Source organism: Microcebus murinus, chromosome 17, assembly GCF_040939455.1.
Source record: "Microcebus murinus isolate Inina chromosome 17, M.murinus_Inina_mat1.0, whole genome shotgun sequence".
NCBI lineage: Eukaryota > Metazoa > Chordata > Mammalia > Primates > Cheirogaleidae > Microcebus > Microcebus murinus.
In genome coordinates, this window is record NC_134120.1 from 26,413,408 (window position 1) to 26,485,496 (window position 72,089).

Sequence of the window (72,089 nt, forward strand, 5' to 3'; positions counted from 1 at the left end):
CATTTACCAAGACACACTTCGAAATTCCCCCCAGCACCTGAGAGAGGAGAGAGAGAATGATGACAACCATTCTCAACATATTTCAACTGACAAAGTCACATAATTAAATTTTGATTGGAAAGGGCCTGAAGAAACAAACAAAAAAATGTCTAAGCTTATTGCCTAGTTCATTCTTTCCTCCAATAATTCAAATGGGCTTTGAAAGCAGGCGTGATCTCAGACATTGTGCTGTTCCTGTAACATGCAGACCGCTGATGACCCTGCCCGAGGCTGGTGGCAGTGGCGGTGTGGCCGAGATGTCGCTGCTGTGTCTGTGCATGTGTGTGAGTGTGCATATATGTGACCCTCGCAGCATACAAATAAGATGGTTGAGTTGGAGATGTAGTGAGTAAACTCCAAGAATAGCAGGGACACTGTTAACCCCAGAAAAAAAAAATGATTTGGAATTTAAATAGCAAGTGTTCAGAAGCGATAGGCAAAATAAACCTGGAAGACCGTTTGCGATACAGATGGGATCTGATGCTCTCTGAGCAGGGAGAAGTGCTGTCAGTATTTTGACAGACACGGAATGACTGTTTAGACTGATGTTCCGGGGACAGAGCCAAGGAGGGGCTGCTTGGCGGGGCTTGGCGGCGGGGAGGGGAGCGGAGGGGGCTGGAGACCTCCGTGACAGATTGACAAGCCTGCTCAGGAATTCTTTCCGGAGTGGAGGGAGGGAGAGAGGTGAAGTGAAGATAAAGGCACAGCAAGACAGGGACAGGGACACAGGGACGCTGGTGCCGGGGGAGGTGAGAAGTGCAGGGTTGCATTTACTGGGTCTACCTCTTCAGGGATTGTTCCAAGAGGAAAAGGCAGGGGCCAAAAGCCAGACCACGGGGGGCTAAGCACCACTTCGCAGCACTTTCTCTTCAAAGTTGGTGGCGCCTCAGGCTTGCTTACTGCTCCATGAAGGGAAACTGCAATGGCAGTGCCTCCCCGGTGGGCTGAGGGTCAGAGAGCAGAGCTCAGCCAGAGGCAACCACACAGAAAGAGAGTGTCCTTCTTTCAGGACCTGCAGAAATGTCACCCAGAAGGGGAACTAGAGCCTGGAGGAGTATCTAAGCACTGCAAATTGCGCGCCGCCGCGAGGCCAGACACCCCAGTGAGGTGGCGAAATATCACTCCGCAGTTCCGTGTCCTCAACCTACCTACCGACACCAACTGTCCGCTGCCCCTCCCAGCTGCTCATGGCACCTCAAAACCCTGTATGCCCCGGAAACTGGGCTGCCTGTCCCCCTCTCTGATCCCACCTGTCTGCACGGCAGCCTCCTGGGGTGGCCGTGGGGTCCTTGTTCTGACTCCTGCAGTGCACGTGGCCAGGCAGCAGCAGGTGGCGCAGGGCTGTGGCTGCTATGCCACCGAGATCAGGAAGGCTCCTTTCCCATCTCACCTCTGCCTCTCCTTAGCCATGTGCTCCTGAACAGAGTATTCACTCTCTTGGGGCCTCAGTTTCCTGTTTTGAGGAGTAAAAGTTATGAATAGCATGAAGCATGAATAACAGGCTTGTCCATTCTAGACCAGTGGTTCCTAACCAGCAGACATTTGGCAATGTCCAGAGACATTTTTTGCCATGATAACTGCAGAGCTAGGGGGTGTATTCTGGCATCTAGTGAGCAGAGATGCCACTAAATATCCTAAAAGCACACAACAGCGCCCCCACCCCAACAAGAAAGAATTATCTAGCCCCAAATGTGCATAGTGCTGAAGTTACTTATGAAATGTCTTCTGCAGAAGACATGCAAAATCAGCTTCTATTGTCACGGGCTGCTTTATATTTTTTATGTATGTGATTTTTGGATGCTCCTTGAGGGGAGGCAGAGGTTGTGCCTAAAATGTCTTTTTTTTTTTTTTTTTCATTCAGAGTTTTGCACAGTGAAAAGATTCAAGAGTCACCACCTCGTAGTAAAAGGAATCACAGAAGAGACTTTGACTGCCTTGGCAAAGGGTTAATCTGTTTTTGTACCCTGTTCAAGGACTGAGATGGAAGTAAACCACACATTGTGCTTTCCCATTCCACCCTTCAAAACACCAGTAGTAGAAGACCCCACTAAAACTACATCCAGATCACTTGAAAACAGTTCAAAAGAGAAACATGCAACCAAGTCACTGCTTTCCAACAGGTTGACAACAAAAGAACGGCTGTTTGACTAAATTCGTCCCTTTTTACTGTAAGCCATCACAGTGATACATGAGGAAGGCCTGGCCAGTGGGAAGAAACTTCATGTTTGCACATAAATCCATCAGAAATATTTCGAGAGACCTATTTTTGCTGAAAAATATTGTAGGTAAGTTTCAAGGTCTTCCTATAGTCCTTCGTAATCATCCTAAAATATCTCAGACAACCTGTTACTGCAGTTGTTGCATTCTATTTTGTCAGTTAATGCCCAGCATGGACCCTGGCCCACTGGATGGTCAGTAGGTTTTTGCCAAGGAAGAGACAAACCCTCCCCCTGGCCTGCAGAACTGACCAGAACCGGGCTCTGGGCCAGTGTGTCCAGGCGGATCTCAGCTCCACTATCCACCTTAATATGGCCTCACTCAGGTGACCCATGATCTCTATATGTTCCTGTTTCCTATCTATGAAGTGGGTGTGCACGTTGCCTGTCTTTGGGGACTGACTGTTGTGAGATAATACGCACACAGTGTTTCACATCACACCTCGCACACGGTGACTATGTGGTGTGGAGCCTCAGTCAGCAACCATGCTGTTTGAAGAGCAAGCTGCAGAATGATCTCCCTTTGAGTTTCAGTAGGAAAATAATAATTGATGATACAGTTGACCCTTGAACAACATAGGTTTGATCTGCATGGGTCCACTTATACACAAATTTTTTAGCAACCAAATGCCAATTGAAAATACAACAATTTTATGAGATGCATAACCCACGCATAAGGAGGGCTGAGTTTTCAAATATGCAGGTTCTGAGGGATGGACTACAGGACTAGAGTATGTGTGGATTTTGGTATACGTGGAGGAGTCCTGAAACCAATTTCTGACTATGCCCAGGGAAGGCAGTATTGGTACAGCACTTCATAAACTGTGTCCTCTGACCCATCACAGTGACCCTGTGAGCAGGTGAATCAATGTTACTATTTCCTGCCCGAGTCAGGTGCTCAGCACGGGTCAGAGTCCGAATTTCTGCTTGTGATGCTCTAACACAGTAGTTCTTAACCTGGGCAATGCTGTCTCCTGCAGGGGATATTTGATCACGTTTGGAGACAACTGGTGAGTGCTGTTGGCATCTAGTCACCAGAGCCAAGGATTGTGCTGATCATCATACAATGCACAGGACTGGATCCCACAACAAAAAATTATCCATCTCCAAGTGGCACGAGTGCCGAGATTGAAAAACCCTGTCATAACAGGAAATCTCATATTTTTCCCACCAAAACACATGAATGAGATACTGAATAAATATCAGAAAACCCCCCACTCTACAAGGAAGTCATTGATTCATCTCAAGGATTGTGTGTTCCAATGGGAAGCTCCTGGAAAAAGCCCTTTGTCAATTACCATATGTTCACTAAAGCACAGAGTCACAATAGTTATTCCATAATTTAGGGGTGTTTGGGGAACGCCCTAACCATATAAGTTTGACCTCATAGATAAAGTCCTTCTGATGTGAAAAATTGTACTGAGCCAGTTTGGCATGAAGGAGGAGGTGGAATGAGACTAGGTCATATTTATTGGGAGAAATCCACAATGCAAGACTGTTCATATAAATATTAAATATGTTCAGAAGGTGGGAAAAAGGACACTCCTTTAGAATACAGGCACACATTTTTGTGTGCCTCTTATATATCATATCTTGTGTTATATATATTTTCCTACTTATATTCCCAATAACCACATTAGGTAGGAACTGAACCTGAGAAAAACTAAGTATGTATTTTTCAGATTTTTAAACAAATATAATTTTCACATTTTAACATTCTGAAACAGATATGCATCTTAAAGTTGATAACATCTTGTAATGTGCTGGTCTTTTTTCTTTTCTATGTTAATATTTCTATATTAAGGATGCATCTAAGGATGTTTGGATTCTTAAATTCATAAAATACAGTCACTTGTGCAAGGGCATACAGCTAATACAGGGCAGAGCTGGACATCATAACATGTGATGTGTTATTTATTTCTAATCCAGCAAGGAAATTCAAGTGGTAGGTGTCAATCTTCTGAGAAAGCCGCTAGGGAGTATTTCTTCCTGAGATGACTGGATGGCTTCAGTGAGAGGCTAAGGAAAAATGGTTCATTTAGGTTATTCTATGTTTTTAGGGAAGTTTTAAACTAATGGGAAAGAAGAAAGAAGATAAGGCCCAAAGGTCCACGATTGCAATTGTTAACATCAACCATGAGAGATTGGACTTAAGTCTACCAGAGAAGCCAAACTACTGAAACAAAGTTATATCACTGGGTGAAGCAGCCAGGGAGAGAGTGGAAAGTCAGGTGTGGACATTGACCTTCATGCTGTTGCTCGTCCTGGGCACTGGTACAGTGATTCAGCCTTGCGTGGGAGCCTGCAGATCAGTAAAATAAAAGTTAACTGAGGAGTGCTTGATGACAGCTGAGTTATTCCAGTAGCACCAATTTGTGCTTAGGAAAAATATTTTAAACTTGTTGCCAATAGTATTCTAATGCAATGTTAACTTAGGTAGGTAATGACTAATGCATACTTAAAAAAAAGAAATCACATGCTGGATTGCACTTTCTCTATCAGACACCATTTGTGTTCCTGCGCATGCCATGCTCTCTCATGTCTGAGTGCTGTTACCTGGCATGTTTATCCTGCCTCACTTGCTCCCCACCTCTTTGTCTACCTGGGAAACTGTTCAACCTTTACTTCTCAAAGCTGATGTCCTAAAAGCCTTTCTTGATTTTCTCAGATTTCAGAGACTCTTCTATGCTCCCTTTTGCACTTTGTGCATACTTCTGTTACATAATAACTGGGTAACTACATTGAAAATTTTGTATTTCTGTTGGGTCCTTATCAGCACAGCACCTGATCCATATGTGATAGTGAAATTCATGAAGGGATGAATAAATGAAATACACTCACTATGAAATATCTCCTTACCACGACCTACAAGGCTTTGGATGATCTGCCCCAGCTGACTCACAGACCACATTTACCAATACTCTGTGCCTCACACACTTCCTTCAAACCCACTGTCTACAAACAACAGGCCTCAGAACCTTTGCACTTGCTGTTACAACTGTCTGGAGTGCTCTTCCCTCAGATATCTGCCAACACTCATTCCCTCTCTTGACTTAGATCACTGCTCAAATGTCATCTTCACAAAAAGGTATTTCCCGACCATATCATCAGAAACAGCACCTTTCTTCTTTATTCTGTTTTTAACTTACTTTATTTTTCTTTTTAGCACTTACCAAGAACCCATATATTTTGCATTTATTTATTTTTAAAAGTTTTATCTATTTCTCCCACTGAAATGCGAGCTTAATGAAGACAGGGATTCTTATCTCCAAATAAATAAGTAATCACTCCATTAGTAAAAAATAAATGTATGCATTTATTACTGTCTTTAATGAGACTAATTCACTTGTTGGTAGAGAACAAAATGGGCAGAACTTCAGACATAGTATCTCTAGTGGAAGTCACTTTTTTGGAGCACCTTAAATAGCCATGCATCATTTTCAGTTCTTTACATATATTATCTCATGTATTGCTCACAATAGCACTAGCATATAGGTACCATCACTCCCAATTTAAAAAGAAGAAACCATTGTAGTTCTTCCAAATCACGTGCACTTTTCTTTTATACCCTGCTATCTTTACACCATCTCATTGTTGCAGGACAAAAAGGAGCAGTGTGTAAAGTAAATGAAGGTCAGAGGACTGGCTTGCAAATCTATTCTATCACCTTTATTCAACAATTCATCCAGCACTTGTTGAGTTTATTAAACATATATGTGTTTCCATTATGAGAATTGCATACAAGCGTTTGTCTTATAGTAAAAATTGAGCAAATCTGACTCTTCTTGACTATTTTCAAAGTAGTGGACATATATTTTTAAAAAACTAGGAGAAAATATAGAAGCATTTGTTTCTTCTTCCTATTCTTTACATATACTTTTTCATCATCACTCCATTTTATCCAACAATAAAGTGACTACTAATGTGAAACTACCACATATTCTTTGAAACATGAAAAATAGTGCTTTCCACGTCTCTACTGCAAAACACTCCCTTCCAAGCCCTAGGTTCTATAATGTTTTGGTTTAGATAGTATTGATGATCATAAAATGAAAAAAAAAAATAGATCTTAACTAAGGAGAGATCTTAAGAAAGAATCCAGTTAATGTACCTCTACAGCTTTTCCCTGGAAGAGGCCTTCAAATACATTTATCAAACAGAGTTAATTCTGGAAAAAACCGTTCTTGGAATTGCTTTGCTTGAGAAATGCGCATCAAGAATGACATTCTCAAGGGAGCCTGGGATATGTTCAATAAGGAGCAAATGATGTTCAAGAGGACAAATGAATTGAGTTATCAAGGAAGTCATAGAGAATTAAGTGAACCAGACTCCCTTGGGCAAGGCCTAAAATATCACTCAGAAGTAATCATAAATTTGGATCTGAGGACATTGCTCTAACTCACTCTTGGATTCTGGTAGCCCCAACACAGACATCTGTTGACTGGCAGCGTTCTGTCCTGAAAAAAATGTTAATTTGCTAGGTCATAGATTTCCTACTTTATGAGTGCCTTAAGGAACAAAGACAGCTCAACAAAATGTTGCATCCACATTTGTGGAGAAATCAGACATTTGGAAAACCTGGACCCTGTGAAAGCTCATAGTACAACTATAGGGAAAGATAAAAGCAGACCTATAGCTGGGTTTCACCCTTGGCAAACAATAGTCAAGATGTTATTTAACCCCACAGACTTCCAGAAATAAAAGAGAAGAGAAAAAAGAACTTCAGCTTAGTGCATTGTTTAGATTCTGCTATTTAAGCAAGTAGCAGACTAAAGTTTTCTTTTTCAGCCGGATGTTTAGCCTCGTTAACAAGAACAACACACATCTTGCCTAAATGGACCCAGGAAAGGTCAACATTAGTGAAAGAAAGACTAGCCAAGTCACAGATGATCAGTTGACTCTGGCCTCCCCACCCAATGCACTACACAGAAGAGTTGTGGGTGTCACTTTTGGTGAAGTTTGGTTGTGCATCACCAACACAAGAGATTCCTTGCAAGCCCATTATCACATAAATGGAATTCAAAGATATGAGGGAGTAGTGGTGTATTGAATTACATTTTTTATGCACCTAATTCTCATTAGTCCTGTCTTGGAATAACAAATACAATTTATTAAACATTAAATGTAACATAAAGTGTACAGCATAATGGAATCTTACTCTGTAATTGATTTAAATCCTCTTCACTCTTTGATGCCATTTTACAGGTGCTCACATTGAGTGCAGTGAAGAAAAGTGTCTTGTAAATGTCACAGTTAAGCTTTAATTTCCAAAAGAGAAGAGAATTTTGTTTCACACAAAGCACAATCTCTCCTAACAAACTGAACCCGGTTTGTTTTCTGACTTGGCCTACATCTCACCTTCTAGTTCCTGGTATGCTTTCTTTATAGACTATTGGATTTTCTTTGCAGACCTAGTTACTCTGTTCACCTGTTTGTGTTTCCCCCTTCTCCTCTTGGCCAACCCTTATCACAAATACACATACATTATCAGGGGAAAAGTTGAGTCTAGAGTATAGTAGTATTTGATGATTTTTTGCACACCACTTGTTTCCTCTTCATCTGGTAGGGAAAATTCATTTCTCCTGGGAAATATTTCCCCTGCCCATTTAAGTCTCTGTGGTTTGAGTGTCATCTTGATTTTAGCTCCAATTCCAAGGACAGGAAGACAACTCAATCTTGATCAATCATGGAGTTTCATTGCCCTGGCTACAGTGATTGGCTCAGGGATGAGAATTTGACCCAATCGAAGCCAATGAGGCAGTTACGAGACTTTTGGGACTTCTTGAGAGAATTGTTCTCTCTTTACTGCTGAACTTACAGTTACTAGGATGTACTCCTGGAAGAGCTGGATGATCGTTTCACTTCTGCAATGAATGGAGTCACTGAAAATGAAATCAATACACAGCAAAGTAGAGTGGAGGGATGGAGAAAAACCCATTTGAATGATAATGTTACAACTCTTTGGTCCATCTGAGCTTGAAACCCTTAGACATTTCAGTTACATGAATGAAAAAAAAAACACACTTTCGTTTATGCAACTGTGTAACTCTTGATGGATACTGCAGTGTAGAGTTTACCTAATGACTAGGCTCCCTAGAAGGGATTTTGTTTCTGGCTCAGGTAGCTTTTTACCATTGCAAGTTTTGCTGATCCTTTTAAAGTCACTTTTCCGGCTGTTGCATGTTTTTGCATAATGTCATGAATTACAGTTAACCACCAGCCTATATTTCCATTAATGCAGAGAATTTCCTGATTTTTCTAGGATCTAGGCTAGAATGGTCTTTCTAGCTCCAATCTCCTCCCAGGGGAAGAGGGAAAAACAACCATTGCTAGAAAGAATGGAAACTAGACTACCCCAGTCACTAAGACATCTACAAAACAGAGGGCATTTCTCTTGGGGAAGTGCTGACAAGAACTACTTGCTCCGACAAGAATTACTTTTCCCTTTGCTCTTGTAACTTGGTTAGGCCCTGCAAATGCAGCTTGGTTTTCAAAGCGGAGGCATCACCAACGTTCTTTACCTGGAAGTAGGAGCCATCATTTGAGCTGCAGGGTAAGCAAGTGCGTGAGAAGCAGAGAGGGGAAATTGCTACAAAATCGTTTTATCTTTCCCACACACAAAGGAAGGCATTTTTCTGCTATAAATTAATTACTGCTATCTCTGCTGAAAGCTAAATTTCCATCAATAAGGCTTAAAATCAATAAGGCTTTCTCACCTTTTAAGAGTATTTTTGCATTTACTGGTTTTGTTGAGTGAAGCCCGATGTGTAGTTATGAACTTAGCCTGGGCTAGAGTCCAGTAACTCCATCTTTTCATCTATTGCATTACATCACTAGCTAATTATTACCTGAATCTGATTTCTCTTCATAAGCTGTGGACTTGTCCACCCATTAGGACCTCACAGAAAGATCTAAGGATGGATAAGACATGGACCAAACATATATCAATTTCAGTTCTTAGTGATAGTGGCTGGTGACATAGTTGTTATGATAAAGATCCAATGAGCATGTCTTTTCTGCCTACACTCACAGCTTATTGGAGGAAATAAGCACATCTGGATTCTGGTCCAAGTTTTGCTACTAGCTGTCCAACTAACCTAGAATGAATCAGTTAGCCTCTCAGACTCAGTGCTTAGTCTATGAAATAAAGTTATTGAACCAAATGACTTATAGTTTTGTGGATCTTAACTGAGTAGCATCCATGCAGCATGAGGAGGGGGTCAGGAAAGACCTCAACAAAATTGTGAAGACAGAAAAAAGTGTCTTCTCCACATTCTACCTCTTTCCTTCTTTCCTGTCTTGGTTGAGTTTTCCCAAAAGGAGACTTTAAGTCAAGGAGTATAATTTATTTGGGCAGTGGAGCAGCGGCAGGACCAGTAGGAAAGTGGGGAAGGTGATGAGAAGGGAAGGAAGTATGCAACCAGAGTGCATCCGTGAGTAGGTTCCTGCGAAGGGCAAGTGAGGTCCAACACAGTGGGGGACCAGTGGAAGATCATGTGGATCATGCCTCAGGCTGTTGCACCAAGAGACAAGGATGCTCCATCCTTCAACCCCCTGCATCACCAGTCGCAGTTACTGTGGGCACTAACCCCCAGCATTCAGGCAGAGTCTCAGGGACTTGCAAAGGAGGTTGTCAGCCTATATGGGGGACGGTCAGGCTGGGGGATGTGGCACTGATGCCATCAACCACACTTCCCATCTGTCAATGCCTGCCCTCTGCTTCTCATCCTGAATAGCAGGATTTGTAGAATGTCCTCACTAATGTAAGATAGCAGCTAAAACCTCACTGTGTTTTTCTACATGCCATATCCCTTTTTAAAACTAAATCTAATGCTAGAAAAATGGCCTTTAGGCGTCAGCCACAAACTAATGAGAAGAGCCTTTCCAGCACATCTGAACTCCTACCGAGGCACTCTGCTTTTGGGTGAGAAGGATGCTAGTAATGGAAATGAAAGAGTGGACCTTGGGGAATGAGGTCTGGGTCATTCTCAACGTTCTGTCTTGATGTGGCAGTATATAAAGCCTGGCTCATTCAGGTCTCTTTGGGAAGCAGGAATCATCTTCAGGGTTTTCCTCCTGTCAGTGATCATTACTAGTGACCCAAGCCTTCTCCCATCCCATTTTGTACACACACCCCTCAACAGCATAAACAGAGACAAAGTGATGCTGCAAATCCCCCACCCCCAGACCAGACCTCCCCTTGATGCCTCCTTTGGTCCTTCTACATTTGCTTCTCTAACATGATGGGAGACAGGCCTTTCCAGTTGCTCTCGTGGTCCATACTTGACTGTCCAGCCTGACCCATAGTGGTTCCCAGCTCTCTACCCATGTCCATCCAATCAGGGGAAATGCCAGGGGTCTGGACCTGTTACCCCTTCTCACTGCCCTTGGGGCTGGGCCATACCTGCTCACAACTGCATGTATGTATTATGTGCTTCCAGATATGTTATGTGCCACACATTTAGACTTCTGCTAATCACATTGCTATCGCAAAGAGACAGAGGACAAAGGAGAAAAAAAAAACAATTGGGAGCATTAATTTTCACTCCACATAAGACAAAATCTTCTGTCATTTTCAGTCCAGCTGTTTATGAAGCAATGAACTCAAGGCAATTGCACAGATCATAGTGTACCATTTATTTATCATGTATTAGAGATTGCTTTTGATCTCTTTTATACTATATTTCATTATTATTATTAGTGCTTAGCATTTCTATTTAACTTTTACATGGACGTTTAACTACTTGTGGCTTCTTTTCTACTCCTCCTACACTTTGAGGAAAAGACATATTTGTATTCCCCAGATCCTGGCATAGAGCTTAGACAGATATTTGTATTAAATAAACACATAGTTTATCAATACATATTTATTGAGCAGTTGGTGTTTGCTTCCAGTTTATTCTAGTTACTGTGGGATTTGTAGAATAAAATTTTATGATATTTTGCCTTCCCTGGAGATTACATTTTGGGGGGAAGGGAGATGAGATAAGATTAATGAGCGTAAAACAAATAGAGATGAATGCAAGACATTTCACAGTCAAGTGCTACGTTGTGGGCAATGGGCTATGTTTGCTATAGAGACATAAAAACAAACAAAAGTCTGAGAAAATAAAATTCTTACAGTCACGGGCTTGAGATGGAAGAACACAAAACAGTCATCTTTCAGTCCATGCCAAACTGTTCCCTACAATTGATCTCTTTAGAATTCTGTTTAGTCTCGTCTTGGAATGCTGCTCAGGATCCGGTTTCCATTTGGGAAACACCTTTGCAACCTAAGTGTTCTCAGTCTCAGGAAGTTTGGTTTCTTTCCTTTACATTTCCCCTAACAATGCTGATCATATTCTTGTACAGGAATGTCCTTCACATTAAATAAATGGTAAGCAAGCATGTGATTCACAAGGCCCCAGGGTACTTTAGAAACAGCAGGTATGCTATTCTTGGACACCAGAACATTTTTATTTCATGGTTGTATCTTAATGCCTAGCACTGGCATGTAGCAGGTGTTTAATAAGGATTGCATTATTGATCATGATCAGCATTCAATAATATTTGCCTATGGATGTCCAGACTAGCTCACACTCTTGAAAGTGCCTGGTTCTTCCAACAGTGGCTGCCGTGAGTCTGAAAGGGATAGGAGCACAGTGAAATGGAGCACGATATCTTCATGATGCTGGGCCAGGAAGACTAGAGTGAGGATAACCAGAAGAGCCATACCTCCAAAAACGTTGCGGGGTTATCAAATGAGGCAGTAGAGGATGGAGGCTAAAGTTCTGGACTGGAAAGCAAAGTCGGGTTCTCAGCTCTGTCTCCTGCCTGAGGAGGATCAATTCTCAGTAGATCCTGTATAACATATCCACCTTCCTCATGTTTGAAAAAATGATCCTACAAGACAGGCCAATGTCTGTATGTGTTGTCAGAATTTTTTGAATTGGATAGCTGGAATATTTGGCAGAACGCTAAATACTAAATGTTCCCAAACAAGTTGTCCATGAAGAGGACACAATTACTAGTACAACTGGAGAATCTCCTAGTGCCCATAAAAGCATCCACATTAATGTACACACTGCCTGTTACCCTTCAAATCTGTGTCGTGTTTGAGGAGACCTGGTCGCTGCCCTGACTCCATTCTCTTATTAACTCACAAGGCAATGTCCTCACATGTTATAAAAAACACAGGATGTTGGACTGGTATTTGTTTGATCATACACTGCACTCCTTACCCCTGACCCGTAGCAAGAAATACTCAAATCACTCAGCTCAGCATTTAGCCTGACAGCCACAGCTACAAAATTATGGATCCTCAGTTGTCACAAAGGTAGTGTACACATAGCTTGTATGTACATTTGGCAATGCGTCTGTGAAGGGTGTTTGGTACTCAGGGAATGACCATGTACCAACTAACAATCTCTAGCTGATAGTGACCTTTTCACACTATTATGACTCTAAAAGGATATAAGGGAAGTATAAATAACTTGGTTTTCCTAAAGGGAGTTTAGGTTGAATTCACCATGAAAATAAAGCCTTGATTAATAGCTATGAAGAAGCCCCACGCTCAGTAAATTTTAGCTAACTGAATCTGGATGTAAGTTTAAAGAATGCAAATGAAAGGAGTCAGGTTATACAAATGAAGCCAACAACTTGAAACTGTAATTATCATAGCATGGCCAAGACCTGCTTCCCTTCTCAAGTTCTAGTGTGACATGATTGGGACATGAACCTGTCAGAATAGACATCCAAAGTCCTTAAATTCAATGCCATTACATGCACAAATCCATCTGGGATGTGGGCAGGCACTTCCTCTCTTAGCTCATTGGCCAGGACTGGTCACATGGCCTCATTGAAGCAGAGAGGATGAGAAAGTACAGTGCTAGCCTCCTCCTCAGGGTGGGGAACCAGCAGTGAGGACTTCTATCCTTCCTGTAAGTCTGTGGTCAAAGTATACCACCCTGACCTCTTCATTTTACCTCACAACCCTGACCCTGGAGAACCTGATTCTCCTCACTCTGTTTTTTTAAATCAATTACACAAATCACCTTTAATCTACTATATACTTAATGAATTACTGTGTTGTCTTTCTCTGGAGGCAGGATGTATACTCCACCACAGCAAGGATTTTGTCTCTTTTTATAGCTGCTCTGTCCATAGGACCTAAAATAGTACCCAGCACATATTAGGTGCTTGATAAATATTTGTTCACCTGAAATCAATTTTAGGAACAGGAACAACAGTGAAGCTCACTATCTGCTTATAATTTACCTTTATATCCACTTCTTTCCCAAATGATGAGCTTGCCCTCTCCTCAGACTAATTCCTGAAGCACCTTTTATTCAGCCAGCAAATATTAAATTACAGCTAAATAATTCATTTTTAAAGATTGTTCGTTATAATTTTCTCTCCCTCTTAATATGACACAATTTGTCATTCATGTGAAGGTTTTGCAGTCTCTGATGGTGCTCTATCAAGCCAAGTGCCTTTGACAAGGGGCAAAATAAAATGAAAGAGAAGTCAGACACAAAGCCATGAATATCTGACTATTAAAAGATGTGTTAGGCCGGGCGCTGTGGCTCACGCCTGTAATCCTAGCTCTTGGGAGGCCGAGGCGGGCGGATTGCTCAAGGTCAGGAGTTCAAAACCAGCCTGAGCAAGAGCGAGACCCCGTCTCTACTATAAATAGAAAGAAATTAATTGGCCAACTGATATATATATAAAAAATTAGCCGGGCATGGTGGCGCATGCCTGTAGTCCCAGCTACCCGGGAGGCTGAGGCAGAAGGATCACTCGAGCCCAGGAGTTTGAGGTTGCTGTGAGCTAGGACGCCACGGCACTCACTCTAGCCTGGGCAACAAAGCGAGACTCTGTCTCAAAAAAAAAAAAAAAAAAAAAAAGATGTGTTAAACAACCACAGAAAATCATATTTCAAAAGAACCTGAGATCTTTCTAGCCTCTTTCCAGCAATGAGGATTCACAACTCTACAAGATGGTCCCATTTGATTGTTGGACTATCCTAAGAATTATAAAGTTCTTCTTTACAGAACTTTGCTTCGCTCTAAATTCTACCCATTATGTTGGTTTGGCTCTGTGGAGCCAGTCAGGAAAAAGTCTAATTTCTGTTCCGCATGAAAGTCCCTCCCAAGCTTGAAGAGAATTGTCACAGCTTCACTTCAACTTCTGATCCAGTCTCAGTAATCCCAATACTTTGTTGCTAATAGAGATGATGTGTTACATGCAATGGTTGAATATGTCGATGCAGCAAAAAGACAACTCATTCATTGGATTGATGAATGCTCTGCTTCTCTAGACTCCTTACTGTCTTGGCCACCCTCTTCTGGATTCTTTCTCCTTTGCTGGTATCACTCATACAATGAAGTCTCTAAGAACATAACCCTCCAGGACAGAGGTGGCCAGCAGAGAGAACTGTATGGCTGGGAGCTAGGGATCAGTTTCTATTTTTCACAGCTCAAAAACCATTCAGTGAGGAATAACATAAAAAGAATTGTATACAAATACTGTGATATAGTTAGTAAATTTGTTTCTTAAAAGGATGTGGGTTAGTAATTCTGAAACTATTTTATGTCTATCATAGTTTTGAACAAGTAATATGTTGTAGATAATAAGAAAAACCTGTTGAAAAAAATCTGTTCTTTTTTTACTGTTGAAAAATGAGTAAGTAAATAATTAATAATCAAAATAATTAAGGAAAATGGGGAGGCCAGTGTGAACTCTGTGGTGTTGGATTAGAATCAAAAGTGTCAGTATGAACTCGTGGCTGATTGATAGATATTTTGTGTATGCATGAATTAATACCCATTCATATATTTTTAAGCTCTGTCTGCTGAGAGGATTTAGGAGGAATGTCACAATGGTAGCAATGAGTACACCTAGTGCCCAGATCTTGGTTTCTAAATGCCATTCTCCAATAACAGGAGTCAGGGATCTTTGGAGAAATGGGTGATTCCAAAGCTGGGGTAACAAAAACATGAGATGAGCCTAGAGTGCCTCAAAGTAAGAAATTGCTTTAAAGAGGATGTGGACAAGTGGACCAACCTGAAAGAGCTCTCAATGACCCAATCTGTAGCAACAGGACAAAATAAATATCCATGAGTTCATACATATGCATAAACATTTACATGATAAAATATAAGAGAAAAAATAGCTTTTCCTTCCAGAAGAGTTTTACTTAATAAATGTAGAAAAATTAGGGAGATAGAAAAACAGAAAACCCATCAATATAACACCAGTATTAGAATTGGTACAGCCAAGATCCAACAGTTTATGCTAAAATTAGTGGGTGAAAGTTTGAGGAGAAATAGGATAGTCATATAATCCCAAGATATCTCCTCTAAGATATTTTTAAATTTCAAAAGGAAAAATAGGAACTTCACAGTGCAGCAACTCAAGAAACACCAACTTAAGTTGGTGATAAAGGTTAATATCATCACTAAATAGGTATATCAGTATCATGCAACTTTTGATCTTACACACTAAGAAGAACACATCACTTCCTTGGTAAATTTCTTGCCAAAAAATGCATAACCACAATTGAATCATGAGGAAACATCAGACAACCTCAGACTGAGGGACATCCTACAAAATTAATGACCAATTATACTCTTCAAAAGTGTCAAGGTCATGAAAAGAGAGGAAAGACTGAAGACTTGTCACAGATAGGTTATTAGGAACCATGAGAACTAAATATACTGTGGGATTCTGGATTAGATTCTGAAACAGAAAAAAGACACTAGTGGAAAAAACTGTGAACTCTAAATAAAATCTAGAGCTAGTGAATAATATTGTACCAATGTTAATCTTTTAGTTTTGATATTTGTGCTATGGTGATGAAAGACGTTCACGTTAGGGGAAGCTGGTGGAAGTGTGTATGGGAATTGTCTGTACTGGTTTTGCAGCTTTTCAGTAAGTATAAAATGATTTCAAAATAAAAATTTTGAAGCCATCATAAAGGATTGAGGGGTCAGTCACTCTTTCTGGCTCATGCTGGAGTTGCTTTTGTTCCGTCTTCCCCTTGATGTTCAGCCTGTAGCCAAGGTCTCCATTAATGTTGAGTGAAGGAATGATGGTGAGGTAGAAGGAACTCAGGACAGGGCATTGTGCCCGACTACAAAGCGAGATGGCTTCCCCCAGAGTTGGAAGCTGTGACTAGCAGTCGGGGGAGGTCTTGATTCTATCGAATTCTGGCTTCACCAAATTGCTGTTTTGTGGTTTTCACGAAGGGGTAGCCGGTACAGTGGCCAAGGGGCCAGGCTCTAGGTTTATATTGCTTGGTTTCCATTCTAATTGCATGGCTGGTTAGCTCTGTCGTAATTTCCTAATCTATAAAAATGAGAGCAATGAGAGAACCTACCTCATGAGGCTGTTTAAAGGATTGAAGGAGGTAAAACTTTTCAAAGTTGCCTCGCAGCCTGGTAAATGCTACAGAGTGTTTGTACTTAGCATTTAAAGGTCTCAACAAGATCTTTCTTCCTGTTGCTTCGTGGTGATATTATTCAGAATACTACATAACTCTTCCGGGGACAGCAACTTGTGCCCTCCTGACTACACGGTAGGCGGTCGGAGGGCGGGACGTGTGTGCCTTGGGCTCTGCCTTCCCGGGCAGGTCCCCGTGTGCAAAGGACGCGCTCCCTAAACGTGCGACCACGGATCTATTCTTAAGGCCCTGAGCCAATGTTCTCCTACTTCACAATTTTGCTTCAAGCCAACTTGTCATCTGTGTGTGTTTAAACAGGCTTCGAAAATAGGAAATTCTGTAGTGTTAGAGCTGGTCTGTCCTGAACTCTGTCAGAGTTTGCTAAGGGACTTGTTAGCTTTCTGACATCCCTTCCTCCTGTAACCCCCCTCACCCCCCCCACCACCAAGAAGTCATTCTGCCAGCACCCCATCTGCAAAGACACGCTCAGAAATAGCGAGCCCAGTGTCCGATCGTCGTCATCTGCCCCTCTTGTCTGGGGGGACAAAAATAAATAAATAAATAAATCCTGCCATCCACTATCCAGATTATCTCTTTATGTTCTTTTGTTCCTGCTTCCAAGAATACATCTTCAGAGTCGACTCGAGCTTCAGTGCTTGGCAATTACTAAGGAAATAAAATATCACCCTCCTCGTTAAGCATCTTGGCCGCATTCTTCTCGGCGCTTCCATTTTCAATATCTAGAGTGCAGCGCTCTTTCAGTGCCCTTGAAGACTTGTTTCCTCACTGAATGCATTATTCCGTAGAATAAAAAAAAAATACCGTCTTTCAATTTATGAATCACCCTTATCTTTACTCTTCACCTTTCCTTCTCTTTTGTGTTTCTTCCACTTACATACTTCTAAATTATTTCTGGCCCAATATAAGGCAGCCAAGTTGGAATCCCAAGTCTGTAGCTATCTTTATGATCGTTCCTTTGGTACCATTTGTATGAAATGAAGTCCCATAGATTTGGGTCCCACTGCAAACTCCTTTCATTTTTGCAGATAACAGTGATTGTGCTGTGGAGAACTATCCAAATGCCGTACCTCTACCCTGCCCCAGGCTGTCATTTCTCTTCAACGTAGTATTTCCTCCTGTTTTGCCTCTATGACTCAATAGTGGAAATAATCTATGATTTCAAGGGACTTTTTTACTCTCCTGACCCTAAAAATTGTCCCAGAATGATCGGCATCCTTCCCTATTCTCTGACCAGGAGAGAAGACAGGGTAGAACTGCAGCTCAGAGTCCTCCAAACCTCCCTCTTTCCCTTTCCTGCTTGATGTCAGCTTGGCCGAGACCACGGGCTTCTGTGTGGGGGAGGTTAGCAGGGAAGGTAGCCTGAGAGCACAGGTAAACCCCCCCGGGAGCATGTCATCATGAGCATGTACCAGCACTCCAAGAAGAGTGGCAACTCCTGAATGACACACTCTTCTTCTCTGTGGTGATGTGGAGACCCAGGCAGCTGAGAGAAGCACAACATCTGGATTTGAAGAACCTGTGTGGAGTTCCAGTTCCTCCACCTTCTAACTCTCCTCTATGAGCTTGAGCAAGTCACATCCCTGGTCATCTTTGGAAAGGAGAGAGATGGCTCACACCTTCCTCCCTGAGCTGTTATGGGGATCAAGAAACTCAGCAGTGGTTAACACATTCAGAAACTGCACAGGCCCCTGTGCAGGGTGGTATTCAGAAATAGATTCTACAGCAAAGACTATAAGGGTGGTTATTCATGTGGCCATTCAAACCAATTGATCAATATAATTTGCAAACTCATTATGTCAGGAAGAAGCACTAGAGAAGGTCCTTGCCCACAAGAAGCTTAAAGTTTAGTTGAGGAGACAAAAGTACCCAACTTGTCCAGACACACAGTCGAATCCTTAAGAAGGCCAACAAAATCGGGTGCTGAATTGTGTGCAGCACATTCTGCAATGGTGCTAGCATTTCAGAGGTTTAAATACTTCACTTAGGAAGCAATAATATTGACCATATGTTCCTACTCCTGATTCCTGATAAATGCTTTGATGAGACTGCAATGGGGTGATCTATGAATGCAGGCCCCTCTAGACATTTGTGCTCCTAGCTCAGTGGCAGGCACCTGGCCACTGTGTCCTATCATTGTCAACCTACTGCCACAGTGACAAGGAGAGGTGGGAGGACAATGTAGGAGAGAAGAGGTCAGGCCGTAGGGGTGGCTGGTCTCATTCAAATCACACCTGGCAAAAGTAACAGCTGGTGACCTTGGATAAGTGACTTACTGCTCTTCATATCTTGGGTGTTATAGAATGGTAGGGAGGATGGAATGGGTGTCTAATACATGCCAGGTACTAAGAACAGTGTTTGCCTTTTAGTAAGTGTTCATTAAATGCTCATGATAGTTGAGACTACTGTCATCGTTGTATTATTACTAGTATTATCACACAAGTGTTTTCCAAAGATCCTTCATTTTGGAGCACTAGGCATGCAAAATATTCCTCACAGAGAAGGTTCTTTGGTTCAAATATGCGATACTTGCTACATCTTACATCTAAAAAATACACATGAGTGTTGAAACTTGAGAGAAATTCTTAAAGAAAGATAATAAACTTTAACCAACCTAGGTTATCTAAATATACTTGAACATGAAGCCCTTGGTTCCTACATAACACCAGTGATCTTATACTTCCTCCACAGAATGCATTTTGGGGATTCTACTCCATAGGGTTGAAAAATGAAGGAAATCTCCAATTTATAAATATTTTAAGCTCAGTAAAGGGCTCCATGGCAATAAGGGAATCAATTGGAAATAATATTAACTGTATTGTGAGTGATTTTGTTAAAACTTGTCAAATAAATGGTTTGCATATTTTAATTTAATTATTAGCTCTTTATTTGATAGATTAAAATTGACTGAAATATTGACTTTTGTTTCTGGCCAATAGCTGACCTGCAATTTTATTAAAAAGAGAGAGAGAAAGAGCTAGCTTAAGGATTGGCATATAAAGTCTCAGTAATGGCAGGAGGGAATGCGTTGGGAAATACATGTGTTTTACCTACTGGTAAACACAAAAGTTAGGTATAACTCCCTAGACAACTTAACATAGACTATAATGTGGGGATTTATCCAAAACTCTTCGGCCTCCATCATCCCTGGAACAATTAATTACATAGTCAAATTGCCACTTTCTAAATTAGGGTCAGTGGATCCAAATGCAGTGATCCGCTTAATGTTCACTTTTATCTCTTTGAAAACGTGTCACCTTTGCCAGCCTCTACAGAGGCCCGTCTTGACTATATTGTCACTTTTTCAGAAGACAGGCCCTTCAAAAGAACACCAGTAGAAGTGTCAGGAAAGAAGGCAAAGGTAGCAGGATCTGATAAAATTTAATTCCTGATATTATCTCTAGAGTTGCAAACAAACGCAATTTTTCCACATCAGCAAATGTGATCTACAGAAAAGACCAACACTAGTTCATGTAAAGTAGGCATCCTCAAACTACGGCCCATGGGCCACATGCGGGTGTTTTTGCCCGTTTGTTTTTTTACTTCAAAATAAGATATGTGCAGTGTGCATAGGAATTTGTTCATAGTTTTTTCAAAACTACAGTCCGGCCCTCCAATGGTCTGAGGGACAGTGAACTGGCCCCCTATTTAAAAAGTTTAAGGATCCCTGATGTAAAGGGATAACATTATATATAGCCATTCTACAGCTTTGACCCCAAGCCCCAGGCTTTGATGGATCTCACAATGTATATATGATGTTTGGTTGACCTTTCAAGGCCTTCCCAGAGCTGACATTGCAAAGTCCTAATTTATGTTACACCTACCATTTAACCCATTGCCTTTTCTTCCCAAGACAGTTGAGGAAAGAAGTTCTGAGAAGTAAAAGCTGCTATTAGGTTCTTATTGTAGTCACCAACTGGTGATAGGAAGTTTCCTGTTGGACTTGAACTTCCCAGAACCTGTCTCAATGATAGTCTATATTTGGTAACATGGCCTTTGTTAAAATGAAATTATTACATCAGAAGAGCAACACAAACGTATGCTCAGTCAAGATCCCTTCACTTAAATTGAGTTGATTTGTCCCTTAGCAGAAGTTGGGTTAAAAGGGAATGAGGCATTGGACTTGTAAGAGTCACAGAGAAGGAGAGGAAGTACCCAAGGCCAGTCTTGTCCCCACAGGACACCCCTGTAGGGAGTTCTCTAGGCAGCTGGGAGATCAGAAAAAGGCACCAAGTTCCAGTCGAATTCAAAGAGATGGAAGTGGGTGATTGAAATGGAGATGGTGTGATCTTATTTCTTCCTCCATGATTTGGCTTTGGACTGGCCCTGTCACTGATATCTCATTCTTACTGAGCAGCCATTGTTTATCTAACTATTCCTGTCCCTTTATTTTAACTCCCAGTGGGGCATCAACCATCCAAACCCTTCAATAAGAATGTATTCCTCTATCCTCTACCGTCTGAAATCTAACTGGGGATTTTAGATAAAAGGTACCACGCGTCTCTTCACTTAGGAAAAAAATCAAGGGCCGTGGGGGGTAGGGATGGACATTTGTTCAGGCCCCTCTGGCACAGCGAGTCCTGCTACCCAGGAGAGAACTATCCTCAGCTCTTCAGTGGGTGAGACCAAACCAGGTGTCAGGAATCAAAAGTGAAATGAATGCCCCAAGTATGAAAGGCTGAAGTCAATTCAAAGGGCTTAGTCTTTTAAGATCTCTGGAAAGCATATGTCTGGGCCTTTCTGAGCTCCCTGGGATCCCTGTGCCGGCAGGTATCTGAGAGGTAGAGGGCAGAGGATCTGCCCACAAAACTCTGCCAGGGACACCATTGAAGGAGGTGCTGGGGCTGGCGGCGTATGTGTTTTCTTTTTAAATAGATATATTTTTTTCCTCCTAGCTAAAACCACAAGTATTTGAAATACTCCCAAAGGAATGAAATCTCAGACCTGTGGAATGTCAGTCGTGGAAATTAAATGGCCACCACGTGACCCAGCAAATGCCACTGTGGAAAATAAACATGTGAGGCTTTGCAGACCCGCTGTTTACTCTTAACATTTTGAGATGACAGGCAATTGCTTTCCGAAACCATGACCAGAGGTAGAGCTCTCAGAAGGCTTCAATCAAGAGTCTTTTAAAGCAAATTGACTATTCGACTGTGATTCTCCAGCAAATTAAGGATCTGCTCTTGAAATGCTGGACAATGAAGCCCCGGACAAAGCTGCTAAACACACACAAACGTGCTCTTCCTTTCTGGCCACAAAAGACCGCGCTGTTAAGTGCCGTCTTGCTCAATCCTGCTTGCAGCTGTGCAAAATCAAGATCTCTCTATTTAACGGGGACAAGGATGTGAGCTTAACTCTGGTGTGAGGCTAGAGGTGATGTGAGCCAGGGGTGGGCAGAGAAAAACCATCAGAGTGCTGGAGGGGACCACGGGGCAGAGGGAGAGAGGCTGGGTGGTTGTAGAGGGAAGCCGAGAGAGTAGAGAGAAACAGACGGGTGGCGTAGTGTGTGTGTGGCGGGGGAATGAGATGATGAAAAGAGGAGTGAGTGAGGGAATGGGAAAAAGAGAGAGAGAAGGAAAGAAGTGGGAAATGGGAGTATGATGGGAGAATCAGCAAGAACGTGTGGGTGCCTTTCCCCTGGGACAGGGTTACTCATGCAGAAGGCCGGGCCAGCAGGGCACCACACAGCTGGAATTAATCGGAGTGAACGTGGCCGCTGCCCAGGCTTGCCCCGGGGAAGCGGTGGGGAGCCCCTCCCTTTGGTTTGGCCAGGCCCGGCTCGAGCCTGCCAGCATCCCCTGCCTCCTTGGGGCAGCTATGGGAGAGTGAGAAGATCGTGGCCCACCCTGGCCTGCTGCAGACTCAAACTCAGGCCAGGCCCATGCAGACGTCTCGGGCCCCATCCTTATTTTTGCTGAGAATGCTAGAATTAAGAAAACTCCCTGACAGATATGTCTCTCCCCAGAGAGAGGGGCAAGGGAGTGTGGATTCTTCCCAGAGAAAAAGCAAAATACAGTCCGCTGCCTTCAGGCCTTCAGAGCATTCAAATGGAGCTCCAGTGTTTCACAGTCAATGGAAGCAAAATCTTCACCAAATTGTGCGGTCGGATGGTTTATATTTGCACTTCTCTCCTCCTCCCCTGAGGGCCCCTTCTGAAATTTTCAGTGTCTTGGTTCATTTGATGGAAATATCTGTGCAGCGTCCAATGTATTAGGTTGCTGGCTCTGGGTAGGAGATGCCCAGTGACCAACAAGTGCCCAGGGCCTGTCTTCAGGCTGCTTTGAGGCTCTTCTATGTTTCTGTGCCTCTCCCCAGGGTGCCAGGACTTGGAGTCAAAGTCAGAGCAAGGATGTGGCAATTTACTCTGCTGACAGCACCAGGGTTCTGGTGGTTTTTGGAGGAGGCAACATGGCAAGTGGGCAGGAGGGTCCTGACTGTGAATGAGATCAGCTGGGTGACAGTCCCAGGAGGCACACTGCCCAGCTATGCAATCTTGGATACAAGGGTCCTCCCAGGACCTGGGATTCCCCACCTATAGAGTAAAGCTGTGGGCCTGGGTGACCTCTTAGGTCCCTCCTCCCATTCTGTTCTGCAGTTCTGATATGAAATCTCTTCACCTCCCTCTCCTGCCCATTGGCACCAATTTCCAAAAAGCCTTGGATTCAAATAAGAAATGATTTGCCCGGATTTCTTTTTAAGCGTGGAATAGAATTTCCTCACCCATTCAGGCACATGAACATGAGAACTCTATGGTTAAAAAAAAAAACTATTCGCCATGAAAATTTAATTTAGGAAATAGGAATTAAATCAAATATTTCTTAAATCACTTTAATGAGTTTACAAAATTGAAGTAAATCTATTTGTTCTCTCATGATAAGACTTGGAGCCAGCGGTTCAATTCCATCTTTCAAATGGCTTGGGGTGGGGGTGAAGGAGAGGGAAGTATATTCAATTCTGAAAATGATTAAATGAAAATTTAATCCTTGATTATCCCCCTAACAGCTGCTGATGGAAAATCATGCATCCTCACCAAATTTTAAAGTGCCTGGGCCCTGTGCTTTCAAATTAAGATTTTTTTTTTTTTTGCAATCATTTGACTTTTAAAGTTATAACGGATGTCTGTTTTAGAAGCATCCAGCATAATGCAACTATCTAGCAACTATTTTAAGAAGTATTGTGTAAAAGTAATCTGCTCATTTCCCCAAATCCATGATGTCTCTGCACTCTCTTCGAGCAAGTTCTCTCGGTCTGTATTCTGTCTTCCTGCTATTGTGTCGTCCATCTCTACACTTTCTCTTTCAGACAGAGAGCAAGTTACAGACCAAGAGCAAGTTCTCTCGGTCTGTATTCTGACCAAGAGAACTTGCTGTAATATTGTTGTAATATTGCTGTAATATTCTGACCGAGAGAGAGCAAGTTCTCTCAGTCTGTATTCTGTCTTCCTGCTATTGTGTCGTCCATCTCTACACTTTCTCTTTCCTGCCTCTCAACTCTGAGCTGCCTGGATGCTCCACTTAGCAGACTGTTGGAGCAAAGGTTCTCAGAGTGTGGCCCTCCAGCCAGCAGCAACAGCATCACCTGGGAATGCATGAGCAATGCAAATTAGTGGGTCTCACACTGACCTGCGGAATCAGGAACTCTGGATGTACTACGGCCCCCCAATCTGGTTTTAACACGTCCTCTGGGTGATTCTTACCCACAGGTTTGAGAAACTGGGGTCAACAAAGGACTTAGGAACTGAAGTTGGGAGAGACTGCAGGGTGAAAGGACTCAGCCTTTTTAAAATTTCATCAGCCATTGATTTATTTCCTGACCATCCCAACTCCTGTCCTCTTTGAATCACTCTCCTTATATTAGCTGATCTGTAGGGATGTTCAAATCTGGTATTTAAATATACAATGGGAGAAAACAGGCATCTTTTGAGATTTTCATTCTATTTCAACCCATTAACACTTTTTAACTCCTTTGACCTTTCTCCATTGAGCTCTCTCATCTGTAAAGAAAATTCCACGTCAGCATTGCTTATGAGTATGTTGGCACCAAGGTAAAATCTGAAGTGAAAGCATTTAACTTTGATTTTAATGTCTCTCAAATTGAGTTTGTGGAAAATCTGAAATTTCTCAAGTTTGCACTGCATTGATCTAGAACACCGAGGATTTTCAGCACGAGTCAGGAGACGGCTCCTGACCCACATGTAAGTTCTTCTTGTCTGAATGAGCCCAGGTGTTTAAGTGAAGAGAGTTTAGTTTTTGTCTTTTTTGCTTTTGTTTGTTTGTTAATAAAGCCAGCTATTTAATGTAAATGACTCTTTTTGGTTTGGAATATAGCTTTCAAGCTTTTTGTTGTTAATATATTCTTTATGTCTTTTAATGTCTATATTTAGCAAAGCAAAAACTGGAAACCCTAAGAGATAGCCCTCTTAAAAAGTTGTTGGTGGCAAAATACAAAAAGTCTAGGAAACACAGATATAGAAAATTCCTAAGGTCTCTGTGTGCTTTCAGAATTCTATGGTCTCATCCTCATCTTTCTACTATCCCAATCTTAGGTAAAAGTGGATTTCAAATCTTCTCCTATGAGAGAATTGATTCCTGGGCTTTTTCATGAATAAGTCTATGGTACTAATATATTAATAGATGTGCAGGTGAAAGTGTCTATCCAACCCAGAACTTGGCATGAGACTCAGCACACCCTTGGTATAATTCTCAGTGCTGGTAACAGTGGGGACCAAGGGCTTTCTATGGCAGAAATAGCTTTTGTCAGTAACAGAGCTTTCCAAGGCAAGATCATGCATTACAGCAAAAGACTCAAGACATACATGTTTCCTCCACCATGATTTTAATGTTCTATAAACTAATGCTTCTCTGTTTCTGCAGATTCCAGACCAGGAGAAACTCTGCCATAGTGGTTAACTGGTGGCTGCTATTTGCATATATACTCTATTCACCACATTTTATGGGCTAAATTGTGTGCCCCCAAAATTCATATGTGTAAGCCTTACCCCCAGTACTTCAAAATGTGACTGTATTTGTAGATAGGATCTTTAAAAAACGAATTAAGTTCAAATGAGGTCATTACAATGGGCTCTAATCCAATATGGCGGTTGTCCTTATGAGAAGAGGAAATTAGGACACAGATACATATGTACAGAGGGAAGCTCATCTTAACACACTGAGACAACCACCTATGAGTGAAGGAGAGAAGAAACAACCCTACCTACACCCTGATCTTAGACTTTTAGCCTCCAGAATTGGTGGCTTAAATATCTGTCATTTAAGCTATACAGTATGTGGGATTTGTCGTTGTTATGGCAATCCTGGTAAACTAATACACTCCCCATGTTGTGAATGAGAATGCATGTGCAAGGGAATAGTCCTTTTCTGATAGGGAGGGTAGTTTGGGTTCCTTCAGCACAGTGGAAAATCTCTCTAAGGTTCCTTTCTAATGTCTGTGACTGAATTATGAGGTTTTCTCAACCTGATTTCAACCCAAAGTTGTAATTTTCTATATACAGACTCACAAACACTCCTTCCTAGAGTGATGGAGCTGAAGAAAGTTATGAAATCATCTGGCCCACCTGCCTTCCCTACCTTCTGTTTATAGAAAGATAACTGAAGTCCTAAAAGGTTAAGCCATTGTTTTGAGGTTGCTGGCTAGTTACTGGCAGAAACAGAATTTAGTTGAAAGTCTTGAATATAATCATAGGTTTCTTGACTGTATAGAGCAGGCTTTCATTCCTTTTCTGCACACATTTATTGAACTCCTACTATGTGCAAGGTGCTGTGATAAAGGATTTAGGTTATGGATAATGGCTCATAACCAGGTATCTGTAATAGAAGCACCCACTGAGATTTTTCAAAGTGTGGATGCTAGCCTCTACCCCAGACTTAATGAGTTCAAATCTACTGGAGTGTGTTTGACAAATGGAATGTTGAAATTACATGGTAGATATATGTTTATCTTTTTCATATATGACCTGGTTGTAGCAATGGTTTGCTTCAGAGTAGCGCACTGGAGGAGAACAATGCCTACAATATAAAAGAGGCATCTAGAGAGGTATAATGAGAGAGAACAAGAGGTTTTCTTTGACCACTCTGACTTCATTGTTGGAAGACCACACACGGCTTCTGTCTGCATGCACATATGGTTTGATAACATCAGAGCAAGTATTAATAAATCTCATTCCTAACACCATCCCACTCATGAAACTGACCTGAAGACACCAAAGAATCCAGAGTTAGAGTTCAGTAGTTTTAGGGAAGAGAGGTGATTATGCCAACCAAGGCTCAGAAACTGGCTCACAGCTGCATAAATGTGGAGGATGTCCTGTGTGTGTGTGTGTGTGTGTGTGTGTGTGTGTGTGTGTGTATGAGAGAGAGAGAGAGAGAGAGAGAGAGAGAGAAGATATGACAACTTGTTTCCCTGATCTCCTGGGACTTGCCATGAAACTTCTCTCAGCAGCTGTCCACTAACTCTTTCAGAGGAGCTGTGAATATCATTTCTAGTGGGGCCTACACATTTTTCCAGTTAACTTGCCTCAGGCATCTCATCTTCAAAGTTTCCAATAATGTTCACAACTGGCTTTCAATTCAGAGAAACAGACCTATAAAGATAACACTTCTTTCTTCCCCCAAGATGTCCCAGAGCCAAAAAGGCCACTAGCCAGAGGATTCACTTGTAGGACAAGGTTTCTGTGATAAGTACAGGAGCACCCAGCCCCTTGGACCTCCTGGGCCATTTCTCAATCCCAGGCCAGCTCCATGCAGTGGGCATCCCATGGGCAGTCCTGAGCTCACTCCATTCATTCTCAGTGAGTGCTTTGTAGACAAGGAATGGGAAGGATGTTTAGAAAATAGGAAGAAAGGGAAGTAAGGATGAAGAGGAAAAACTCAAGGTGAGAGAAGAAACAAGAGTCATAGAAAAATTAGGGCAAAAGAAAGAGAGAAAAAAAGAGAAGCAAGAAAAATAAAGAGAAGAAAATAAGGGAAAACATTAATAAAGGGAGGAAAGAATCCAGCTACCTATGATAATCGAGCATTTTAAAGTAATCATGGAATAAAAAAAAGATGAAATATAAAATGAGGATTTATTAAAAATGTAATCTCTTACTTTCCCCCCTCCTCACTACTGCTCGTGACTAGTCTTAAATACAAAATATAACCTCAGATGTGTGTGCACGAGTGTGTGTAAAAGGTACTTGTGATATGAAACCCAAAGATCCAAGTGGCACTAATGCTCTGAGCAGAAAAACATTCTGATAAATGCTAATTAGTACTTCTCTCACTGCCTGTTCTTGATTTCAGTCACTCTAAGTCACTTTTAGTTTCTTTACAGTAACCACATTCTCAGCAGTATTATCAGTGCTTGTTGGTAAATCATATTGTTTGAATTTCCACATGTGGGTTTACATTCCATTTTTTTGTAGTCTAAATCCAGGATCTGGACTTCATGAGGATCATTCTTCTGGCAGCTATTGGATCTGTTGATATTTACTCAACAACTCTAATTCATGGGATAAATCTGACATTTTCTAAGCTAGTTAGGAAGGTCATTGTCCTCGAGTCCTGTAGCTGGAAGGAAGGAGAGAGGCCATTCACATGACAGAAGAGGAGATAAAACCTCTTCTAAGAGAGGCCAGGTGGATTAGAAGAGGCTACACACTCGCCCAAACTCAGGCCAGTTACTTAACTTCTCTGAGATTGGTTATATCTTGTCTCGAATGAGTGTTATAATACTTGTTTCAAGGATTTTTGAGAAGATTATAAGAAACAATGCTTGGAAAGCGAACAGTACAAACCCAAGGTGCATGCTCAGTGCATGTGCTACACACATGCACGCACATACACATAATTAATAGCAGCCCGCCCCTTGCATACCTGCAGGGCAGGTTAAAACATAAGGCCAGAGTGTGGACTGTGACCTTAGTGTCCTTGTCGGTACATTACAAAGGTATAGCTAAGTCCGAATACAAGATAATGGAAGATGTGTGAATGAACAAGCACATGAATGAATGAATGAATTGAAGAAAGTTACTTCCCTTCATTTGAACAAATTTGCAAAAATGTTTTTTATGAAAGTCTTTAAACAAGGAAAAATGTGGAAAAAAATGTACTTATGTCAAATATCTTCTTTTCTATTGCTACCTTATAAACTGAATTATCAGGTGCTCCCAAGTGAAGTTGCTCACACACATGAGCAAACGTGTGCATATATCCGGTCCTGTGTTCACTATCTTGAAGGCAACCCCCAAAGGATGCTGGATCCTTTCTTCTATTTCCTTGAAAAGACACTAAAGGGAATTTAAAAGAGAAAAATTATGGAAAGTGGACAGCAATGAAAATATCATTTCACTCAGGTTCATAAATCATTTAAAAAATTCTTCTCTCATTTCCCGCCACCCAGCAGATTTATTGAAAATTTATTGCCAGACCTTTCAAGGAAGCTTTCCACTGTTCAGAAGCGAGGAGAGAGAGAGAGAGGTGGGGGGAATTTTGACCTAAATTGCCTAAGAGCTAAGCGAGAATACCGTTGTAGCTCTGTGGCTCCATTTCAAAACTAGCCTGTGTTTTACAGAATTTCAAACATCCAAGTCACTTCCAGTCATAGGAGCTAAAATTGGCCAGGGTGGAACTTGTGGCTGTCAGAACTGATAAACATTTCCTGAATGCCAATTGGTTGGAGAACCATGTCTCTGAATGCCATTAAAAGAGTCTGAAGTCTACCTCAACATGCAACCCCAAGTTCCAATTGCTTGTCGGGAAATGGAGACTTTGTTTGAACAAGCTCAACCGATATTTTTTAGTCCCGCATTCTGTGGTCCAAGGGTCTTATGAGGGCTGAGATCTTGGGGGTGATGGGGGGCTGGGGAAAAGGCCAAGTCCTCCTATTTTGCACTGGGATGAGAACAAAAAACTCAAATCCCTTGCTCCCGGGGATCCTGGTCTGTGGGCATGGACTTGTGTCTTTCAAAGGCCTCAGTAAGGCCCAAGAAGAGAAGAAATAAAAATCAAATCAAAGCATCCAATATTTGCTAGGGTAGGACAAAATGCGTTTGACAATGGCTAAAACTTTTTTCTGTGTCAGAGGAGCTTCCTGCTCTGAGGCAAAGTTTATCCTTGGCAAAACTAAGACAGGGTGTTTCTTTTTTGCCACTTCCCTACATTTTCTTCATTTTCCAAGTAGTGACTTCTCCCAGCTAAGCATTTACTGCACGCATCTAGACTGTTCTGCTACCATCTTTCCAAGGGATTATTGGCTATAAATCCCCAGAATCTCACTGAATTTGTTCACCATTAACAAATTCAATCTGAGCTAGGGTAGGCACACACCAAAAAAAAAAAAAAAAAAAAAAAAAAAAAAACCCAAACAAACAAACAAAACAAAACAAAACAAAAACCCCAAAACCTTATTAGCTCAACTGGATGCTGGAAGGACATGGATGTTCTGGGCCTCAGAGACACTTGGAATCAGGAATTATGATTCTACCACCTTCCCCTCTCATCTGCACTTCTGTCTGAGTCAGCTCCATCCTCTCCTACCATGGACTGGCTTCTTTTGCATGAAGGACATAGTTACATACACCTCCAATGCCTCCTATCACATTGTCGGAGAGTTTCTTTTGGAACCCAAGTTCAAAAATGCTGAGGAAGTGCTTTGATTGTGTAAATATTTTTTTAAAAAGGCCCACATTACAGTAATGACCAACTGATGTCAGCAGGGCAAGGTTCTAGAATTGGCCCAGCTTGTTCAGGGGGTGTGATCTATTAGGAAATAGCAGCTCACATTTGAACTACTGAGGGAGATGGGAGGAGAAGTGCTGTATTTCTAGAGGAAGGGAGGAACAGATGAAATTATACAAGTTTATCAGAGACATCCACCACTATTTGTAAAGCAGATCTCTCTCCCACATTTCAATCGTAATACAGGTGAGTAACTGAGGTCAGAATCCAAGGATGCTTAGGTCACAGGTTCCAGCCTTCACAAACCATCAAGGGAGGCCACGTGCTATTACTGTCCTCATCAATATCATCTGTATCTCTTCTGCATCATTTGCTCATTTTGAATGCATTTATATCTTTTTATACAATGGAGGTGTTTATAGAAAATGTGTGTGAATCAATTTTCCCAAGAGAGAATCAAATTTTAAATGGACCGAGGAGTTTACTGTTTAAGCAACCTATAAAATAAAGTGATAGTTCTGCTTACAATGTTGAAATAACCTTGGAATTTACCTTGTGTTTGAATACAAGTTTTATATTGAGTAGACTTAAATTGGAAGAGGCGGGGGTTCAGGATGAGAAATGCCTACAGTTAAACTTGATATTCTGTTAATCTGATGCTATAACAAACATTTTTGCTTGCATGGCATATGTTTTCCTATTACTGTAGGTACGGCAGTCCTTTGTGGTATAAAGAGTTCCATTTCTAGTTTCTTCTCTTTCCTCTTGGATGATCTGAGCAAGTCACTTGTCCCTATTAAGCCTCACTTCCCTCCTATGCAAAACGGGGATTGTAATGATAGCTTTTTCTGCTTTACGATGTTAGCAAGAGTTTCAAAATGAGAAAACTTACAAAAAAGATAGTTTAAATTCTACATTTCTATAAGACACTAATTGCGTAGACATAATACTAATAATATGTTATATAACATAGATTATTTAACATTGTAAGTTTCTTATTACTTAGGACCATGTTATGTTAGCCATTCTTACTATCTGTATCGGTCTACTTGGGCTGCCATAACAAAATACCACAGACTGGGTGGCTTAAACTACAGAAACTTATTTTCTCATGACTTTGAAGGCTGGAAGTCCAAGATCAAGGTGTTGGCAGGTTTAGTTTGTCCTGAGGCCTCTCTCCTTGGCTTGCAGACAGCCACCTTCTAGCTGCCCCCTCCCATGGCCTTTCCTCTGTCCATGAACACACTCCTGGTTTCTCTTCCTCTTCTTAAGAGGACACAAATCCTGTTGGATTAGGACTCTTCCCTTATCACATTATTTAACCTTAAGTATCTCCTTATAGACCCTACCTCCAAATGCAGTCACATTGAGGGTTAGGACTTAAACAAATAAATTTTGTGTGGCGGGGAGCACAATTCAGTTCATAACACCATCCAATAATTACCTATGCAGAAGCTGCTCTAGGAACATCATGACTTACTTTTCAAAGCATCTTTTAAAAGAGCAAAACTAGAGTGTATGCTCTTGAAAAAAATAATAGCAAGACTGAAAACCTGAAAATTCCACCAGCTTGTAGGTGGCTAGAAAAGGTGTTCGATAGGATTCAATAAATGGGTAAAGGAATGAATGAATAATTGGGAATGGATGATGATGAATGAATGGATGAGTAGTTTATGAAGAAATGATGAATTGAATTGTGTAGAAATGATTTACTCGGTACTAAGACTGTTTTCACAGAGCAAACTGGTAGGAACGACTGAAAACACCTACTCTTCATCTGCACTCTAACTGACCATTTGACAGCCAGTTGTGGCCACCAAGTAAGAGCCAAGTCAGAGCGTGCACATCAACCAAGAGGCATGAAGACAAGACACTCACTCATAAGGCTTCCTGAATTCTCAGATGGCCAAGAGGTTCCATTTCTCTGAGACCATCTCCGATGAAATTATATTGCACAGAGCTCTGGTAAATTCAAGTGATGAGATGATTACAGGGTCTGAAGAAGACATAGTACAGCAAGGGCCACAGATGTGGTGACAAGGGACAAGAATGCACAGTTACTGCAGCGCAGAGAAAACAGTGCAGACCTCTCAGACTCTGGCTGCCCTGAGGTCCTTGGGAAGATGTCCAGCTGCATTATTGAAACTAGCCACACACATGGGTGAGCTGGGGCTGTGAAATGATTCTATAGGAATCCTGAGATCCTGAACCTCAAATGCTTCTCCCACCAAGCTCAGAACTTCAATTAGAAGTTCATTCTGCTGCTTGTTAGAGTCTCCTTGACTCCCCTGCAGAAAGGAGGTGCAGGAAAAGGCTAAGGAGCCACAGGGGTTTGAGAGAAGCACCCTTTGTGCCATTGTGTGATGAATATGTCTGAGCATGGCACATGGCACCAGGCACTTAGTGAGAAGAGAGCTGGAGGGCCTTGTGCCTTGCCAATAGCGTGACCACATTCCACCTGTTCTCTCAGGCTTAGCAGTGTTTGGCACATGACTGATTCTTAGTAGGTATGGGTTGGTATGAATAAATGGATGATGGGTAGATGAATGAATAGATGCAGGATAAATGGGTCTTCCTTTGGCAAAAAATTTAGAGAGAGTGTTTGGAACTGTCTTTCCTATTTTTTCCTGTTTCTTTCCACCATAACTTCCCTGTAATTTATTCTTTTAGGACCCTGATCACAGCAAGGGACCATATAATCCTCTCCCTCCATCCTCACCAATGGGCTTGATGATTTAGGCTTTTCTTATATAGGTATGTCTGTTTATTTTTAAAGGTACTTCCCTTTAAAAAAAAAGCATGTGAAATAACTTATTCATCAAGCTCATCTAAAGCCAAATGAATAAAATAAACATAATAATAACAAGAAGACTCAGAATCACTGCAAAAGAAAGCAGAGCATAATGATTTATAAAATATTTTGTAAAAATACAAATAAATGTGAACCCAGGTATTAAGGAAGGGCCAGATTCCTGGGCTGCCCAGGGTCCTCTGATGCTTGCCTTCCTCACCTTCATGAGCTTTGCAGCCCAGAATCTGCCTCTCAGCCTCATAGACACAAGAACCTGGTTTGGTCACCACCCAAGAATGAGTAGGCTGGCCAATTAACCTCAGAGACATTGTATAAATCAGACTGCTCATTAATTAATTTGCTCCAAATACCATAACACCTGTGCCGATCAGATCGGGCACAGCCAGCACATTTCCGACTGTGGACAGACATACCTGGGATGCCAAAACCAAACCAGATAGCTGCTTGGTGAGCATAGGATCAGACGGGGGAAATCTGGCAATTAATGAATTTAGATTCAGATGCCCATAGGACTGAGATGTGCAAAGCCCATGCTAAGGCACCCAGTCCTTTGTTCACCACTGAATGGCCACTGTCTGGACCAGCACCCTTGCTTCTCATTTGCTCTGTGCTTCTCATTGCTCTGAACAACATTCCTCTAGCTGATCCATTTTTCCTAACAATGACTTGAAACTCCTAATCCATTTATAATCAAGACCTACTTATTTGGGAACTTTCCTCTCTGCAAGGAGACAGCTGATATCTGTTCTGGTATACCATGTATTTCTAAATAACTCTCAAGGCAATCCTAGTTCCCTAATTTCAAGCCCTTGTGAGCACCTTGCTTTTGTCCCCCATATGACCATTCCTTCAAGGTGGGAGCTGAGAGTACTGGTTCTGAGGTCACAGAGATCTGGTTTCAAATCCAAGCTGGGAGGGTATGGGCAGGTCACTTAGCTTCTGTGAGCCTGCTTCCTCATCTGTAAAATGGTCATGAAAATGGCTGAGAGGGCTATTGTGAGGATTAATTGCGGTAACGTCTGTGAAGCACTTGGCACACTAGCAAGCTCTCACTCACAGTAAGCAATAATCAACGTGACTATTATTCATGATCTCTCATTCCTCCATTCAGCCTTCCCTCACTGAGCACCCACTGAATGTGGCTGGCCCCACACTAGGCCAGGAATCCAGTACAGGATAATTGCTACAACTGAATATTAAATTTAGCTCTTAGCTTCCCGGCTGCCAAGGCCCAAAGGGCCAAATTAATTATTGCTAAGGTTTTTTTTTTTTTTTTTTTCCTGAGCTCAAGTTTATTCAATTCTATGATACTTATACAAGGAGCTCAGTACAAAAAGGTCTAAGCTTTAAAGGAATGGCTATCTCATTACAGACTTCCAGATACTGAGACAATCATATGAGGATGACATCTCAGTGCTTAGCTCAACAGCCCAAACCCGGTGGTAGCACAAACCAGCCCATGTTAACAATACCCCACGCTTGCTGCACTTTTTAACATAGCCTTAAAAAATATAAACTAGATGCATAGGTGACTGTAGCAACATCTTACTCTTTGAAAATATGATTGGTCTTCCCAAAGGATGAGAAGAATATGCAGGTTTAGGCTAATAGAGATGTGTCCCTAACTATAAATTATTTCTTTACCATTTTAGACACACTGCTTAAGAAGTGAATTCACATGGCTAAGACCCATGAATGCATTCATTTAGCCTGATCTTGAGTAATTCACATTAATAAGAAAGACACAGGGCCCCATCTCACCATATGCCTGCAGTCACTTTACTGGACTCAAGATAGAATCAAAGTAATTGCTCCATAAAGTAAAGCAGTTAGTAATAACCTAAACTCCAAAAGCCCTTTAATTTTCTGATTCATATCTTTAATCAATTTGCAACATGGAGCAATTGAGTTTTCCCTCTAGTTTCCCAATTGTTTGCTCAAAAGGGCTGCTCCGCTGCGTTTGACTGACGTGACATTATTGCATTTATATTGACTTTTACGGCAGTTTTTACAACGTTCGAGGTGCATAAGTTACATGAAAATGTAGCACGGGAACATTTCAAGATGAAAGTAAGCCATAAAGAGAGTGCCTGGCTATAATGTCTGCAATTTACAGTGTGAGGAAACTACAGATGGAGTTGGGCAAACGGGTCCTGGGCTTGGTGTCATCTGCTTCCAACACCCCCCCCCCCAGTGGTCCAAGCCACCTCCCTCAGGACCCAGGTCAGGAAAAGGCAGGACTGTGCTGGTTGCTCTGGGCTTTGCTACCGTGCCTGGGGGTTTTCTGAAACACAGCCCTGGGCATGTAGGACATGGAAACATTTTCCAGTTTGGAAGGCGGGGGTGGAAGGGTGCTGGGAATGAGTGCTGACAGGGCAGGATTGTTTGGAAAGTTGAATAACTTAAAGTCTTAGAAGAAGCCAGAGGACGGCTCCAAGATGGTAGCTACTGCTGCCTAATACCTGTTCTCAGGTGGCACCTCCGTCTCCACCATTCACTTCCTACGTGGGACCCCACAGCGGAAGTGGAAACAGATGGAAAGTGGTTTCTTATCTACAGAGGATCTTTGGTTCCCGTTGTCTCCTCTAACTAAGGCGACTTCCCTCTTTCAGGCCCTCAGCATCTCCTACCTAACTGGCCTCCGCATCTTCATTCTCTCCCTGGAATTCAGCCTTCCTGTCCTCACTAGAGATATTTCCCAAGACGGCAGTAGGAGCCTGTCACTCCTTTTCCGATGACATGGCCAGTGGCTTCCTGCTCTTTCAGATTTAGTTCTCGCCCTCTACTCAGTGGCCAAAGACTGCCACGCTGCAGCCCCCAGACTGCCTGGGTGTGAATACCAGTTTTGCCACTGCCTCCTTCTGACACTGTAGGAAAATTAGTTACCTTTCTGTGCCTCAGTTTTCTCATCTGTAAAATGGGTATAATAGCAGTGCCCCATCTCTAGTTATGAGGATTCATCCATTCAATGTATGCGAAGAGCTTAGAATGGTACCTGGTGGAGCAAGGGCCATTTAAGTGTTAGCTCCTATTTGAATGTTAGATGTTGCATTTCTTCTTCCTATAGTACCTGTCCCATGTTCCCTACTAATCAAAATCCAGTCCTTCATTTATTTGCACAAATGTTTCCTACCCAGTGAAGCCATCCTAGGTTTTCCTGTCAGAATGAGGCACCCTCCTTGGCCCTCCCCACCCTTCGCATGTGTTTTTGGCTGAGGACTGTTACTAACACTGTCCTACATGTGCCTCTGCCCAGAAGGGCATGGTTTTTGACAGCAGCAGCACCATGTCACAGCAGGCACCTTGCACCGAGCGTCAGCCTGGGGCACCCTCCTCACCCCACAGGTGAGGAGAGACCTCAGGGACCCTGCCTAGGGATGCACATACACAGAATGCAAAATGAATATCTGTGAACTTACCTGGATTTAGTTTTGACACTTGCCAGGAACAGCTCAAAGTTCCAGGGAAAATTCAGATCAGCAAAGCTACCAAAATCTACTCCTTGATCAGCTCTGAGGCTCGTGCAGGCCACCTTCCCGACAGACAGGTGAAGGCAGTGGGATTGGAACAGGCACCTAAAAAGGGTTGGTCCAACTTTGGCACTTGCCTGCTTGGGGGTCTGGGGCTGCCTTGTGATTCTCTCCCGAGGTGGGCGGATCTGAGAGGGGCCACCCCAGGACCCAAAGGGGCAATTCCCCAGCAGCTACTACTCTAGACAGGGAGGAATGGAGTCCTTGGTCAATATTCCTGGTGGGAAGCTGTTTTTCCTGACATGTGGCCTTTTTGTCTTCTATATACCTTGTTAAGACAACGCCTTTCATGTACTAACAGTGTCTTTATATTGTTCTTTCTGATAATGTAGTCAATGTTTCTTTGTCTTCTCTCCTGGGTCATAAGGTCCTTGAGGTTGGGGACAGTGACTTTTAGGTATTTACTTTTGAACATTTTATTTTTAAAAATACTAAAACACAATCAAATTACTGCTAATCTATTAAAATATTACATGAAGACAAAAAGAAGAATGTGTCCCTTTCTACTCTCCCCCAACATTGCCATTTGTTGCGTATGTGTTCTCTCTGAAATTCCCCAAGTGTTTCTCTAGTTGTGTCTTTCTCATAATCTCCTATCATATATGTATATATATGTATGTATATATATTCCTATCTGCTCCCATCTATTTATCTAAATGCATAACATATGTGTACAATCCCACAGACATCCACATATAAAGTTTATCGAAATGAAATTATTAGTCTGCAGATTTTTGTCCCCATTGGAAGCTTCACCATGGTCATCTTTTCCCAGTCATCTGCACCCAACTCATTTGCTTTCATGGCTGCATGCCTAGAGGTGGAGTTACTGGGACAGGAAGCATGGGCATTTACAGGTAGTAAGCCTTCAAAGTCTTCAATGATGTCCGCTCTAAGTGTGCTCTCAGGCTAGCAGAGACTTGACATTACTTAAGCAGAGGGTGCCATTCCGTGTGCCTTAATGCCTTGTCAGTCTTGTATTCACCTTCATCCCCACTCAGTGCTCAGGCCAGTGGTGTGCACATGGCAAGTGCTCAATAAAAGCCTGCATGAATGGACATGCAGGAAGCCCAGTATAATACTGCCCAGCCAAGACCATAACCATCTGCTAGGCAGACAGCATATGTAGTTCAGGGACTTTCTGTGTTGCTTTCAGGAAGTTACTGAGCTTTTTTTGTTTCCTCAGTTTCCCATTCATCCAGTAAGTCTAGCAATACTGGCTTGTTTCCCTGGAGACCTTGGGTGGAATCTGGTATTTCAAAGTGCTTAATGGTGCTGCTCAGTAAATAAAAGATGTCATTAATATGCATGAAGCTATTTCATCAAGAGGCCAACAGAGCAAATTTAAAAGCTATCTTCAAGGGAAAAGAACTAAACTGCCATTATCATGCATACTACTCACCACAATGGAAGTCTGTAGGAGCCAGGACAATGCACTCCCAGGGGCCCTGCAGACTCTGCTGAAAAGTTAAGGTGCCCCTGGTCTCCCTGTCAGCCTCTCAGGGAAGGATCTGGAGAAGGAGAATCATCTTTTACCTCCAGATGCCCACACGCAGGACAGTAGTTCTCAGCATTCCAGGGCTGTGCCTAAGGGCCCTTGGATGATGCATGTAATGGTTTCCGAGAACTGTCCCTAACAATGTGAAAAATTAGATGGGGAACAGCCAACACACGAGCAGGAAAAAGGCTCAGGAGGATTTATGACTTGCCACCACTCCAAGGTCACATTTCCACTCAAAGGCGTGAGAAATGGGAGGGTGGTTAAGGTAGCATCATTAGGAGTGAGTTGAGCATGCTGTGCAGGCTGAGAAACAGCAAGGTGCTGGGGAAGGAACTTGTAGTTCCGGGTTCTGCTTAGCCATGTGACCTTGGGCAAAGTCCTCGAGCTCTTTACCTAAAACCTATACCTCATCTCATCTATAGGTGAGACTCTCCTGGGGACCTGTATATTCATATTAGTAGGGGTCTAATGTCTTCCTCGTGAGCCTTCTTCTTTAATTATCTAAGAACTTCTGCCAGTGGGGCCAATCTTCATTCCAATGTCAGAAGAGAGAGAACTTGGGGGACTGATATGTCCATTAGTGTATCCCCAGTGAAGTTGCCTTTGTTTCTTTTATCACCAGAAGGAAACAGCCCTACACCACACAGCTTCCTATGTTATGTTTATGACTGAGCTGATGCCTTTTCTGCTCCGGATTCTGTTATTGGCTGTAGTTGGGACTCCTTCTTGTGATCTCCTAGTTACAGGTAAGTGATTACACTCATATACCTAGCAGTACAATTTCTGGGCTCTTCCCCAAGACTTCCAGGCCCCGAGGTTAACACCAGAGGAATAGTTCCAGATGTTTAAAGTTCTTTCTCACCAACAGATGTCAGTTGACCCAGCTCAAACTATCAAAGAAGATCTAAAAGGAAATGTTTCAGTATAGAAGTTCCTCGAAAAACTAAAAATAGAACTACAATATGATCCAGTAGTCCTCCTGCTGTGTATTTATCCAAAGAAAGGAAATAAATATGTTGAAGAGATATCTGGACTTCCATGTGTATTATAGTACTATTCACAATAACCAAGATATGGAATCAACCTAAGCATCCATTGATGAATGAATGGATTAAGCAAATTGGGCATATATACACAATGGAATATTATTCAGCCATAAAAAGAGTGAAATCTTGAAATCTTATCATTTACAGTGACATGGATAAGCCTGGAGGACACCATGTTAAGTGAAATAAACCAGACACAGAAAGATAAGTATGCATGTTCTCACTCACATGTGGAAGCTAAAAAAGTTGATCTCATAGAAGTAGAGAGTAGAATAGTGGTTACTAGAGGCTGGAAAAGGGAGGGAAAAGAGGAGAATAGGAAGAAGGTTATTAAGGATACAAAATTACAGCTAGATACGGGGGAATAAGTTCTAGTATTCTACAGCACTCTAGGGTGATGATAGTCAACAACTTATATATTTTCAAAAAGCTAGAGAGGATTTTTAATGTTCCCAACACTAAGGAATGATGGATATGCTAATTACCCTGATTTGATCATTACACATGGTGTATGTTTATTGAAAAATCACACAGCACCCTATAAATATGTATAATTATGTATCAATTAAAATAATAAAAATAACCATTTTAACAAACAAAAAAGGGAGATGGATATTTAGAATATGAGTATCCCTTGCCTCACATGGGACCCCTTAGCATTTTTGCAAATTTATTCATCTCTTTCCCAACTTAGCGTACTATAGGATATTGGAAGAATGCAAAGGCTTAACCCTTTATATCTTGTATTTTTCTAGTTAGGAGAGGCCACCTGTTTGCTCAGGAAAGAGGCAAATTTGAAGGGTACCAAAGTGATTTTCTGTGCCCATCTATACAATGAAACAGCAGGCAAATTCTCTTGTTAAAAAAATTAGTTCTACCTGTACAGACACTTTGCTATATGTGTAATGTGCTTTAAACTGGGGTCCCCAACCTACGGTGAGTTGTTTAATTATTTCATTATATATTATGATGCAATAATAATAAAAACAAAGTGCACAATAAATGTAATACACTTGAATCATCCTGAAACCATCCCCTCCTCCCTGGTCCACAGAAAAAAATTGTCTTCCATGACAATGATCCCTAGTGCCAAAAAGGTTGGGGACCACTGCTTTACTAATACCTGCTTCATCTATCTCACTGGGATGTTATGATGACTAAATAAGGCATTGGATAATAAAACACCTATTTTGAAAAGCAAAAACAAAAAAGCTAAATAATAAAAACCAGAAAATACTATATAAACAAATCATCTCATTAGAAATAGAGTTTGGTGCTAGAAACTTCGGGGTGACTTCTGGGCAGGTAGGGTTTCCAAACAGGCTATAGAGAATAAAAATTAGTTCTCCAAGGAAGATTGGGAACAGAGCATGGTTGACTTGTGGTACAAATACAGAAGGGAAACTGAAAGAATTGAATGACTAAAATGAAAATAGAAGGACAGTATCACTCACTAATTCACATCCAGTCTACCCATCTCCCACTTAAGTAATAGCTTTACCTCCAAAATTTTAAGTGATATTTTTGAAGCTTCTTAACCATTTTGAGATTCAGTTTTCTAAACACAAAATAAAGGAGTTAGATTAAAATCAGTAGTTTTTGAATATTTTTTAGTCATAACATGCTTCGTACAAAAAAAGACTTATCAGATACTCAATAAGTAAATCTGCTCAAATAGAGCATTTGTGCACTCTAATACTATGTACAGTTAGAGATAAATAATAATCTTCCAAAATTTGTTCATACCTTACAGAGTTCCTAACAATTTCAATGTGGGTCCTCTGAAGATATGTTAGGGCTACAATCTTTGGTGGTCAAATCTCTAGGTCCTCAGCAGATGATTGTATCTATAATTCCACTGAGCTTGTTGAATGATCTGACAGGGCGGGGCTGACGCAGGAATTTGGTAATCTGCATTTAATTTTTCCTAATTTTTCAAACAGGGAGAAGAATTGGCTTTGGCTGAAGGTATAATATGAAGAAATTACCTCTGATAATGCCTGCATGGCCATAGCAGTCTAGACAGCCCACGTGGCTCTTCTTTATCTAATATGAAGTCTTCATTCTTCTAATGAGCTAATTTCTCATTTTTCTGATAGGCAGCTCTAAAGTCATACCTTGCCCAAATAAAGCAGAGGCCAGTGTGCAGAGTTAAATAATTCCACTTTTCTACCTGTAGGCACTGTGACCACTGGCAAATGCTGTAGGTGGGAGCAGTGGGTGTGGTAGAAAGTGAAGAGCATTTAGGAATAAACCCAGAAACATCGAGACAACATTGCCAGGCAATAAGGATAAGAGGTATTTACCCAAATCAACCCAGCACAGCAAAGGAACCCAGGAGCTTAGTGAGTGCTAGCAAGCATACGGCAATCACAACTTAACTTTGTTTCTCTTCAGAGTCACAGAGATCGCCCTTTCTTCGTAAACATTTTCATGACACTCAGGAGGGATCCCAAAGCAAGGCCATGAAATAGGGGAGTTTTTGTTTAGTTTCCCATGCGTCTGGGTGCTCAGTACTCCTATGTTACACTTCCACCCATATCAAGAGAAAAAGGCAACATATTCATCCGGGCAAAGATTCACATAACCTGCACATGCGGAGTATGCTGTGGTGGGTCATTCACCCTGAATAAGGAGCATTCGATGTTATGTTTTTGTTAGTCCTGTGAATATAGACAAGGAGAATGCTGACCGTAAGAGGTCAACTTGTGAAATCTCCCAAACAATATAGGAACCCCTTCGTCAACACTGCGTGAAGATGGTCACCCATGCTTTGCGCGAGCCTCTCCAATGACAGGAGCTCACTACCACCCCAACATGCAGAATCCATTGTTGGACCACGCTGAATGCGAGGGTGAAACTAAGGGAATCCAACATTTCTTTCAGTTTCAAAGACAATTGCAAGAAAAGGAAAAATGACCAAAAAGGGAATGCATTTTGAGAGCTAAAAATCTCATGTAGGCATTTAGGTTCTAGAACAACTGGTATACATTAGTCAGCGTGTACCCTCTCCCCTCATGGCTCTCCTCCCGAACTTACAGAGCAGCAGCAGCCTGTTCCACACGGCGTGGAACCTGATCATATTAATATATTTTTAATCGCATTATCCTTTCGTGTTTTCATGGGCGTGCCTCCAAAGTGGGCCTATTAGCTGCTTAACAGCCTCTCCCATGATGTTCAGCCTGGAGTGGGCTGCACAGGAGGTGCTCTTTAAAGCCCTTGTGACTAAATCAATTAAACTGAATTTATAACAGATTATTTTAAAAATAACAAGCTGAAATGTATTTGAATGTCGTCTCTTGAGTTGGGTCACAAAGAGATTGTCTATGGTGCCAGCATGGTAGAACTCGTTTGCCCAATGAATCGTCAATGCTGGAACCAAGTTGGTCAATTCTTCCACATTTCTGTAACAATCACTGGAATGCCAGAGAGAATTAGAACACTGGGTTGAGACATGTCACTGTCATGACCTAGTTATCTTTCCTGTTTTGCTCCCAGAGGTGTAACCCTGGTTCAAGCAGACGTTGTTTTGTGTTTTTGTTATTGCAATGAGTCAAAATCCTTTAGCCTGGCTCTCAAGGCGTTTTGTAGAAGGGTTCCAGCTTCATTAGTTGCTTCTTCCTAGAGCAGCCTGCGTTTCTTCTTTGTTAACACTCTTCGCACATGTATGTGTTTATTTGAAGCATTGTTTTCATGACCACACTATAAACACTCCACAAGGCCAGTGAGGAAACCCATAAAAGTTACAGATGCTCCGTCACTACTCATTGAATGAGCTACTTAATTCCTCATGTACACCCCATAGCATAGCATAAGTGAGGCGTGTACATTCTCCAAACATGCCCCCCACTCTGGCGGTATTATTGCTTTTGTCATTTGCTTACGTCATTTGCATTATGGCCATATTAGAATATTATGTCAAAGATAGCATGAAGACAATAAATTGGACATAATTTGAGTGGTTAATGATAAGAAGAGAAAGGTCAAAGTGCTCTGGTTGAAGACAAGGAAGGACTTTTAGAGTCAAAAGCTGTGAGAAATGGCTAGCTTAATCATCAAAATGCCAAGATTTGATTATTTCAGCTTTTATCTCTGGATTACACTGTGACTTTGGGCAAGTTACTTAACCTCTCTGTGCATCTGTTCCTTATTCTGCAAAGCTTTAATAGTAACACCACGCTACACCTTGATGTTTTTCGGGGGCTGTACAGAATAACGTAAAACACACTGCCCTTTGGCAGTCATGCCATGACACTTACTTTGTTGTTGTTGTTAAAGATTTACTGCGATTGATATCTGGGCTCAAAAAAAATTTCCTGCCTAGAATATTAATTCAAAAAAGCATAACAATTCATTCTAATAATTTTCACAAATAATATTGAGAAAATATGTTCTGAAAAACAACAATCAACTCTTCAAAATCGTCCTTGAGTTTTTCTTCGCTTACACTCAGAGCATTGGATTCAGTCCAACAACATTTCGTAAAAGCATTTTTCATGCCAACACTCATGGGGAATAGTTAGGAGGGAAAAGAAGATCTGCCTTCAAGGACCTTGTGGTATACAGAACAATGGTCCCCAGAGACGTCAACTTCTGGAACCTACTAATATGTTACCTCACATGGATAAAGAGACTGCAGATGTGATGAACTTAAGAGTTTTGAGATGGGGAGATTTTCCTGGATTAATTTGTCCAAGTGGGTGTGGTCTAAGTCCACATCTTCTTACAACTGGAGACTCTTTCCTGCCTGTAATCAGAGAAGGAGGCATGACTACGCAAGAAGAGTTAGAGAGGTAACGTCACCACTTTTGAAAATGAAAGATGGGGTCCACAAGCCAAGAAATGCAGGTGGCCTCTAGAAGCCGGAAAAAGCAAGATAATGGATTCTCCCCTAGAGCTTCCAGAAAGGAACACAGCCCTGCCAATACCTCTATTTTAGCCTAGTGAGACCCATTTGGACTTCTGACCTACAGAACTACAGAATAATAAATTTTTGGTGTTTAAGCCACTAAGTTTGTGACAATTTTTTATGGCAGCAATAGAAAACTAATAGAGACCTCATGGGGGTAAAAAAGGAGGAATAAGAAGTGAAATCATAACGATCTAAGGGCCTCTAGGATTAATTCTGCAAGAGTGGGATCAACCAATAAAATTAATGGCAATGATGATGATGATGATGATGATAATCTTCAAATAGTACTTATAATGTGCCAAGCTCTGTCTGGAGCAATACATACTAATTCATGTAATGCTTGAGGAATGTTTTATTATGGACCCCATATTACAGATGGGGAAATTGAGGATCAGGAATATTACATAACTTGCCCAAGGCTATACAGCAAGCACATGCAGATCTAGGAGTTGAATCCAAGCAGTCTGACTCTGGAACCTACACTTTTAACCATGTTCATTCCATAGAGTGGAAAGTCCCACCTGGGAACCCAGAAATCGCTTCCTGGATTAGACAGGGTTTCTTGACCTTGAACTGGTAAGTGGGATTTTGAGAGACGAGATTAATAAGACCACCATGTGGTGAAAATAACCTGAATAAATGTCACGGGAACATCTGTGCTTGGGGGAAGAGGCACAGTTGGAGTTGACACCATGTAGAGAGCCAGAGGGTACACTGGTAGATACAGGTAGGAAGAGTGGGTTCAAAACAATCACATAGGCCTGGCTGTTGCTAGGCACTCACATTCTAATTTGCAGGTAGGTGGGAGCTATAGAAGGTTTCTATGGCAGAACTCATTTAGCTCTCATTTGATCTACCAGGAAAACAAGAATTGGAAGACAGTGCAAGGGGGCTTTTTTTTTTTTTTTTTTTTTTTTTCCTAAAGCTTAATCTATAGGACCATTTGCTGGCTTAACTCTCAGGAAACTTGTATCTATTAATTACTTCTCAAATTTTGAATTTTTTCCCTCAACACTTCTTAATTATTAACTCCTGATTTCTAACCCTCTGGAAGACAGAACTTGGCTTCTATCTGTTTGTACCCTCAGCACCTACAAACAGGACCTAACTCAGCACAGGGGCTTGCTGGAGAAGAATTCTGCAAGTGAATGAGCATTCAGGTGAAGTCAGGTTTTCCTGAAATTCCTTCATTGAAGTGGTATGCCTTGCCTCCTTCCTGAAGAGACTGTGAACCGATAGCACATAGGGCAAAAGCAAGGAAACATGGACATGACAGTCTTTCTCAAAGATGAAGAGGGTCTTTGGACAACAGACTTGAGCAGTTTCTGTGATTTCTGTCCTGGGAGAGGTGGCAAAGGTGGTGAGGGGTTGTGTGTGCTGGGGAAGGCCCTAGAAAATCCTGGAGAGGTGGACTGGGACACACACTCGGGGGTGGGGGTGTGTGACTGTAGACAGGCACGTGACAAGAGTGTGAGTTTTAAAGGGGAGGGCCCTGAGAAGTATGACATACTGTGCAGGACAGCTAGAGCCTGGGATTTATGTACTGGGGGAGAGGGGTTCTCTAGTCTCTCTGCAGCCTCCGAAAGCATCTGTCAGGGTCCTAAACTCATAGAGTACTAAACGTGATTAGGTTTCTTAAGGGACATGATGAAAAGTGGCATTTTACATCAGGGTATGATGAGGGTGAAAGGCAGTCCAATGCTAGCAAAGAGCTCAAAAGAGGACCCTGTGAAAGACACCCTAAATAAACTTCTGGTTACCCTGCAATTGAGTAAAGTGTGTCTCCCCTACCCCCCCAGCTAAGAGGAGAAGAGGGAAGCTCCAGAGACCCCCCAGGAATAAATCTTCTGCAAAGAGGGACATTGAGGACCTGTGTGCTGAGTTGGTGGCAATAACCTGGCATGGCCTCTATGTCGTTGGGAGACTAGAATAGCCACAGGGAGGCTGGAGGAACCCAAGAGCCAAGTGGGACTCACCTAGAAAGAAGGACATCCCCACATCAAGGAACAGCCATAGGGGACTCCCGGAGTGCACCCCCAAGCCTATTGGTAATAGCTCCACCTCCAGAAAAGTTTCTGACAATTACATTTACTAAGACTCATCTTTTTCTCTACTAGAACAACTGTCATAGCAACTTGACCATGTATTCTTTTCCAATGACCTTAAATATTTTTCCTTTTCTTTTTAACCAAAATATAATTCAACTTTAATGAAAATGTTGTAATGATAATAATAAATTACCCCATATCCTGTCACCTAACACAACCCCTATTGTCATTGTTTCTTATTCATAATTCCCCTAATCAACGACAGATTCTCTCGTCTTATAGAAAGGACGTTCCCAATGGGAATGAGCAAATGGAAATAGAAAAGGATGAATTCAGCTGTCCTCTATTTAAAGTGATACAATCTACTTTAAATGAAGCACAAAGGGTCTCTTCATATATGAACCTAGAACTTTTTTTCAGCAATGGCATCCAGCCCTAAGCCTTGGGACAATTTCTTTGAAATTTACAAATTAAAGTAACTAACACATGCATCTTGTTAAAGCTTGAAGCAAGAGAATGGGGTTGACAGGAGCATAGAAACAACAGCACATGCCTGTAAAGATGGAACTTGGCTCACTGGACTGGTACTTACATTGCACCACAGTCCAAGCCCCAGTGGGCTTTCCAATCCATTCTCTCATCAGTGCTTTATGTAAACGCCAGATCCAGACCTAGCCTGCCTCACCATCTGCTATGGTCTGAATGTGCCACGTCCCAAATTCAGGTGTTGCAACGTGATGGTATTAAGAAGTGGGACATTTAAGAAGTGATTAGGCCACAAGTGCTCCTCCCTTGTAATGGGATTAAGGCCCTTTTAAAAGAGGCTTCTTTGGGTTAGGTTGCTGTGTAATGATGCAGCAAGAAGGCCCTCACCAGACCAAATGAAGTTGCCTTGATCTTGGACTTCCCAGCCTCCAGAACTGTAAGAAATAAATTTCTGTTCTTTATAAATTACCCAGTCTGGGGTATTTTGTGCAGCACAAAGGAACCCAGACACTGTCTTTATATTTGCAACTTTCCCCTCTAGCAGCTTCCCCTTGTCTCTGACCATCCAATGCCCAGCTCAAATTTTAGTTGTGAAGCAGTTACAAAAAGCCTTTCCTGTCCTTCTACTCTAGGGCACAGAGAAATCAATTCTTGTTTTCCACAGCCTGCCTTCCAGGTAGGGAGGCTGTGTGACTCCCTTCTCACCAAATGAGATGTAGAAGTCTGCTCTTGTTGGGGAGAGGTTGGTTCTGAAAAGCATTTTTTTTTCTCCTGCTAGAAGGTGACAGTGCTGGCCTCAACCTTTTTCCCTTCCTTCCTCCTGCCTTCAGTACAGATGTGATGTCTGGAGGTATACAGCCTTCTTGTGACAAGGAGGTAATGAGCACAAAAAGAAGGGCATGAGAACATCGTCCATCACTGACCTGTCAAGTGTGTGTCAGCTGCTGCCTCCCTCTAGACACTTAGTAGGAGAGAAGAAGAAACTCCTATTTATTTAGGTCACAGTAAGTCAGGTTTTTGTTGCTTGCAATCAAAAGCATTCCTAACTGATATAGCCCCATTCTCATCAGCCTTCCCTAACCAAATCCAACCCAAGAGGCAATGTCTATAGTGGCTACAAACTTGGGTTCTGAAGCCAACCTTAGTTTTGAATCCCAAGTCTATCACTTACTAGCTGTACGACCTTGGCCACGTTACCTAAATAAGCTTCATTTTGCTTATCTAAAACATGGTAATAACAGTGGTATGTGCTTCATATAGATGCTAAATGAGATAATGCATATAAAATACTTAAAACATTGTCTGGCAGATAAGTGTCAAACATTGATTTTCCTAGCAGAGGTGGTCCAGTCACCCTTAGCACCCACTGGAGACTGAACTCTTCCTGTCTGCCACAGATAGGCCCACTCATCCCGCTCTCAGAGCGCTGTGTTCTGACTCTGTAGCCTGAACAGGGAATCCAGAGCAGTTGTCCTTTCCATCCGCACTCACCGGCCTCCTGGGAGCCTGTACCCTGCAGCCAGGACAAGCTTTCATGCTTGCTGTTCTTACTCACACAGCTGATCTGGGGCTGTATCCCGTTTTATCCACCAGCTTCTTAAAGGGGGGAACTTGTAGCAAAGAGAGGGAGGGAAGAGAGCTATGAGTCCATTTTCCATCGCCCTGATTCCCAGCTGCTGTTGGCTGGGCAGCAGAGAGGCCTTGGCTGTTGCCATGGCAGTGGGCTCTCGGACACCACACGGCAGCCTCTTGGTCTCTCTTGCACTTCAAGGATGGGAAAAATAAATTGTTCAAAGAGTCTCTTTACCCCTTGGGAACTAGGGATTATGCTGAAACTTTATTATTACTTTAAATAAATAAATTACTCCCTTGAGGCCAGATGAAAACATGCTCTTATTAAATTTTTTAAAGGAGAAAAGGAATTGGAGAACAGAATCAAAGGTGCCCAAATGGATTGAAGTGGCTCCTCAGAAGCTGACATAATAGCAATTTGTATTTATATTATGCTTCTCATCAAAGGAATGTTTCACAAAGGCCCCGTTTCCCCAGAGCTGCCCTGCACTACAGAGTTCAACTGCATCGCAGAAGAGCCTAGAGCACCGGGGTCTCCCAGCTTCCAAAGCCCCACCTCAGGGCTCTGACCAAGGCAGCTGATCTGCCTCTGGCCCCCAGGGCTGGCTCAGTCTCAGAGTCCTTCAGGAAGCTAGGAGAGGCGTCTGTGTCCCATTGGTCGGTGGGAAAGAGAGTGCTGCCTCCCATGTATGGATTCCTAGTGGGGGCTGATCATGGACTCCTAACCAGGAGAGGGGGGTGTGCACTTCCCACTGGCACACTCACACACACACACTCACACACACACTATGAAAACTAACTGTTGGGAAGCAGAGCCTGCCTGGGAATAAGTTCCCTATTCAACTATCAGCAGAGACCAGGATTTCTGCCCTGTGCTTGGTTTTCCCCAAGTGTTTCCAACGTTCAGGACAGTAATAAGTGACTTTTTCTTCCCCCGTATTCTAGGTGGGCAATAAGACATTGTATACTTGTGTGTGTTTGTATGTGTATGACACATCTGTCACTGGATCCGCTTACTTGTCCTTGTTTCCACAGTGCTTGATATATAGTAGGGGTTAAATAGGTCTTCTTTAAGGAAAGGACTGCACAAGTGAATTAATGAAGGACAAATTGGAGAAATTAAATAAATGGTCAAATTTTCCAGGCAGAAGTGATCACTCAGTGCCTGGGGAACATGAAAGAATTTCATTCCTCAAACACAAAATAACAACCATTTATTAAAGGTTTACTCTTTGTACAGTGCTGAACTATCAATTTGATATAGCCTTTCTCATAGCATCATTTTACATATGAGGAGACTGAGGTTCTGGGAGATCATGACCTGTCCATGCATGCGCTGAGGTCAAGGCTAGAACCCAGCTCTTCCTGGCTCCAAATCCACACTCCTCTTCATTGCCTCCTGCACCCACAACCCACCCCTAGTCCCACCTCATCTTTCCACCATGATGTCCACATCCGTACTTGGTCCATGGAAATTCTCTACTTGAAACACCTTCTTCCTCTCTCATTTACTAAAAGTTTTGTATTTTCTTTAGAATCCAACCCTACCCTAAAATCTTCTGGTATCCAGATTATGTCCCAGCACAACCACCAAGCAAATATTTCATCAAGAAAGGCAGAGTAGGGGTCCTACATCAATGAACCAAGGTGTTGATAGTCCACGTAAATGGCAAGTGACTCCTATGACCCATGGTCCAGCTGCTTCCCTTCCTGGACCTCTATCATTATGACCTCACGAATGCAGTGACTGTGAGCTCACTGCCATCAGAGATCTGAGCCTAAGTCCCAACTCCATCAGTTAGTATCTTTGTGACCTTAGGCAGGTCACTGAAACTCTCTAAGCAATATTTTCCTCCTTTGGAGAAATGGAGATAATAATACCAACCCCACTTCATAGGGCTGTTGGAAGAATTGGATGAAATAACAGCTATAAAGTCCTAACACAGCATACCTGGCATATAGTCCTATTGGCCATGATGGTTTGATCATGATGGTTGAGATGGCAACTCTTACACCTTCCTTGTGCAGTGTTAGCCTTGATGGGTTGGCTGAGGTTCTGTGTGGGTGTTTTCTGTGACCTCAGCTGAGTGTCACTGGGAAACATGGTAGGTGACAAAGGGGGAGACCATCTTCTATTAATACTATTTAAGCCACATAAATGGCTGCTTTACCTGAGTTGGACCAACTCCTAGGGGGGTTGATCCCCAGCAGGTGACATAAGAAGTGTCAAACAATGGGATAAAAATGTTCTGGAATATTTCAAAGACATGCAGTGACATCAGAGGGGGTAATTGGTGACCTTTGAAGCCTGAGTGCCTCTCCCTGGGATAACCTCTGCCCTTTTCCACCTCTGCTTTCTTGTTCCCACTCATCCAGCTGGGGCCCATTCTCCCTCCTTATCTTTCCCTGTGTTAATCACAACCACCCTCAAAGCCAGTTGAAATCCCACTTGCTCTGTGAGGCTTTTCTCACCACTGTACTCCAAATGCCCCTCTCCTTCAGCACTGTCTGTACCTCTCACATGTCAGTCTCAGTGTGGTGACCTTGCACTGATATTCCATTGTTCACATGTAAGCCCTGATGATTAGTCTGTAGTTGTTCATGGGCAGGACTCATGCCAAGGACAGATTTTTACATTCCAAAACCGAGGTCAGTATGGAGGCAAAATGGAGCTGATCACCAGTGTCCATACTACACACTTGTTGGGCAGAAGATAAGTAGAAACCAACTGACCTGGCAGGGTTCTAAAAGTTCATACAGTCTAAATCCTTTATTTGAAATACATGAACAAACTGAGAGCCAACAAGTGAATGTTTCTAGCCTAGAGTCACAGTTAATGTCAGAGCTCAGACTAGTGTTTCTCTACTCAGGCTATGGGTAATATTAAATTTTATAAGAGAACAAAAACCAAATCATATTTTGCATCTTCTCCCCACATATCTTAATGGAAGTTCTGAGCTTTGTTGTTTAATTGGGAAAACTGCCAAAAATGCGTGCTCATTTTTGATTCACTGTGAGTCTTCCAAAGTTTGCCTATTTTGAGGACGTGAACTCTCCAGCCTCAAACTTTATGTTCCACTCTATGATGATGGACGTCCTACAGTCCCCCTAAAGCTCCCACAGCCTTGGCTCATCTTCCCCATGCCTCACTTCACCTGGCTAGCCTTCCCCTCCTAGGTCTTAGGTTTAAGGTCACTGCCTACGTGAAGTCTCTGCTGCTCTCCCCTACTCCACAAAGATTCTGCTGGGTGCTCCCATCAGGTGCTGCATATTTTCTGCTGAGGGTTAGCTCACATCACTCTTCAAGGTCCTGATTACATTGCATTGAAACTTTCCTGCTTACTTGACTGTCTTTGACCCCAAAATGACACATTGAGTATCTGTTTTGGTCACTCTTCCCCTGGTGGTGAGCTTCCTTGGGAGAACCCCGCCTCTTCCCATCTCACTCATTCTTGAAACATGACCATATTAGGGCTGCCATCTTGGTAAGACCCACCTACCGGGCTGCAGTGACACATCTGGTGGCAAGCACTGGGTGATTCTGGACCAAAGTGCCTCATTCCCATGCCACTGATTGGCTTGAGGGTGACCACCTGATGCAAGATAGGCCAATCAGAGGCTTTTCCCTTGAGTTTTCAAACCCAAGCTGGAAGAGGGCATCCCTTTTCTCTTTAATAATGCACTAAGGCCATAGGTGGCTAGAAGCCATGGAGTAGATGTTTTGGAACAATGAAGCAGACTGAGAGAGAAGAGCAAAGACAACATTTAGAGGAAAAGTATCTTGAGCGTGACTGATGATTCATTCTCTCAGTTCAGCTGTTTCCCTGCCAGTTAGATGGTTTGATCAAATGACACTGTTATGGGCTGGACTCTCCCCCATCCCCAATTCATATGCTGAAGCCCTAGCCCCTAGTACCTCAGAATGTGACTGCGGTTGGAGATACAGCCATTAAAGAGGTGATTAAATTAAAATGAGACCACTAGGGTCGGCCCTAATCCAGTAGGATTGGTGTCCTCTTCTAAGAAGAAGAAGTTTGGACACACAAAAGAGACATCAGGGATGTGCACACACAGAGAATAGGCCATGTGAGGACACAGCAAGAGAGCAGTTTGCTATAAGCCAAGGAGAGAGACCTCAGGAGAAAACAAACCTGCCAACACCTTGGACTTGGCCTTCTGACCCCCAGAACTGTGAGAACATAATTTTTTTTTGCTTAAACCACCCAATCTGTGCCACTTTGTTATTGCAGCTCTAACAGATTAATACAGATCCCACCATTCCCTTTTTTGTTTAAATTAGTTTAATATCAGTCTCTAAGCCTTGCAATCAAAGGGTGCAGGGGCAGAATGTCAAATACCTTCAGCAGATGGAATGATGACTCTATCCCAAATGGCTTCTTGGCCTCTCCTGAGGCTCAAGGCCTGTGACAACAGGGAGACAGACAGGTTCACCCGTGGACTCATTTATGGGACCCAGCCAAGCGTAAGTCAGGTAAGTTCAAAACTCTGCCTCAGTTTGAAGGATTAGTGGCTGCCTGAAACATTTTGTGTGCTGATCAACTTTTCCTCTTTTCAAAATTCAGAAACCTAGGACTGAGTAATGACAAAACTGACTTTTTGTCTGTAAGCATGATCTGCCTACACTGACTGAAAAACAAACAAACAAACAAACAAACAAAAAAAACACCTGGCATTTCCTTCTACATGGCATTTACCTGGACAGACTCTCCTGTAAGATAAACCCAGTGAAGATGGTCACTCAGCTAAGACCAAGTGATTTGGATTAACTAGGACTGGCTGGCACTTCCTTCCAGGGGTATTTTTCTAATTTCCAAATCAGCTACTTGCTTACTACCAGGAGTGGGCACTTCCTAGCTCTGTTATGAATGACTTTACCTGGTAAATATCAATATCATTCTTTTTTCCCTCTAATAATGTTACCCATGTTCTATGTTTGCTACAGAAAATCTATCACTGAGCTAAGATTTAAAGTCTTAACCTTCTACGAGTGTTAGCCATGGGACCTACTTCTTAAACCTTGAATAGCTTCTGGCCTGTTCACACTTGATTTTGCTTGTTGGTTGTTTTTCCTCCTCTACTGTTTTTATTATTATTACCCACTTTCCCCCATTCCATTGCAGGGATTCTATTCTTCCTAAAATATAGTTTTTGAATGTATTTTTCTGCCTGCTTTTTCCTCAATAACCCTGTTGCTTGTTTAAAAGTAAACTAAAGGTATTTACTTAGTAAGATTTGAAAAATAGAAGCTAAAGACAAACAATAAGAATTCACTAAGTTGTCTGGGTGTGGCAGTGCACACTTGAAATCCCAGCAATTTGGGAGGCCAAGATAGGAGATTCGCTTGAGGCCAGGAGTTCAAGACCAGCCTGGGAAACATAACGAGACTCTACCTCCACAAAAAATTTTTTAAAAAATTTACTAAGTTATGAAAAGTCTTTACTAAATGGTATTTCAGAGTCTCAGAGACATGAAAGCAAGGAACTGATAATTTGTTTTCTTAGTTCTCTTTGCTCTTTTGCAAATGCATCTTTCTCCATAAATCTCATATAGCTTTCTAAAGATTTTACCAGTGGCTTTGATAACCTCTCTCTACATTTTCACCTCTTTCTCTTCCTCACTAGCTTCTACCACTTGGGAACTCATGGATAATAATCAGTCTTTCATAATGGACATGCTTCTAACAAAGGACTTAACTACCCTCACTTATTACTTGTTTCACAGAGCAAAAGGCTGTAAGAAAAATTTCATCTAAGCAGCATTTTATTTAAATAACATTGCTATGTCTTCCACAAAAATGCAGACTAAAAATATTAAAAGTGTTTACTACATTGATTTTTCAATGTTCTTTATGTGGACAAGATAAGTTCTTCAGTTTAGCTAAGGGATTTTAAAACGAATAACATGAATTCTCTGCCTATGAATCTAAGCTAAGTGACTTTGTCCTAATGATGGGAAAACCAAGGCGAATTTATAGATCTGTGACTCACAACCCTCTCAGCTCAGGGCTCTGAGAGAACTCACGTTCTCGTTTTTTACAGATGCCCTCACTTTTGTTACCTTCTTAGAGATTTTACCTTGTTTTTAACCTGGCGTATTTCAAAGTGTTACCAAAATAAACAACTAAAAAATAATTCTGAGTTCAGACATGTTTGGAAAACGCTAAGTAAAATAAAGTGAGCATTTTCTTTTTAAAGCAGCAAGACTTCCCAGAGATTTTTAAATGCTCATGTGCCGAGAAAACTTGCAAGGGATGCCACCGGAAATAACGCACAAATTGATGTGACCCTCGGTGCTCCTTTTGCACAGAGCATCTTCTAGGATCAGTGGTCCAGGGCACACCAGTTTGATATCTCTAGCCACTTCAAAGACTTACGCAAGAAAGAAAGTTTAAAGACATAAAATAAAAAAAGAAAAAGCTTTGTTTTTCTTTTAAAAATCCAAGCTATTACTCTACTTGACCTCATAACTACTATTAACTGTCTCAGAGGAAATGCTATTTCTGGTTCGTATCACATGGCGTATTCTTTTTAGAAAGAACCATGTCCAAACCCTTAAGTAAAATAGTCATACATTTCAATATATAAAGAGAATTGAGTCAACAAAAATATACCCAGAGGTGTATAGAGATGCCCATTGGATGGTAACAAGCATTTTACCTTCCCCATAAACTGGAGATGACAGAGGAACAAGTGTGGTATAGGCATATGATGAAATATTATTCAGCCTTAAAAAGGAAGAAAGTTCTGACGCATGCTACAACATAGATGAAAGCTGAAGATGTTTTGCTAAGCCTCATAAGCCAGACATCGAAGGACAAATTTTGTATGATTCCACTAATATACGGTGTTTAGAGTCAAATTCATAGACACGGAAAGAATGGTGGTTGGAGTATGGGGTTTCACTTCTGGAAATCAAAAAAGTCCTAGAAATGAATGGGTGATGGCTGTGCAACAAAGTGGAAGTTCTTAATGCCACTGAACTGTGCACTTAAAAATGGTCAAAATGGTAAATTTTATGCTGTGTTTTACTACAATAAAATAAATAACTGGAGAATACCACCATATGGAAATCCCAAAGGACAGAAGGTGAGACATTAAGAAGACAAAGGAGAATCTGAGTAACTGGGATTTGAAGATTAGTTAAGGCAAATCTCTCTTCAGATTTCTGTTTTGAAAATATTCTTCTGTAATATAGGAGGCAAGGCAACAGAGTGGCTTTGAAAGGGAGAGTTAAGAGAAAAATAATTTAAAAATCCTACGTTTTTAATATTTGAAATTTTGAACATATATGAGAGCCTACTATATACAAGCACAGGGCTGGGTAATATTATAGATACAAATAGAAAATGTTTTTTATCCCTATCTTCAGATGATTTATAATCTTACAAGGAGACATATCTATGAATAACTCGGAGATTACAATGACTGTATTAAATGTGCATGAGTTATAAATACAGAGCTTTGGGGGTATAGGGGAAGATGATATAAAGTCTGATTGAAGATCCATTCCCTCTTCTTCATATATACCCTACTTCTTCCATCTTCGAGGTCCAGGGCAAGCTCCACTGCCTATGAGATGCTATTCCTCATTTTTCTAACCCACTGTGGTCCAGCTTTTAAACTCTTATTATAAATTACACTCTTGTAACTATTTAGAGTATTGATCTTTTTATTTAATTAATGGGTTTAGGTAGACATTATAACATGGCATGCATATATATATATATATATATATATATATATATATATATATATATATATATATATATCAAGGAGGAAGACTGGATTTTGAGTCCATACAGATAAAAAAGGTTTTGAAAGCCAGGTTTGGTCAAGAGAGAAAGGCTTTTGTAAATTGCAAAGCTTCCCTCTCCAGATCCGAAGCCAAATGAGGAAAACTCATTGATAGAACTTTAACCTAACTCAACTCAGAGTGCAGAGAACACAGACAGGAAGGAAGGTTCTTACCAGATAAGGAGAGGAGAAAGCATTTTCAGGTAAGGAGGAGGAGGAGGATTTTCTGTGCGTGTTTCCAGGGTAAGAACAGTTCGATTCTCTGAGAACCAAATGGCCTAAGCTTCTTGGGCCTTGACCAAAGGTGGGGAGTGAGTTGACTGAAACATCAGACTAGATAAAATGAAGTCTTCTAGAACACTTGGGGCTACTACCGTTCTGCTCTCCTATGTCACAGATGGCTAGGAGAAGTCTTAAATAGGTGTGTCTCAGGAGAGAACACATGAGATGTGCATTGCATGCAGAGCTCCCTCGAGTTCCCATATGACCCAGATTTGGGGGTGAGGAAAACAGGGGTGCTGAGCCCCTGTCACACTGTGTTAGGCGAAAAGGATAAAAAAGGCAGAGACCTCTCCAACACTGACATATTTTAACGACTATGGGCTTCAGTTGTGAGCACCAGCGCAACACTCACAAAACCCAGATGAGATTAGCCATGGAGGGCAGATACCAGCACGCAGTGTTCAGAAGTCAGACCAGACCAACCTTAGTCTGGTGGCCAGAAATGAGGGCAGCACACAGGTATCCCCCTCACCCTTCATCCGCAAAGAACATGCCAGCTTTATTTACACACATCTAGCCATCTTGGGAAGAGACGTAAAGATGCTTCTTGTGAAAGGAGAAATAACCCTGAATGAGCACTTACACTTGAAATTCACTAAATATATGGCCAAATTAGACAAAGAAACTATTCTAAAATGTAACAGGTTATATTACCTTTAATTGGAAATTTTAAATCTACCCTACCACTATTGGCAGGAATGAGAATAGTTATAGAAAAAAAGTATATTCTTTTATTTTCTAACCTATCTAACTTAGACTCTGTGAATGTTCTTCCCTTTTCACATGTTTAACACAAGAAGTATGCATCTCCTGGAGATCTATGGAATGCTTCCTGCTGTATAAGCAATAGGTGTCTCTAAATATGTGCTGCATGGAGAAACAAAAGGGAGAAAATATGGATTTCATTTCTTCTCTGTCTCCCATTCCACCAAAAAAACAAAAACAAAAACAAAAAGCAAAAAACCAGAGAGATAAAATAGAAGGAATACCGTTATAGAAATCACAGAGAGAGTTCTGTAAAGAGAACTGGTATTGGGAAACTCATAGGGCTTAGTCTTTGGAATATTAGTAGTCCTGGCTACAGACAGTCTTCCTGCAAAGCTTTCTGTCAATAAGCTGAAGCAAATATCTATCTGGACCACTGAAGTCCCACAAAAGTAATAAGGGAAGTTTTCAATCTTCAAAAATGTTTGCACGTCTCTCTGTTATAGTGGGAAAACCCTAGAACTTCTCATAAATGGATATTTCCCTTGGGGGACTAATATCCTCTCCAGGGTCAAACTTGAGTTCTCCTTATGATGCAGGGAGGCAACATTCACAAGAAAGTCACTTTTTTCTGCCTTCCTATTCTTTTACCTTTAAATTCACTTTGCCTTAAGAAGTCATTGAATATCTATTTTTTCTGATTAGTGCTTTCAATAGGGGTGAAACTAGGACAAATTTTAGACAAATCTTAGACAATCTTAAAAGTTGACAACCAGGCCAGGGAAATCTTAATGAGAAAGTTAACAGACTGGCTGACTTTTCCTTGGTGTGCAAGACAGGAGTGCAAGGCTATTAACAATAGAACTCTGCACAAAGCCCTGTGGAAAGCAGGTGTATATTGATTCTTAGTCTTTAACTCATAAATAATTCATAAGGCAATTGTAGCTTAAAGAAACAGGGATTGCGTTTATTTTTTCCTGGGAAAATGGTATTCAGAAACTCACTGTATTCAGTATCCCATAAAAAGAGTCTTCTCATCTTTTAAGAAGCCACTCAAATTTCATCTCATTCCTAAAGCCTTCTCAGACCAGCCAGTCCTCACCAATCACTCCCTTTTCTGAACTCCAAGAACATTTATTGCCTGTAGCACTAACTGGGCATAAGCTATTATATATCCTTTTTTTTTTTTTTTTTAAGAGACATGACCCAATAGATAATAAAGCTCTCCGGAGTAAGGATCACATTACATTTCTCTTATTATCCCCAATACCTATCCTGGAGCCTGGTCCTCAGCCCATAAGTATTCAATAAATATTTGTTGTTAATGATGATATGTTGTAGGCGCATCTGAAACATAATCTGGACAAACACAATACAGGAAAAGTGCAAATCATCATCTAACGAACATGCAAGCCAAGAAATCAATATGAGAGAGCTGTCTGAGCACCAAGTGAAAGACAGAGTAATACACTCTTCCCTGCCCCAACATCCAACATGGTGATGGATTATACTACATAAAATTATCGATAAAGACCAATGTAGTCACAATGATTTCTAAGCAGTAGCAAGAAACATTAGATACAAAATGTAACATTATAACAAAGGCAGCAGAACTCAAAGGCCATAAGTGGAATAATAGATACATTCATCTGATGAAGAACCTCTTTGCAAATAAGTAACTTCAAGTGTAATGAAAGCATGGTGTTCCTCCTTCTCTATCTCCCCAACCTAGAGACTGGGATTCTGATTTCCCTCAAGATACGTAGAATGCACGTCATTTGCCCCTTAAACAAAGGAGCAGGAAGGCAAACTTGGGCATTCAACCTTTGCCAAAACAAACCCAGCCCTTTCAAATGAGTTAAGTTCTCATGATAAGAGTCAGGTTGAATAAATTCGTGCAATTCTTATTTACATGCAGAAAAGGATAGAACAATCTGCTTATTTCTGGTCTAAATTCCTGTCTTCTTCCACGAGGTTTGGCTTATGAACTTAGCAGCAGAAGATTTGGGCCAAATCTATTCCAACAATGAACCTCATCTTGCCTTTCTCTGTCACTCTTGTGTACCCTTTCTCCACCTATTAGCCGTCCTTTTGTCCCAGAAGGTAGGGGACTCTTAGGCAGAAAACTCTACCATCTTCGTTGAGCATATAGGTAACATATTTAGCATTACTATTGGTATGACTAAAGTGAAGTAGTAGAAAATTCAATCAGACCAATCCCAAAGTCCCTGGGCCCTGGCAGAGCTCTGGGGCAGGGGGTAGGAGAGTGGGAACCACAGGTTGATGTTTTTTCCCCAACTTGTAGGTGCCTTATTGTTGCACGATCAGTCTGAATAGGATAATTAATTTTACTGGTCACCTCAATGGAACATTGATAAGGATTTGATTTATTTTTCATAGCATTTCCTAGTTCTTTGGCCTAATTGACCAATCAACAATATTTGAACCAATACACTTACTCCGTGCCTTACCCACGTCCATGCTTCTCAGTCACATTTAAAATTTTGAATGGAATAAAGAATTTGTAAAATTAATTAGCTATATATACATAGCTCTAATGGCCTGGGTTTTCTCCACTATACTTTTATTCTTTTAGTGTATAAAATCCACTAGTTAAAGGAAATGAAGATTGAATTCCATGGGTTAATTTTTGTATAGCAGTAACAATTTCTATGACTAGCTTGGCTTCCTTCATGGCCAAAGGATAACCAATACTATCTCAATTCTTTGAGACAATTGGCTCATGGCATCTTTCTGTGGGTCAAAGTTCTCATTGAAAGAAAGAATATTTTGTTTTCCTGGAAAAAATATATAAAATATTCCTGAATTTAGTGAATTCAAGAAACCATGTCATTATATCATTATAATCACTATCAATTATAATATCATTATAGTTTGTGGAGTTTTCCTTGTAGATCTGAAGACATGGACTTAGAAATGATCCATGTACTCACGGTCTTCAGGTCCTGTGGGTGCAGTGGCTTGAGGTGCTCCAAGCCTTTTTCTTGTCTGTAGGGAGTATTTCAATGCGATGCATTTATGTCCAGAAACATCCAGGAAGAAAACTGGAAAGCATCTAAATGGAAATACAGAGGAGCTCATTCAGCATGGTCATTTTGTAGGATAATGGGGGCAGTCCACAAAATGGTGAGTTAGAGCCATGGCTGGAGCCAGGAGGGCAGAAAGTTGAATTCCCCACTAGATGGCACTAGGACACATCTGTGGCATCCGTGGGTACTGTTACCATGGCAGAGCAGAGCAATGGGATCAGCTTTCATACCTCTGCAGGCAAGATCCTATATGGAGTATCAATGGATTAAAGTGAGTATATGTGGGTATTTCATATCTTTTCAGGTTTGATCCTACATTGAAGGGTATGCCTGGGGTACATACATGTGTGTTCTTATGAGTATAATTACCAGTTTGGGTATGAGTATATATACACAAATGTGTACACACAGATACACATACATACATATATGTTAGATTATATAGATATGGGTCAACATAGATATGGGTATAGATTGGGGGCTATTAATACAATAAATGGAAATCATATTGGAGAAAAGGGATTATGTTCTGTTGAGTACATATTGAGTGCTAGGCTTTTCCTGTGCTTTCTCATTTAATGTTCATGATAGCTGTGAAAAGTGGCTATTATTGTCCCATATTTACCAAACTTGATGGACTTCACACAGGTTAAAGAACTTTCCCAAGGTTACACAGGTGGGAAGTTGCAGGGCATGGATTGAAATGCAGTTCTGCTGAGCTCCGAAACCATAATGCAGTCACGCCTCACATCATATAGAGTTGCTACAGTTTCTTACAATGTGCAAATTAACTCCAGGGAATTTGGTTTGTGGTATGTTTGCACAAATAATACTGACATGTGCGTTATACAAAATGAAAATAAAATATATGCAAAAGTTAGATTTATGTTGAACTACAAATAAACATAAAAAGCTAAATAAATAAAGCATTTCACTCTCCCCTTTTCACCCCAAGATAGTGATTAAAAAAACCCACCATAGAAAAATCCACAAGAATTAATTCCAATATATGATTCTATTAAAATAAGAGTCATTTAAAAGAATATTAAGTTTATTTTAAAGTGAATATATCAAATCCACATGCATACATAATTGAAACCATTCACTATTTGCCTCAAAATGCATTCACATTAAGGTAACAGTGTGAATTTCATGTACATTGCTTCTTCACACTAGTAGGAAAAGCCATTTCCATTGAGGTGGTTGGTGTTTACCTTAACTCTACGGCTCAGCTATGGTCCATTGTCACTGAAGACATCGCAGCCCTTGGGCACCAGCCTTTTAATTCTTTTTCTTATCCAGAATGTGTATTGTTGTGTACTTTGTGTTTTTGTGAGACAAATTAAACAATTGTAGTATATACTGATATTTATCACAGTGTCTGACAAATAGTAAATGCTAAATAAAAGTCAATAATGGTGGACATGATGCTCACAGGAGGAAGAAAAGGAAGAGGACGAGGAAGAGAGAGCTGAAGGAACAGAAAGTGAGTTAGAATGTGAGATGAAAGGAGAGGAAGAGGAGAATAGGAGGAAGGTATAATTATGGAGAGATGAATGTGAAAGTCAATTTGCAGCTCTTTTCTTCTTCTCCCCAGAGGTTCAATAAAGACATCTGAAACAACATGGGATCTTAAATAGCTATCCTGCACCTTGCAGATCATTCTGTTCTTCACCTTAGTTGTTGCAGCTTTCTGTTTTATCTAAGATTGGTTAGCTTCCCTGAAGGCTAAGGAAGAATGTGCTCAGAACGAAGCCCCCAGCTGAGGTAGTGGGATTGAAAGGGAAGAACAGCAAGCAGCATTGCATCAAATTGTACTCTGGCTGCTGGGAAAATTTGTTGGTTGTGCTGTTTAAAATTGACTTTTTTTGGCTGCACTATAAAAATGAACGCTGGCACTCCAAAACTGGTTCGAAGTTGTGGAAGCTCCCTCTAGAAAAGTCAAAGCAAAATAGAGACATTTTCTCTGGTCCTTCAGATCTGTAATGAACATTAACTGAAAAATAATGATGTCTCTGACAGTTGAGAAGTCACAATGCAGGTGGAAGGAAAAAGGAAAATACTCTCGATTGCTTTTGACAGTAAAACTCTACTTAACAAATTTCCTATGCAGATTTTTGTTGTGTCAGTCCTCAGTCTTTGTGTCTTTCAGTTGTGTTTAGGAATGTTCCAAGTTGAATTGATAACAAAATAATAATAGTAACAATAAAGGCAAACATTTATTGAGCACTTATTAAATGTACAGCACTGCTTTCCATGTCCTGTATCACTTGATACTCAATACAGTCCTTATAAATTAGGTACTGTATTGCAGATGAGAAAAACGAGGCTCAGGGAATTTAAATAATTTGGTTAAAGTCACACAAGTAGTCGGTGGCAAAGCTAAAACTCAAACCCAGGGGGTAGCTGCAGCCAAAGCTCTTTTTGTGATCCACCATGCTATACTTTGATAACATTCAAAATGCCTATATCAGTGCCTGGCACACAGTAGGTATATGGTAATACTCACCTTTGCTTTCTTTCAAGTATTGCCCTTGGATTGTTACCTCTCTCAGTAAAGCTGCATTTCAATCTGTACACAGTTTGAGAGAATGTCATGTGCAGGGAGTGAAACTAACTTCAATCTGAGGATATGAAATATTCATTCTTTTCTGGATGTTTCTGTTTTGCAGATACTAGATATTTGCATAAAACCCTAGCATCCTTCCCCAGGCTTAAGAAACCATAAGATGTGGGCAACAGCGGGAGGCTGCCTACATGGATATTTGAGGAGGTAAGACAAGCACTGGTGAGAAGGAAGACATCTGACTCTTTTGAATTTTCTTTATCCATCCCATTCGGAGACCTTCCTACTTACATAATCACATAGTATACACAAACTTTTAAAACTAGAGACAAATTCCAAAGCATGACCTTGTTTCCAGCAGATGATTTCCTGAGCTATTAGAGGACAATAACAAGTTGGCTCAGGAGCACCGGGCATGGTAGCCACCAATTAATTATTGCCTCAGTAAGAGGACAAGCCCCTCAACCGTAGCTTTCATCCAATGAATAACTGTCTCAATTCTTTCCCTACTTCTCTTTTTATCTTCTTAATCCCAAAACTAGAATAGCAAAATGAATGAAGAAATTGAGGCCCAGAGCTGTCCAAGGTTATACCATTAAATTGGAACTGACCTAGAACCTAGGTTTTTTACGTCTTGATGAAGAAAATCTTTAATTCAAGCCATTTCCAAATGCCTTGGAAATTTGAAAGATGCCTTGTTGGGGGAAAATAAAAGAGGCGAGGGTTGGAAAGAATCCTAATTAGTTAAAAATGTTTTAAAATACAGCTTTCTCTATCAACCTTTTAGAAATTTAAAATGTATATTTTGCATACACTCTTATAAATCCTGCTCTAGATTTTTAAAACTACATTTTTAACCGGAGTTTGTTTGTTTGTTTGTTTATTTTTATTTCAGGATATTATGGGGATACAAACATTTGGTTACATGTTATGACTTTGCCTCACCCAAGCCAGGATTAGAGGTGTACCCTTTCTGCCATGCAATGCTCACTGCGCCTGTTAGTTGTGAGTTTACCCACCCCATACCCCACCCCCCAGTGAATATTACTACTGTGTGAGCATCTTAGTGTTGATCAGTCAGTGCCAATTTGATGGCAAGTACATGTGGTGCTTCTTCTTCCATTCTTCTGATACCTCACTTCAGATGGGCTCAAGCTCTATCCAGGAAAATATAAGAGGTGCTAGATCACCATTGTTTTTTGTAATTGAGTAGTGTTCCATTGTATACATATACCATATTTTATTAATCCACTCATGGATTAAAATGCACTTGGGTTATTTCCACATCCTTATTGTAGTGAATTGTGCTGCCATAAACATTCAACTACATATGTCTTTATTACAGAATGTCTTTTGTTCCTTTGGGTAGATGCCTAATAGTGCTATTGCTGGATCAAATGGTATTTCTATTTTTAGTTCTTTGAGGTATCTCCAAATTCTTTTCCATAGAGGTTGTACTGATTTGCAGTCCCACCAGCAGTGTAAGAGTGTTTCTACCTCTCCAGATCCTCACCAGCATTTGTTGTTTTGGGATTTTTTGATAAAGGCCATTTTCACTGGGCTTAGGTAATATCTCATTATGGTTTTGATTTGCATTTCCTTAATGATTAGAGATGTTGAGAATTTTTTTATATGTTTGTTGGCCATTATTCTGTCTTCTTTTGAAAAGTTTCTGTTCATGTCCTTTGCCCATTTATTGATGGGGTTGTTTAAGTTTTTCTTGTTGATTTTTTTGAAGTCTTCATAGGTTCTTGTTATCAGCCCTTTATTGGATGTGTAGAAAGCAAATATTTTCTCCTGATTTGTGGCCTAGTACATGATCAATTTTGGAGAAAGTTCCATGGGCTGATGAGAAGAATGTATATTTGGCTTTATTTGGGTGGAATGTTCTGTAGATGTCTGTTAGACCCTTTTGTTCTAGAGCTCTGTCTAAGTCCATTATTTATTTGCTTATTTTCTGTTTGGAAGATCTGTCCAGTTCAGTCAGTGGGGTGTTGAAATCCTCCATTACTGCAGTATTATTGTTTATCATGCTATTTAGATCAAACAGGGTTTGCTTTATATATCTGAGTGCTCCTGAGTTGGGTGCATAAATATTAAGAATTGTTAATTCTACTTGTTGGATCTTCTCTTTCACCATTATATAGTCTTTGTCCTTTCTTACTTTTGCTATTTTAAAACTTATATTATCTGAAATAAGTATAGCTACCTTCACTTTCTTTTGGCTTCTATTTGCCTGGAGGATTGTTTTCTATCCCTTGATTTTGAGCCTGAAAGCATATTTGTGGGTTAGATGCATTTCCTGTAGATAGCAGATACTTGGCTTATAGATTTTTATCCACTCTACCAGTCTATGTCTCTTCAAAGGACAATTCAAGCCATTCACATTGGTTGATATTTGGGGTAGATTTCTTTTTAAATTGTTGAGTGAATTCCTATTGTTTTGTTTTACTCCTTGAACCATCATGGAATTCAGGTTCTAGATTTTAGCTCTTGAGTGATACTACTTTGGAAAATGTCTAATGTGCTGTTCAGTGTGTAATGCAGGTCTGAGTACTTTCTGTAGGGCAGGTCTGGTTTTTGCAGATTCAATCAGTGATTGATTGTCTGGGAAGGTCTTTATTTTTCTTTCATAGATAAAGCTTAGTTTTGCCAGGTAGAGAATTCTAGATTGGCCACTATTCTGTTTTAGGAGATTGAGAACAGGCATCCAGTTGATAAGTTGATAGTTGATAAGTCTGCAGTTAGTCTGACAGATTTTCCTTTGTAGGTCATATGCTGTTTTCATCTCACTGCTCAAAGGATTGCTTCTTTCATGTTACTTTGGTCAGCCTAGTAATTGCATGACATGGTGACTGTCTTTTCACATTGAATCTCCCAGGAGTTCTGTGTGCTTCTTGTATCTAGATATCAAGATTTCTGGCCAGGCTAGGCACATTTTCCTCTAGTATTCCATGAAATAAGTTTTCTAGCCCTTGTATATTTTCTTCTTCTCTTCTAGGATGCCTATGATTCTTATATTTAGCTTCTTTACATAATCCCACATTTCTTCTGTTTTGTTCTTGTCTCTTGTTTCTGTGTTCTTTTTCTTCATCAGATTTGTTTAGTAGATAGGTATCTTCAAGTTCTGAAATTCTTTCCTCTGCATGATCCATTTTGTTCTTGAGGCTTTCCACTGTGTTTTGTAGTTCCCTAAATGCATCTTTCATTTCCAGAATTTCTGTTTGGTTTTTCTGTAGTATTTCTTTAGAGAATTTTTCATTCATTTCTTGTATTGTTCTTGTGGCTTATTTATGTTGTGTTTCTATTTTCTCTTCAATTCCATTGAGTTTTCTCACAATGCATATTCAGAATTCTTCCTCTGTCAGTTTAATCATATCAGGTAAGTTGGTATCTATGGATGGAGATCAAATGTTTTCTTTTGAGGGTGACTTTTCTCTCTGATCTTTCATGTTTCCTGTGTTCTTTCACTGATTCTTTCTCATCAAGCCACTATGTCAAGAACTGGGGGTCCTGGAGCTAGTTTATGGCCCTCTCTTCAAGTCCCCAAAGAGACATTCCTTGGCAGTGCTGGGGAGCAGCTCACTGCTCCTGTATTGCCTTAGAGGTGTTTTAGCCTATTGAGTTGTCTCTGGCCTATTGTCTTCACCTCTTGCCAAAGGAGATTAGTGAGTTTGGACACCTTGCTTAAGCTCTCAGGTGGTGAATCACTCTTGTGTGTGTGTCATCCCTCTGCCCTCCAATTGTTTAAGATGGAAGGCACTGTGTTGAGCTGTGGGTTTACCCTCTCTGTTGTTCCTTGTAGTTAGCATGGAGGAGCCAATTGTCAAGGTATTCTGATGCCTTTGTGTTGGGCTCTAAATCCCTGAATGGGGTATATGAGTACCCCAATCTTTGGGAAATGTCTTGTCACTCCCAAGGGTTACTTGAGCCCTGTTGCCACTTTGGGTGGGGTAAGGGATACAGGTATCCACAAGCCTGAAAGTGTATACTTTTGTGGTTGCTTGACCTGCTGCTAGGGGAGAGCTTCTAATATGTTAGAAGCTCTTTTGCCACACTTGTGAGGCAGCTTCTGGAGGGGGGTGTCAATTGGTGAAATTGCTGAGGACTCCAGCTAGGATTTTCCTTCCCAGTCCACAAGCCCCAAAGCTGGAAGTGGCCTAGGTGCCAAGGGCAAGCCCTAGTGTTATGTTCTTATCAGATGATCAAAGCCAGGCCACTGGACCAAATCAGTAGTCTGTCCCCTTTTGGTTAGTTCCAACGTCCCACAGATTCATGCTAGTCTCACAGAGAAAGTGATTTTTTTCCCTTCTCCCTGCCTCCAAGGGTGGAGTCTGCTCTGCCAGGCTGGAGGAAAAGTGTTGCCTGAGACTGCTGCACGTCTCAGTTCAGAAAATGGCTTCTCTGATATTGTCCCACCTCCAAGGGTAGGGTTTGCCCCAGTGGCACTAAAGACAAGCAGCCAGACTTGGGGAGGAATGTTCAGAAAGAGGCTTCCCCTGTTACTCCCCTCCTCCAATGGTGGGGCCTGCTCTGCTGGGCTTGGTAAGGGGTGTTGCCCAGAACCACAGTGCACCACAGCATTTCTAGGCTGTGGACCCCCAAAATGGCAGCTGTCTACCCCACAGAAAGCCAGCACTGGAGGTGACTGCTTGAGGGGCACCAGGTGCTGGGTTTGGCAGACTGTCTCTATGAGCCACCAGCTGTCCCCACTGCTTCCCTGTCCCACTGTCTCATGTCAGTCCAGTAGAGGGACCTGCACTCTCTGTCCCACCCTGAGCCAGCCAAATCTTTGGTGGTTTCTGGGGGCAGAACCTCCCTTTCAGCCTTCCTCTTCTTTGTTCTGGTCCCACTGACCCTCTGACCCCCAGAGGTGAGGTCTCTGTCTCCAAACTCTCTCCTGTGGGCCCAGCGAGTGTCCACTCAGACCTGTCCCTCACCCACCCTGTGCAGACCTAGCACAGAGCAGTGGGAAGTTCAAAATGTTTGCTGCTAATGTCTCTTTTCCACACAGCCTGTGCTACAACCTCGAACTGATTTCAGGCACTTCCCTGCCTGAGTAGATGTGGAGGTCAGTAGAGGAACAGACTTCCTCCTGTGGGTCAGATCACAGTGCCCCAGCCAGCCAAGGGATGCGGACCACTCACACTCTATTCCCTATTGTGTATCTCGTATTCTCCAGACTTTGTGGCCAAGTCTCCAATATACCCCAACACCCAGGGCTGCTTGTCCTGCACTGCTTCTCTAAAGATTCACAGTGCTGTTCTTGTGGGAGAGCGATCCACTCGTGTGTAGCTCTCTGTGTTCTTCACCTTCTACTCTGGGAGCAGAGAGGCAGGAAGTCACCCCTGACCTACCATGCCCCCCCCCACTGCAAAGCACAGTTTATTTTTTAAAACACCTGCTAATATATTCAGAGGCACTAAGTATTCCTCAAAATCTATATTGGATCATATATCTCAAAATGATTCAGAACCAGTTCTGGCAATGCTCTTTATTAATCATAATAGTAGAATAATCATGATAATAATTTCCTTTTACTGGTATTTCTGTTATAGCAGCCCACTCCAGAATTCTCCCATAACTTTACAACAGGTCTCCCCAGGCCCCAACTTTTCCCATCTGATTTATGCTCCTGCTAGATTTGCCTTCCCTCAATACCCTCATTATGCCCCCTTCCTGCTTTGTTATCCACCATGACACCCCACTTTTCTCAATATAAATTCAACTTCTTGGTCTCCCTCTCTTTCTAGGTTCTTATTCCACTGGTCTCCAAGGTGAGCCCTTTGATTTAATTAGTCGGGCTCATTTTCTGATCCCTAACTAGGCCATGCAATTTCCTGCACTCCCTGCTTTTAAGGTCTTTCCTTCGCCCATCTTCCCATGTGTACAGGTATGTGTTCTTCAACAGATTGTGGCTTCCTCTGAAAGCAGAGGTTGTTACCTGCTTGTCACTGTTTCCCTGTCCACACTTGGACCCATGTTGTTCACAGGGATGTTGTAACAACAAAAGCTGGCCTCCTGTGCTAACTTGACTTCCCATCCTATATCTCTCAAAAATGAATGTCCACAAGCAGGGCCACTTTTGATGACCTGAAACTCCGAAACTCCTGTGGTTTTATTTTTTAACTTTATGATGACACAGCTTTATCATTATGGAAATTGGAAATACTTAAAAGAATTGCATTGGAGGAAAACAAGCAATATGTGATTTAGCTCTGTATTTTTAAAAAAATGTTATTGCAATTCTAGACCTTCAGTTATAGAAGTAACTGTAGCTTGGCCATGGGTGCCCAACTATGAATAAATAAGGCCTATAAAAATATAAACTCCAACTAGTTACATCTTTGCCATAGAAAGATCACTACAGAAGAGTCAATGGATATGAAGGCAGAGAGGGCAAGATAGAAGGACGACCTATAGTCAAAAGATCTGGCTTTGGATCCTAATTTTATGGCTGACTCCTGAGTGATCTTGAGAAAATCTCCTTAGCCTCCTGAGCAGCAGTTCACTCTGCTGAAAAACAGTAAGTGTAATATTTAAACTCATAGGGTTACTGTGGGAATTAACTGTGGTAATTACTGTAAATGTCTTGTAATTTATAAGGGGCTCTGCAAATGTGAGTTATTATTAAGAAAACATTCTGGGCATCTCCAGCTTTTTTTAAATGCAAACAAAAAATGTTTCCATCTGCCCTAAACAATTTTTTTTATCAAGAAACATGTGATTTTCCTATGTCTGTATGATTGCTACGTGTTTAAGCTCTAATTCTGTTCATATTACATTCAGCAGAGCCAACTTCTTAAGAAAGCAATCTTCACTTTATTATTTGGAGGCTGATGTTCAAGCCAGTGTTAGCAAGATAGTTAAGTATTATGACTAACATTTCCATTGTATTAATAGATGCTGATTCCAACTTTAGACTTTGAACTACACATACACACACACATACACACACACTTAGGCTTATTTTCCCTCTCCCCTCTCCTTCTCCTTCATTTCCCTTCCCCCTTCCTTCTGTCCTTGCCTTCCTTCTTTCCTGCTTTCCTCCCTCTTTCCTTTTCTCCCTTCCACCCTTCCTTCTTTCCCTCCTACCTTTCTCTTCTCCCCTTCATGACTCTATTACTATTTTTCCTCCAACAAGAGTCTAGGAGCATTCACATCAGAAAATGCCACGTGAACCTTTGACGAGAGTGACATATTTTGCTTGTCCCCTGCCTGAGTCAGCTTGAAACACTTTGAAAGGCTCACTATTTTCTCCAGAGCATATAGACAGGTTCTATTAGGTAAAATGTACCTAGCTGTATGTTATTTACCAATTAGGTCCCAGAGCAGATGATAAAGTTAACGCATAATCTACTATGCAGAGTACTCGATTACTGAAGAATGTTCCCCAGACATCCCATGGCCTACAGGGGCAATACATTTTCTACGACATGATGGGAATTATTGACTCACTGGACCAGAACAGTCTCAGAGTCCACATAAAGGCCATGTTTCCACAGTGGATTGAAAAGCCAACAGACTCTGGTTTTCTGCATATTCACAGTTTGCAAATTATTGATCTGCTAATGAATCAACTCAGCATTCTCTGAGGATCCTTAACTTCTGTGTGTGCAACTCTCCTTCAGGAGGCCTGAGTCTCGGAACTACCCAGACCAGCATCTGCAAAGCAGCTGTTAATGACACTCAACTGCTCAGATTATTTTTGTCTTTAAAATATAATTAAAACATAGAAGGTCAGGGAATGTAACATCCCCTAGAAAATAAGAGAAATGCCCAATTACATTATAAATAAGAAAGGGCTATCAAAATATAGTCACAGAATTTTCAAACTGGAATGAGATGTAATAAAATTATTTATGATTGATTGCACATTAAGGCTAAGGTGAATTAAAGGCAAGACTGTCTTTTAAACCAAGTGATTCTGTGTATGTGTGTGTGTGTGTATATGTGTGTGTACTGATTTTCCTGAAGGGTCATTGTTACAGTTTGTTTAATTGAGTTTTCTCATGTCACAAATGAAGAGGGAGACACCAGGAGGAGTTGGAGGGGTGGGCCTGGAACCTGGTTTTCCAGATTTCTAGGACTGCAGCCTTCCCATCGCACCAACAGTTTCTTAGGAACGTATGTTCTCCAGTGACTGACACAAGTGACACAGGCTACATGGAATATTTTGAGAAAAGGGTCAGAACTTGATTTCATCCCCATCTGGTGTACCGGAACAACTGTCTTCTAAATTTCAGTGTAAAGATCAATTCTATCTTGAAAGACCGCTATCACATATGCAGATGAAACATCACACTGCTATTTGCAGAGGAACAAATAGCTCCTCTATTTCCATGGTCTCTCTGTTCCCACCAGCCTCTACAAATTATCTTTCCAACTCACACTTCAATGGACAGCTGTCTGCTTAGTGCAGAACTCCAAACCGGAGCCAGTGCTCTGCACCATCACTCTTCCTCTTCTTTTGAAATTCCCCCTCTCTTCCCATGTTCCTGTCCTCTCTTGCACTGGAATGGAGGGGGAAGCAACAGATGCCTTTGTTGAGATGACAGGGATTCACATATGTTAAGTGCTCACTCTATGTTGAATAAAAGAACAAATGGATTCCGCAATAGGTCCAGCAAGGGACCTGTTCTATTAGGCTTCGCTCTGTGAAGGATCTACATGTTCTTCAAGTTTCTCATATTTGAAATATTAAAAAAATTTCTAAACCCACACAATTGATTCTCTAGCAATGGAATGTCAGCTTCAGTGCAAGCAGTGAAGTCTTGAGTGGTATGTCTTTGCATTGCACCTACTCAATCTATTTTTCCATCAAGGGCTCATAAACACCACAACAGCAATGACCTTTTCCTTACTCCTGTGTTTAACCCCCAGTGGTCTTCATTATATTGCTCTGTCCAACAAATGTCGATGTCCAGCTCTTTCTGCTCCTTCCATCCCCAGATAATTTAGAGTTGACACTAATAAAATGTTTTGCAACTTACAGCATGAAGTCATTAAAGATCCTCTGTCAGGTAATTGATAAAAGAACAGTTTAGCCTGTCCTTCACATTCACTGGCTCAAAGTTCATGCAAACTGCACTTGTACAAATTATACCTATGCCACCTTTGGCCTGTCGATTTGAGATTATCATCCATTATCCATCAGGGGATGAATGGTGATGTTGCTCCCTGGCCTTCTATGCTGCCTGACGGTTGGGCTGCTAGGGGAATTTCCAGGCCCCCACCACTACTGGGATTCTGGAATTCTATAATGCCAGAAGAAAGGGTCTTGATGGAGAAGTCCCAAAGCCCAGCACCAAGTGGAAGCTCCCAGTTCTTATATCATGGCCAGGGCCATACTTGTGCCTCAATGTCTACATCTTCTATCTAGGTCTTCTGAGCA

At 41.4% G+C, this 72,089-nt stretch overlaps 1 long non-coding RNA gene across 2 annotated transcripts; it reads right to left on the minus strand.

The window, feature by feature from the left end:
* Window positions 1–4,154: 4,154 nt before the first annotated feature.
* Window positions 4,155–50,498, minus strand: LOC105885402 (uncharacterized). Of its 2 annotated transcripts, XR_012912842.1 has the most exons (5): window positions 50,230–50,498; window positions 38,116–38,224; window positions 28,836–28,981; window positions 4,501–4,557; window positions 4,155–4,274 (listed from the first exon to the last, which is right to left on the minus strand). It is a non-coding gene; the product is annotated as an uncharacterized LOC105885402 (long non-coding RNA). The 2 variants fall into 2 exon arrangements; XR_012912843.1 differs by lacking the exon at window positions 28,836–28,981.
* Between the last annotated feature and the right edge of the window lie 21,591 nt (window positions 50,499–72,089).